We start from the raw sequence: 72,089 nt of genomic DNA, 5'->3' as shown, positions 1-72,089 counted from the left end.
GGGGCCCTCGCAGGCCAGGGTGCAGCACTCCCTGAGGGCATCCCGTTCCTAGAACATCTACAGTGGCAGATGCCTTGAGGGGGGCGTCCACTACCCTACCCATGTCATGCCTTGGGAAACCTGCGGGGTCCGCGTGGCTGCTGCTGCAGTTCACCCTCCCCAAGCCCCACCATCATGGTAGGCAAACAAGTCAATGTCATCAACAGTCTCTGTGCCCTGCTCTGTTCAAAGCACAGGACCCAAAGCTCCACCCATGTTTCACTATTTAGCTCCAAAGATGTTAAACACCACAGGTCCTAAAAATGTTGCTCAGCTGTGAATTTCTTCTATATCTTGTGCCTTAACTTGCAAAACAGTCCCATCTTTCTTCACAGTGTTAGAGAGAGGGTCTGGTGCAGGGCTGATGGGGAGGTGGTGCCTGCCATTCAGGGTCCGGCCCAGGCTCTCACCTGAGCAGGTGCAGCCGCACTTGCCACCTCCTCCAGGGCTTTCCCAGCATCGGCCTCGCCAACTCAGCTCACATTCTGCTCCCTTCCTTTCACCGTCACCCACCTTCTACAACAGCACGTCTCACTCTCTACTGAGCAAGCCCAGGTTCTTAGCTGCTTTACAGATTTTCAAGATCCCTTCCGACGCACTTCCTGGGTCTCCATTTCAATCACCGCTTGAGCTTCACCAGTTCCAGCAGCAATGTCCCTCCACACTTCCCTAATTACCCTCTTCCAGTCAGTCAACAAATACTGGGTAAGCACCATCTAAGGGCATTGCATTATACTGGATCTTGGAGAAACAGTAGGAAAAAATAAAATCAGTGGCCTGGGGCATCAATGAACTGACAGGGTAACTGTGGAGAAAAAAAATCACCCCCAGGAGCGCCATCCCCCTGTTATATGACCCTGGACAAGCCCAGGTCTCCTCTGCTGACTGAGTATAAGCCTCTTCTTACTGTCCTATAGCCAACAGATATTTTTCGCAGGTCTGCAGACAAACTCACCTCTTTCATGAACAGAATCTTTTGTTTTCCTTCCCATTCTTAGCCTTGTGACTTGATAAAGTTAAACCCACCCCCAGCACAGGAGAGGGTCCCTAAGTCAGTCAGAGTCCCATGCCTCTGGCCCAAGGATGGACACACAAACTAATCAAAGCCAAGGACATGCAAGAAGACTTTCCGGGGCTTTGTGGGAATAGAGACTGTATCCCTGCTCTGTAAAAGCTACTTGAGGAGACCCTCTCTCTTCCACTGGATGACATAATCAGAGGTTGTAAGGATTAGAACTCCAGCAACTATTTTGAAACTGCAAGCTTTCCTGGGCTGCTAGCAGCCTTTGGTATAATCCTCAGGAAAGAAGCCCAGGCCAGGAAGGCAGAGCAGGAACAAGGAGAATATTTGTCCCTTAGGGATAGGACCTTAGGGATAGTTGTTGAGCCCTAGATCAAGCTTCACCTGAATCAGGACTACTGCTGAGTATATCAGTGACATGAATCAGCCAGTAACTCCCCTTTGTAGATCAAGTCAGCTGGAGTCTTTCATGTCACTTGCAAACAAACCTGCTCTAGCTGATGTACTCCCTCACAGAGGCATGGTGGAAATTAAGTCAGGAAAAGTTCTCTGAAGTTTACGTAAAGCTCTCCACACCCCAGGCGGTGTTATGCAGCAGGAAGCACTTGGCAGCTGCCCAATAAACACATTTCATATCTTAAGGCTTGATCAGTCCTGCAGAGAAATTATCTCTGAGTCTGAGGTGTCTCTTTGAAACAGAACTTCCCTAACAGCCTTGATCCATCCAGAACAGCTGCTGTCAAAAGCTACCAGGACCACAGTAATCACGAAAATCATAGCCAACAAGGAGTTTCTGTAGCAGCGTCTGATGAAGCTACCACAGGCCATGCTCATCACAAAAGTCACAGCCATGGGCATCCCTCAGTTCATGCTGCTGCCAAGGTTCCCAAGGCCCAGCCTGAAAGAAGCTGCTTATCTGCATTGCCAGAAACTGAGCTGCAATCTCAAAACATTATTTCTGGAAACTGAAAAGAATCCCAGGTAAATGATCAGAGCAAAGGAGAAACTGTTGGTGGAGGTTGTCAATTAGGGAGAAACCAAGACATGTTAGCCTTCGGGGGACATATTTGATGCACACGCTCAAGAGCCAAAGATCCTTCAAGTCTCTTCACTTCACAAGGGATTGCCAAGAGGCCTGGGATCAGTCTGTGGCTGAGAAGATAAGCCCAGGCACATCATTTCATGCACTCGGATGCATCTCTGAACAAATGTCATCAACAAGTTAATGATGATGCTAAGAAAACGGCTGTTCCATGCCAGCCTGAACCTCCCTGGCATGTCTGGTACCTGCTTTCCTCCTTTTTGTGGAGAGTCAGACACAGGATGGCAGTGGGGGATGGGCTCTGACCTCCAACTTATGTGTTCTAGGCCTCTCACGTACTGGGGAAGTTCTGGAACTGCTTCAGGCCGTGCAGGGCAAGAGGAGACAACCAGGGGCATCTATGGAGGCCAGGAAAAGTCTCAGGTGCAGCCCGGCCACGTGCTTCCTCAGGGCCCTCTTTTTTTTTTTTTGAGACGGAGTTTTGCTCTTGTTGCCCAGGCTGGAATGCAATGGTGCGATCTCGGCTCATTGCAACCTCCGCCTCCCAGGTTCAAGCGATTCTCCTGAGTCAGCCTCCCGAATAGCTGGGATTACAGGCATGCGCCACCATGCCCGGCTAATTTTGGATTTTTAGTAGAGATGGGATTTCTCCATGTTGGTCAGACTGGTCTCAAACTCCTGACCTCAGGTGATCTGCCCGCCTTGGCCTCCCAAAGTTCTGGGATTACAGGTGTGAACCACCACGCCCAGCCAGGGCCATGTTATGAGTGTGTCGGAGGTCCAGGATGGCCTGCACAGGAAGGTGGTCTCCAAGTCCTCTTTCAGTCTGGGCTACACAGGACCACCACACTCAGTGTGAGTGCCCGCTCCCATTCCCATGGGCCTTAGCTCCTTAGAGAGCTCCCGAACCTTCCCCCACAACACACAGACATGGCGGCCACGCCCCACACACAGCCCACAGCACAAACCCACCTGCATTTCATCATAGCTCTATCCAGGACGGTGTGATATGCTGCCCTTTGTAAAAACCTATACACCTACTAATAGAAAACTTTGAGCTTCTGCTAAGTAATCATATTTTATTCTCTAATGACACAGTGAATTCTGGGGATAGTGTTTCTTTGCTTTGGCTGCTAAGAGGTTAAGAGTCAAATCTGTAACAATCTCTCATATCTGCCTAAGACCCTTGGACCAGCATTTGTGTACCTACCAGCCTTTCCTGCCCTGGAGATCTTATGTGTACACCTTCGTTTTGCTGTGACCTCGATTTCTTCATGTTTTTTTTAATCAAGTTGAGTATACACACATGTTGACATATATATATATATATATATATTAGAGAGAGAGAGATACAAACTCACAGTCTTCTTAGAAGGAGGCTGGAGAGTATGGAGAGAAAGAGAGAACAGATCAAAAAGAAAAAAAAACTTTTCAGCCATGTGTTCTTATGTTGCAATCTTAGGAAAAAATGGGAACCATGAAGACACAACTCTAACTCTGGAATAATTTCATCAGGTTCCCTGTTCAGAAGTCCCAAGTAATAACCATGACCTGTCACATCTCAAAAATAACTATATAAGCTGAACAGCCAAAAAGTCACTTTTGGAGATTATTTATAAACATGGGTGATTCCTGATGGAAATTAATCCATTCATTTTATAGAAGTCAGAAAAAAATTGAGAGACTAATTCAGAAAGTACTTGGAAGCGAGCAAACAACCAAGAAGTGGAAGCCCATGAATATGGAAAGGACATGCCTACTGAATGTGTGATAATTATCCCGCCTGCAGACCAGGGACTGCAGCATGAGCAAAATGCTGTGCAGCATAACTTACTGACACCTGAACCAAGGTCAGCCTTGGGTGCACCATTCTCGGGATTTAGACCAGTTCATAAAGGGTAGTTAATGGCCCGTTCCAAGGAGAATCTCTGCATACCTAATGGCTGTGGGTGACATTTTAGAATATGTATCTATTCAAAGTGACACATATATAGGGAATCTGTGATCAAGCACCTGCCATGTAGCCAAAAATATAGGGAACATTTCAGTCAGTGGCTGTGCCAAGCATTGGTAAGCACCTAGTGCATACACAGCTCTGTGTCCCTATTTCCCACTTCATCCAATGACTTCAGTAGCATCTACTGGATCTGCTTCCAGAGCTGTGTTGAGAACATCAAGAGATGTCTTAGTGTAGAAGTAGCCACACGGATGGTGACATTGTCATGTCTTTTGCAAAGACACGCATTCTGCATGTCCCAAGTCTCCTAAAGGTCTTGATCAAAGTTATTTCCAGAAGAGGCAGCAAGATGAAGTGTGCAAATGATCTAGCCCCATACCCTGGAAAAGAGTGTCCAAAGCAGAGTGCCTGGCCTTAAGGAGTTTGTATTCTACTTGGAAAGAGGAAATTATAAATCTCCCATTTTGCTTTTGAGGAAACTGAGGCACAGGGTCACATGACATCCAAAGTCAAATAGCTTGTTAGTGACTGATACAGTTTGGATATTTGTCCCCTGCAAATCTCATGCTGAAATTTGATCCCCAGTGTTGAAGGTGCAGCCTAGCGGGAGGTGTTTGGGTCATGGGGTTGCATCCTTCATGAATGGCTTAGTGCCGTCCTCACAGTAATAAGTGAGTTCTTGAGCTATGAATTCCTGCAATTATTCCTGAGAGCTGACTGTGTAAAAGAGCCAGGCACCTCCCACCAACTCTTGCCTCCTGTCTTGCCATGTGATCTACATATGCTGGCGCCCTTTTCTTTTCTGCCATGATTGGAAGCTTCCTGAGGCCTCTCCAGAAGTGGATGCTGGTGCCATGTTTCTTGTACAGCCTGCAGAACCATGAGCCAAATAAACCTCTTTTCTTTATAAATTACTCAGTCTCAGGTATTCCTTTACAGCAATGCAAACAGAATCTGGACTAGCACCCAGGACCTGTGATTATTTGGGATGTGACAGATGCTGCCAGTGCTCTACTTGCTTTGTTTAAACTCCGCCATTTCAAGTGCTCCAAAAAGCTACCAAACTGCCAGCATCTGCATCTCTGTACCTGGAGGTTTTGCTGGAACCACAGAATGCTGTTCTGCTTCCCTGCATGGCAAATCAGAAGTGCCAAGGAATTAACATACCCCACAAGCAACCCCCAACCAATGACTGACAGGGAACGCTGCACAAATACCCAGCTCCTCCACCCATTGGGAAGGATCATTCTGCAGTTTCTCTTTTGCATCATTTTCCTGCAAGTCTTCCCTGCCCTCCTGAATGAACTACGTGTACCTGAATCCTTATTTCTAAGAACATCAAACACACAGGCAACCAAAGCAAAAAGAGACCAATGGGGCTGTCAAACTTTAAAACTTTTGCACAACAAAGGAAATGATCAACAGAGTGAAAAGGCAACTTATGGAATGGGAGAACATATTGCAAACCCCATATCTGATAAGGGGCTAATATCCAAAATATATAGAAAGAACTCTTACAACTCAAGAGCAAACAAACAAACAAAAAAAAGCCAGATTAAGATATGGGTAAAGGACTTGAACAGACATTACCAAAAAGACATACAAATGGCCACCAAGCAAAAAGATGCTCACCATCATTAATCATCAGGGAAATGAAAATCAAAACCATAAAATCTCACACTTATCAGGACAGCCACTATCAAAAATAAAAATAAAAATAACAAGAGTTGGTGAGGATCGTGGAGAAACTGGAACTCTTGTCATATACAATGGAATATTATTCAGCCTTAAAATAATAAGGAAATCTACTAGGTGCAGAGGTTCACATCTGTAGTCCCAGCTACTTGGGAGGCTGAGGTGAGAAGATCACTTAAGCCCAGGAGTTTGAGGACAGCCTGAGTAACATAGCAAGACCTCATCTTAAAAAAAGAAGGAAATTCTGTCATATGCTACAACTTAGATGAACCTGGAGAACATTATGCTAAGTGAAATAAACCATTCACAAAAGGACAGATACTACATGATTTCACTTACATGAGGTATCTAAAGTAGTCAAACTCTTGGAAACAGAAAGTAGAATAGTGGTTGCCAGCGGCTAGGAGGAAGGGGGAAAGGAGTTTTTCAATGGGTGTAGAATTTCAGTTTTGCAAGACAAAAAAGCTCTAGAGATCTGTCACACAACAATGTGCATACAGGTAACATTACTATACTGTACACTTAAAAATGGTTAAGATGGTAAATGCTGTTTTTTATCACAACAAATAATAATGAACTGAAAAAGTATGTAGGTAAGAAACAACTAGAAAATATCACTAGCAGGCAGGCAACATGATAAAGGGGAAGAAACGTGGTCTTTGCGGTCAGGAGAGCCAGATCTCAGTCCTGACCCTCCGGTGACTAGCTGCTGAGTTGGAAACTCTAGTTGTTGTGTCCCACAGCACTCGGTACACTGAATGCTTTCCTGTGGGCAACTTGCTGATACAGAATATGTTGGGGAAAGAGGCACTCTGCACCTACAGGAGGTAAATTGAATTCAGTTTTAGGTGTCTTTCTACAGTGATGGAATTACAGGAGAAAACAGCTTTACTCCTGAGACAACCACATATCTCTGCTTGGTTTCATGCACAGGAGCCCAACCCAGTGACATCCTGGGTGGGCTTTTCCCAGCCACCTCCCTCTGAAGAGTGATTCAGAGGACACCTGCTCGCCAAGCTCTGAGCTGCTGGCAAATCCCCTTTTCTTCACTGCCCCACAGGTGCACTCTCAGCAGCCATCTGTATGGTCAGCGAAGGGACCTTCACAAATGATGAGAGCTGAGGATTGGACTCAAAGAGAGGGAGCCCTGGACCCTAGGATGGAAGGACAGTGGGAGAAGCAGTGAAAGGTTGTCAGTGGAATTCCAGAAGCCAGGTAAGGAGGAACACCCAGGCAAGAGGAGGTGGATGAACCTACCTAGCCATACAGTCATGCTGGGGAGTCCACAGCGGTCTTAGGAGTGGGCTGCTGGTAGTAGGTGTATATCCATTCCCTCCCTCTCTAGGCTGTGCCTCCAAGCTCCTTGGGTGAGAAGCTGTCTTATTCATCACTAAACATGTCACCCTCTGCAGCAAGCACACAGCAGGTTCTTGGTCAGTGTATGCTGAACTCATTCCTTTAGATTTAGGCTCTAAGGCTGAAAGACATATTGGCACAAAGATGGCTCACTGTGTCTCCACATGGCTGGAGTATGACTCAGCCCCTGCCCACTGCAACATAAATCCTTGTGTTAATGCGTAGCCTTGTACAGGGCTTGGCATGTGAAGGTGGAAACATATTAATCCAAGGTCTGCACTAATTGGCTCTAACAATCCCAGCCTTGGGCTCCCCGTAACTGCTACCACTCTACTGACCTAATAATTACAATTTATGTGGCAGCAAAAGTGCACAAAATCTGAAAGATTTGTTTTGCTGACTTTAAAGAAAACACTCACAGGTCATAACAATATGAAAATGTTATTTCCCCTGGTGAGCCACATCACAGAAAGCTGGAGACAAAAATCCTATTCAAAGACATGGTCCTACCAATGCTTTATGCTTTCTCAGTCACGGGCTGTGGGGAGGCAGGGGACAGGCAGGCAGGACATCCATGCTGGCTTCCCTGTTGGGTCTGCCTTCTGTAGCCAGGGCTATATGCAGGGGGGTCTCAACTGTGGCGGGGAGATAAAAATTGTTATTTAAAACCCAAATTGACTGTGGCTGCTTTTGCAAGCAGCATGATTCTTTTATATTACAGGCTAGAAGGGTGGAACTCTTCCTGCTTCCATTTTAACTGAGCACCAAGACAACAGACACCCAATACCATAGAATCTGTAGACACATCTCCAAAGGTGGAATTTATCAAGGTCGGATGCAGAACCTCGTCCACTGCTTGAGAACTCTCTCACCCTCTCCATGAATACAAAAAGTAATTATATCTTTGGAGCACTCTGATCCAGATATGACCACAGATTATATACTACAGACTGTGCTGTGAATCCCACCTTCTGCTACAGGCTCTGTGGCCCCTACAGCTGGAGGATGGGAGGGCTGGGTCCCGACTCCCACCTGAAAAATCAAGAGGTCAAAGGTGAGCGAGAAGACTGCTGAGCAAGGGGATGTGTTTCCCAAGGATCCAGTGTGTGCCCCGTGGGAGAGAAAGCCAGCTCTGGGATATCTTAGGGTCAACAGGGCCACCTAGGGGGCCAGAGAGATCTTGATCTCAGCCACGAGAAGTCAGGATAAGACTGCATTTCCTCGGGCCGCCGGAGGTGTCTCTAGCTGCCACCCAGAACAGAGAAGTACAGGGCTCCTCAAAGCAATGCAGTCAAGGAACCCACCGGGGAAGCTCTGAAGAGCTTTCCAAATCCCAGCACGAGGGATGCAGTCACCTCTCCACACCTGCCAGACCCAGGGAGCTAAGCTCCCCGCAAAGCTCCTTCCTGCAAAGCTCCCCGCAAAGCCAGCAGGAGTGAGATAGACCCTCCCTCCTCCAGCACCTCAAGCATCATCCTGCAAAGGTGGAGAAACTAAGAGAAAGCCACTCATGTCCCTAAAGCTGGGCCAAGCTGGGAGAGAGGCAAATATTTGTCACCAAATTGAGGTAAGATCTGGGACTCGACATTCAAATTACTGAACTGGGATTTAAAGTCCTTACAATGGTCTATTACCCAAGAACAGAAAGAGAGGCTGTGGGTCTGACAGTTTCACCCAGGGGCAGAGCAAAGTCACCAGCACTGAGTAACCTTGAAAGGGGAATAGGGGACAAACTAAAGCTGCATTTGATCCCAGCCCACCAGCCATGCATTCTACACCCTGGTTATAATATCAGTGAGAATGAAGCCTCTGTTCTCCTTGCATAGACTGAGAGCAGAGAGGTGTATTCCAGAATCCATTCTCCCCTCCTGCCATGGAGGCAGAACTGTAGCTGGGCACAAGGTTGCAGGCCAAGCCACTCCTCAGGCTCTGCATAGCTGGTGGAGCCAGGTGACTAGATTCTTGTCCATGGAATATGAGTAGTGGCCACACATGCAACTTCCTGGGCTGGTCCTGTGGACACCAGTGTGGACTCTTCCATACATCCTTTCATTCTCACTGGCAGTTCTCCAGCCAGGGTATGGAGGAGCACCAGATGGAGGGAACTTGCTCCTCTGAATTATCTCATGGAGTGGAGCTGGACTTCCCATCCATCCTCAGACCCATTACCGGAGGGGAAAATACCATCTATGTTTTGAGGCATTGCCTGGTGAGTTACTTTTACTTCATTTTTACCTTATCAAATACATGGGAAAGCTGCAAAACCTGGAGTAAGTGTCTGTTGCACAGTGCATTACAGGACCATTGGATTTGCAAAGGAAAGTCCAGAGTTGAGTTCCTGGCTAGGGACCACTGAATTCCTCTACTTAATACAATAGGAGGTTTTTCTGGCATCATTAGAGATGGAAAGTGGTGGTAGGCAAGTGGAAAACAAACACAGTAGGCACCTGGATTTTGAGTAGTTGAGAAGGCTGGGGAGGTTTTTTCTGAAGAGAAAGAATGCTAATATTCAGTATTAAATTAGCCACTATATGAAGTTTGCTGTAACTTCTCTCACTATTACCTCGGAGTTTTTAATAAAAGCCCACCTCACTGAGCTGCTTCATGTGCGTTGATTGTTTTGTTTATGCTACATTAGGATAATAATTTCAAATTACTAATTATGGATTTTTCAAATGTATATGAGAGAAAATAGCACAGTGAAGCCCCATGTACCCATCACCCAGCCTCAGCACTTAGCAACCCATGGCCAATCTTGCTTCATCGCTGCACTCATCCATTTTTTTCCTCACTAGACAATTCTGAAGCAAATCCTTCTTGATGGGAGTACTCAGCACCACTTATAAAGTAGTCCTGCCAAAAGAAATCCACAAATCACTGAAAGGGTTGATTGGATTCTGGTTTGATTTCTTTTGGCAAGACTACTTCATAAGTGGTGTTGGAAACTTCCACAGGGAGACATATAATATCTAACCTTCTCATTTCATGACATTGAAACCACTGATGATCATTCACTATAGCCATTAATTACTTCGCTAGGGCTTGCAAAATGGTGGCATTCTAATTGTATCATTCCTTCTGTATCTATTAGCCTCTATGAAGAGAAACTTTCCCGGGCAAATTATTTGGTTATTTGGTTATTCTGAAGTACAGTTAGTATGATAACCACAGGACTAAAAAATTATTACTTTCCTTTTATTTGCCACCTTTCAAAATCACGCGTGGGTTCCCTAGAACCCAAGGATTACAAATGAGGCATATTATTATCATTATCATTATGAACTCCTTATTTAAATATATTTAATGCATTTGATATCATGCAGTTATTCTTACTGATAGTCAAATTGTCTTATGTTTGGCCAGTAGAAACCATTTTGATATGACTCAGTAATCTTGGAGAGTTTTCTTTCCTAGAAGGGAATAAATTAGGCAGGTCTGTTTCTCATGTTTGGGTCAAATCACAGGGCAGAATAATGAGGCAGTTTCAAAAAGCACAGCATAAAGTCATAATTTGGCAAAGACAGAACCTAGCCAGAAGCAACTAGAAATGAGTATAAACAGGAATTTACAAAAACCCTGGTGAAGGCATTTGACTTCCCACATGACATAAAATGGAAGATGAAGCCCATCTTATCTGGATAATACAGGGGAAGATACCCACCGCCAACATCTGGTTCATGTAGCACAATTGTGGCAGAGATGCTATTTTCTCCTCCATCCATCCTCCTTACCAGGGCCTTTACCCTCTAGGTGTGTCCCTCTGGTGTCTTGAACTCAAGTTCCCACCACCTCAAACTCTTTGTCTAGCATCTCCTCCAGAAAGCGTCCAGTACACTCATTCTCAGTGAAACATACAGGTTAATCCTAACATTTCACATCTTGCTTAATGGCTTCCCCTGACAACTCTACTAAATCGTCAAAATAGCAATAACCCTTCCAGGAAACAAGATGTTCAAAGCCGCCTGACAAATCGGTAAAGGTCAGAGTCATTCCTTCCAGATTCTAGTCCAGTACTGCCAATAATTAACTGTGTATCCTGGAAAAGCACTTCCCTTGTTTGGGTCTCAGTTTCTCTAGTTATCTAAAGAGATTGGAGTCATGGTGTCAAAAGTCCTTTTCACTTGGAACATTTTGTCATGTAGGTGAAAAGATATTGAAAGGTAAAAAGCATCATGTTAAGTAAATATGCTTAACTACACAACACTCATTTGAGGCATTATTTTCCTTTAAAGTGTGTTATTGGAAAACTTAGAGAGAATTCTTCAGGTAACTAAAACATTAAGAATTTGAATCCACATGCTATAGACCACCAGAAAGAAATTTTTGCAAAGCCCATGGTCTATTAACATGCAAAAGTCTCCTGAGATACAGACTTGCTCAATGGGAACATTATAGAATAGCATAAATATGACTTGTCTTGATTACATAATTATTTGCTTCCTATCACTTAGGTCTTCCTGGTAGAATTTTGGTTCTTTGACTTGTGTCTTATCATCAGGGATCCAAGCAAAAAAATGATAGTATATTTTCAGAAACTGATTGATAGCAAATGACCATGCCTTACTCCCTATTCCCAGGGCTGGCCCAGAAATAGGCCACACCATAAATCATTTAATGGGTATTTATTGTGTTCCACCCAGGTTCTCAGCCCTGAATCCCCTGGAGATCAAGAAGAAATGTATCTGATATCAAAGAGTTTACAACCCAGTTGGGGGTAGAAGATAAATGAATACACAAGACATAGCAGCCAACAAAACAATAAGTATTAGACTGAAATCATAAATTGCATGACACTGCCCTTGAAACATCCAGTCTTCAGAGAAGGAAAGGATCAGAGAGGGCCTGGGAGCCAAGGCAGGCTCCATGGAGAAGTAAATAAAAGCCAGGACCCTCTTTTATCTTTTCTCAAATAGGAAACACCTATTTTACTGTCATCATATATGATCAGGTGGAAAGGACCAATACCAAGAAAGTGAAAGTTTCCTCAAAACCCTGCACCGAAGAGAAAACACTGTTAGTAGGTCAGGATTGGTACACACCTCCTTGGAAGACTCTGTTGGCTGCCTACCAACCTACTCACCCCTCTCTTCTAACTTTTTTAACTAAATTTTTATTGGAGTAAAAAATACAAAACGTAAAATCTACCCTCTTAACAAATTTTTAAGTGTTCATTACAGCATTGCTAACTATAAACACAACGTTATAAAAGAGATCTCTAGAACTTATTCCTCTTGCACGACAAAATCTTTATATCCACTGAACAGCAACTCCCCTTTTCCCAGTTCCCCCAACCCCTGGCAACCTCCATTCTATACTCTGCTGCGATGACTTTGACAACTCTAGATAATTTATATTAGTGGAATCATGTGGTATTTGTCCTTCTATGACTGGCTTCTTTCACTTAGCACAATGTTGTCAAGGTCCATTCATGCAGCATATAACAAGATTTCTTTCTTTTTTGTGGCTGAATAATATTCCATTGTACACCACATTTTCTTTATCCATTTGCCCATCCATGGACATTTCAATTGTTTCTGTAACTTGGCTACTGTAAACAAGACTGCAACGAACATGGGAGTGAAGATATCTCTTCAAGATTCTGATTTCAATTATTTTGGTAAATACTGAGAAATAGAATTGCTAGATCCTGTGGTACTTCCATTTTTAACTTTTTGAGGAGCTTCCATACTATTTTCCACAGTGACGGCACCATTTTACATCAATACAGGACACATGGGATCCAAGTTCTTCACATCCTCACCAACACTTGTTATGTTTTGTGATTTTTTTGGTAATAGCCATCCTAATGGGTATGAAGTGGTATCTCATTGTGGCTTTTATTTGCATTTCCCTGATGATTGGTGATGTTGAACATTTTTTCATATGCTTCTTGGTCATTTGTATGACTTCTTTGGTTAAACATCTATTCGGGCCTTTTGCCCATTTTTTATTTATTTATTTTTTTGCTTGGTTTGTTGGAGTTTCTTGTATATTTGCGATATTAATACCTTATCAGATATATAATTTGCAAATGTTTTCTCCCATTCATAGGCAGCCTTTTCACTCTGATTGTTCTCTTTGCTGTACAAAAGCTTTTTAGTTCGATCTAGTCTCACTTGTCTATTTTTGCTTTTGTTGATTTTGGTGTCATATCTAAGAAATTATTGCCAAGACCAACGTCAAGATTTTTCCCTATGTTTCCTTCTAGGAGTTTTACAGTTTCAGGTCTTATGTTTTAAGTCTTTAATCTATATCGAGTTGACTTTTGTGTATTGTGTAAGATAAAGGTGCAATTTCATTCTTTGGCATGTGGATATCCAGTTTTCCCGACACCATTTGTTGAAGGGACTACCTTTTCCCCATTGTGTCCTCTTGGCACTCTTGTCAAAGATCAAGTGACTGTATAGGCATAGGTTTACTTCTGGGCTCTCTATTCTGTTCCACTTGTTTACATATCTGGCTTTATGCCAGTATCATATTGTTTTGATTACTGTAACTTTGTAGCATGTTTTGAAATCATGATGTATGAGGCCTCTAGCTTTGTTCTTTTTCCTCAAAATTGTTTTGGCTATTCAATGTCCTTTGTTGTTTCATATAAATTTGGGGATTCTTTTCTACTTTTGTAAAAAAATGCCATTGGGATTTTGATAGGGGTTGCAGTGAATCTCTAGATTGTTTTGGGTTGTGTGGACATTTTAATATCCTTAAGTCTTCTAATTCATGGACACAAGCTGTATTCCCATTTATTTATGTCTTTCTTAATTTCCTTCTCTTCTTTCTTGTGAGGATGAATTTGATTTTGTTTGAGCATCAGGAGCCCAAAGGATTTCAGAGTTCCCTTTCCAGCCTTAGGGCATAAATACAAGCTAGTATTATTCACCCTGGTAGTTTCATAATTAGTTCTAGGGACTGGTAAGGCTCAGGCATCAGATTCAACCCTGGTTAATTAACATAACAGAAGTCTGCTAGGGGCTTTAAGAAGAAGTTTCCCTTCTTAATAGAAGAAAAACACAAGAAGAGATGGTTCTTCCTGACTTTGGACATTGCCATGTAATGAAAGGAAGCCTGAAGGAGTTGCAGCCAACTTACACCCTTTAAAGGAAGTAAAATGTCTCAGTGAGAAACTAAGAGCCCTGACATTCTTAAGCTGGAAAATTAGCCAGCCCTCGAACCAACCATGCTCTGACTTCCTGCCATGCAACATAATAAACCTCTCTTAATGTTCAAGGCACTTTTGATTAGGTATTTTGTGACTTGCAGCAGCAAAAGTAAACCAAACATCCAAGTTTTCTATATATGAATATATACAATTATACATAAATGAAAATATACCATACAAGGTGCCTTGTGACCTACCTTGTTTCATTTATCAACATGTCATGAGGGTCTCTCCATATCATAAAGAAAGCTTTCTTCATCATATACATGCATACATTTAAGTCATATATCTCTGAAATAGTGCAATAAGGGTGCTAAAAACCAAGGGCTCCCATTCCAGTTCAGAGTAAGGTACAGTGAACACTCTATGTCAAGTCTCTTCCATTCAATGAAATTATAAAACTTGGAAAGAATGCCTGGAGCAGTTATTTGAGAACTATAAAAAGTAAATCACAGCAAGTAAATTAAGAAATACCGTAATTCAAAGTATTATACTGTCAGATTGATGGTAAGTTTCCTATTTTACCTCCAGTTTCCCCTGGCCTATAATCAAGGAAGCCCAAAATCCAGAAGTGGGTGCCAGGACATGGACAGAAACAGCACCAAGCAAAGACCTCTAGTTCTGGTTTAACACACTGGAAAAAGGTCCCCTAATTCTCAGAGAGAGTGGGGGAAATCCCACACTTTTCTTTTCCTTTTTTTTTCTTTTTTCTTTTTTCATTCTCCATTCTCTTACATCCTAGTCTCAGGGGAATCTCATGGCAGCAGAGGCAGTGAAAGATGTGACACCAGGATCCCACAACCACCTAAACTCTCAAACAGGGGAAAGTCTATCTGCTCAGAGAAGCATGGACAAATCCTCATTGTTTTTTTTTTTTTTTAATCTCAGTGTTTTTCCACTGCTTGTCCCCAGGAGCAGGGGCAACCATAGCAGAGCAGAGTAACTAAAGCTACAGCTTTCTGGCCAGAGGATGAAAAAGGAGAAGCCCCAGGAACCAGAATGCACCAGAAAGATCACAGAGAAGAAATGCTCTAGATGGCCCACACTCGAGCTGCACATGCGTGGATCTGATCTTCAACAGCAAACCAAAGACTTGAGAACTACACTAAGAGGCCGCCACCTGCATACCCAACTGGCCATTGAGGAGCACATGTGTGCAACAGATATGAATAGCGCTGGAAATGCTTTTAAAATGAACCCGAAATTGAAACCACATTCCACAGAGAACTGGTCAGCACTCACAGCCTAAACCCAACCAGGTTGCTGGCCTATTAAAACAAAATTGTCAACTTCCCCATAGGATTTAAATAAGACCCAGAGTTTCATAATATTCAAAACATTCAGGACATAATCCAAAATTGCTCAGCAGTTACAAAACCAGGAAAATCTCAATTAGTATGGAAAAAGACAAACAACAAATGCCAACACCAGATGACACAGATGTTGGAATTATCTGACACAGATTTTAGAAAAATGTTCCAAGAAGTAATGGTTAACACTCCTGAAATGAAAAGGTATAAAGTCTCAGCAAAGAAATCCAAGATAGAAGAAACAACCAAATGGAAATTTTTATATCAGAAAAATATAATAACCAAAATAAAGAACTCACAGGATAGGCCAAAAACAAAATAGAAATGGCAGGAAAAAAGGTCAGTGGATTGAAGAAAGGTAAATTTTACCAAAAGATCAAATATTAGTGTTATCAAAGTCTCAGAAGGAAAACATACGTGGTTCTGAAAAATTTTTTGAAGAAATAATGGTTAAAAACTTTCTAAATTGCAAAATATGAACCTACAGATCCAAGAAGCTCAGCAAAGCCAAATAATTCATATCTAGATACATAATCACAAACTTCTAAAATCTAAACACAGAAAAAATGTGAAAGCATCTAGAGAAAAATGATACATTAGTTATAGGGAAAAAACAATTCAAATGACTGCAAGTTTCTCATCAGAACCCAAGAAAACCACAAGAGTGGAAACTGTTTTTCAACTCCTAAACTAAAAGAACTGTCAAGTCAGACTTCCTTATTCAGTTAAAAAAAATCCTTTAAAAATGAAGGTGAAATAGGTAGATCCTCAGATACTCAGATAAAAAGTGTTAATTGTTTGAATGTATATGTCCCTCCAAAACTCATATATTGGAACTTAACCCCCAAGGTGATGATAGTATTACCAGATGAGGCCCTTGGGAGGTGATAAGGCCATGAGGGCTTCACCCTCACCGATGGAATTAGCGTCCTTATTAAAGAGGCTTCAGAGAGCTGCCTCCCAACTTCTGTCCCTTCCACCATATGAGGACAGAGCATTCCTCCACTTCTGGAGAACACAGCAAAAAAAGCACCATCTTGGAAGCAGAGAGCAGCTCTCATCAGACATCAAACCTACCAACACCTTGATCTTGGACTTCCCAGTCTCCAGAACTGTGATAAATAAATTTCTGTTATTTATAAATTACCCTGTCTCAGGTATTTTGTTATAGCAGCCCGAACAAATTAAGACAAAGGGAAACTAAGATAATTAGTTGCCAACAGACCTTCACTAAAAGAATTCCTGGAGGAAATTCTTCACACAGAAGGGAAATTATATCAGAAGTAAACTTGGAGGCAGGCACAGTGGCTCACACCTGTAATTCTAGCAGTTTGGGAGACCAAGGCAGGGGGATTGCTTGAGTTCAGGAGTTTGAGACCAACTGGGCAACATAGTGAGACCAGTCTCTACAAAAAATTTTTTAAAAAAATTAATTGGGCATGGTGGCTCACACCTGTAGTCCCAGTTATTTGAGAGGCTTAGGTGGGACCATGGATTGCTTGAGCCCAGGAGTTCCAGGCTGCAGTGAGCTGTGATTGTATCACTCCAGCCTGACCCTGTCTCAAAAAATAAATAAATAAATAAACATAAAAAAAAGAAGTACACTTGGAGCACCAGGAATAAAGGAAAAATAGTAAATATCTGGGTAAATGATAAATATATGTACTAGTCCATTTTCACACTGCTGATAAAGACATACCCGAGACTGGGCAATTTACAAAGGAAAGAGGTTTAATCAGCCTTACAGTTCCACGTGACTGGGAAAGCCTCACAATCATGGCAGAAGGCAAGGAGGAGCAAGTCACATCTTACATGGATGCCAGCAGACAAAGGGAGAGGTTTTGCAGGGAGACTCCCATTTTTCAAAACCATCAGATCTCATGAGATCTATCACAAGATCACGAGATTCACTAGCTCGAGAACAACACAGGGAAGACCTGCCTCCATGATTCAATTACCTCCCACCAGGTCCCTCGCACAACACATGGGAATTCAAGATGAGATTTGGGTGGGACACAGCCAAACCATATCAATATAGTAGACTATTTTTCCCTCTTGAGTTTTAAAAATATGTTTGAAGGTTGAAATAAAAATTATAGTATTATCTGATAGATTTTCAATGTAAGTAGATGCAATACACAGCACCATTATAACACAAAGGGAGTATAAACGGAGTTATAGGTGGTAAGATTAATGATTTTACTTGATTGTAAAACATAGTAAACATTAATTCTAAGTAATCAACCTCATCAGTAGTCAATATAAAGTAATCAGAATTACTTTTCAGAGTAAATCTTAAATGTGAAAAGCTAAGGATATATATATTGTAATCCCTAGAACAAGCACTAAAATAAATAAACTTATTTATTTATTTATATTTTGGAATATTAAAAAGTATTCAATTAACCCAAAGAAGGCAGGAAAGGGCATACAGAGGAACAGAAAATAGAGGAAACAAACAGAAAACAAATCAAATGGTAGAGCTAAATCCAAACATATCAATAATTACATTAAATGTAAATGGTCTTAGCTAGGAATTAGCAAACTGACTTCAAATATAATGATATAGGTAAGTTAAAAGTAGAACAATAGAAAAAGCTATTTCATGCAAAAACTAATAAAAAGAAAGTTGGGGCTGGGCACAGTGGCTCACGCCTGTAATCCTAGCACTTTGGGAGGCCGAAGCGGGCAGATAACTTGAGGTCAAGAGTTTCAGACCAGCCTGACTAACACAGTGAAATCCCATCTCTACTAAAAATATAAAAATTAGCCAGGCCTGGTGACCCATGCCTGTAATCCCAGCTACTCGGAGGCTGAGGTAGGAGAATTGCTTGAACCTGGGAGGCAGAGGTTGCAGTGAGCCAAGATCACACCACTGGACTCCAGCCTGGGCAAAAGAGTGAGACTGTGTCGAAAAAAATAAAAAGGAAGGAAGGAAGAAAATGCCTATATCATCAAAACATACTTCAGAGCACAGAAAATTATCATAAACAAAGAGACACATTATATAATGATAAAAGGTCCAATTCATCAAGAAGACGTAAGTATTCTAAATGAATAAGCTCCTAACAACAGAGCTTCAAAATACATGAAGCAAAAACCGACAGAACTAAAAAAAGAAACAAACAAATCCACAATTAAAGTTGAAGTCATATAGGTTTCTCCTCCTGCGTAACCAATTATCACAAATTCACAGGCTGAAAACACAGCACATCAATCATTGCACAGCTTCTGTGGGTGGGGTCTGGGTACAACTTATCTGGATCTTCTGCTTAGGGTCTTACAAGGCTGCAATCAAGGTGTGGGCCAGGGCTGGTTTCTCATCTGGAAATCTGACTATGGAAGCTTCTGCTATTAAGCTCCCTCAGGTTTTTGGCAGAAATCATTTCCCTATGGCTATAGGGCTGGGAGCCCTAGACTCTTGCTGCTTGTCAGCTGGATACTTCCCTCAACTCCTGGAAACTACCCTGTTTCTGGCCCCATGGGCCTCTCAACACAACTATTCACTCCTTCAAGGTCAGCAAAAGAAACTCCTGGAGCACATCCTCTTGGAAGATGGACTCATATAATGTAACATAATCCCGGAAGTTACATCTATCACCTTTGCCATATCCTGGTGGTTGGAAGTAAATCATAGGTCCCACTCATACTCAAGGGGAGAGAATTATACGAGAGTGTGAACAGTACGAAGGGATCACTGGGTACCATCCTAGTGTCTGTCCTTTACAGAATCTTCAGTAGTCTTTTTTTCTCAATAATCAATACAACTAGTACATAGATAATCATCAAATATATAGGAGAACTAAACAATAGCTTTAACCAATTGGATCTAATTGCTATAAGTAGAACATTTAATCCGATAGCAACAGAATATACATTCTCCTCGAATACACTAATACATATCATGTGTATTAGTCATAAAATGAATTTTAACAAATTTTAAAGAATTATAATCATACAGGCCGAGAGTGGTGGCTCACGCCTGTAATCCCAGCACTTTGGGAGGCTGAGGTGGGCGGATCACGAAGTCAAGAGATAGATACCATTCTGGCCAACATGGTGAAACCTCATCTCTACTAAAAACACAAAAATTAGCCAGGCATGGTGGTGCGCTTGTAGTCCCAGCTACTCGGGAGGCTGAGGAGAATCGCTTGAACCTGGGAGGCAGAGGTTGCAGTGAGCAAAGATCGCTCCACTGCAGTCCACCCTGGTGACAGAGCGAGACTCTGTCTCAAAAAATAAAAAAATCATACACAGAATGCTGTCTGACCATAATGGAATTAAACCAGAAACAATAACAGATAACTGAAAAAATCTTCAAACACTTGGAAATTGAAAACCACACATCTGAATAGTCCATGGGTTAAAGAGGAAGTCATAAGGTGAATTAGAAAATCTTTTGAACTGAATGAAGATCTGAATTCTCAAATTTTGTCAGATGCAGCTGAAGCAATACTTATAGGTAACTTAGAGTATTGTATGCTTACATTAAAAGGGAAGAAATGCCTCAAATTAATCATCTAAGCCCCCACTTTAAACAACTAGAAAAAGAAGAACAAAATAGAGCCTAAGCATGTGAAGGAAAGAAATAATAAAGATAAGAGCAGAAAATAATGAAATTGAAAGCAGAAAAAATGATAGAAAAAAATCTATAAAAAAAGAGCTAATTTTTTTGAAAAGATCAAAAATGGGTAAACCTCTAGTAAGAAAAAGAAAAAGAGAAAAAAGATACATATTACTAGTATAATGATTGAAAAAGGGAATATCACTACAGACGCCACAGAAATTAAAAATATAATACAGTGGTCAGGCACGGTGGCTCATACCTGTAATGCCAGCTCTTTGGGAGGTCGAGGCGGGTGGATCACCTGAGGTCAGGAGTTCGAGACCAGCCTGGCCAACATGGCAAAACCTTGTCTCTACTAAAAATACAAAAATTAGCTGAGCATGATGGCAGGCACCTGTAATCCCAGCTACTCAGGAAGCTGAGACATGAGAATCACTTGAACCCAGAAGGCGGAGGTTGCAGTGAGCTGAGATCATGCCACTGCACTCCAGCGTGGGGGTCACAGCAAGACTCTGTCTCAAAAAAAAAAAATATATATATATATATATGTAATAAAGCAATACCATAAACAGTTCTATGCAAGAAAATTTGACAATGGAAATGAACCAACTCTTTGAAAACCAAAATAATACATAAATTCATTTAAAATAAAACAGATAAACTGTGTAGTCCTATAACTATTAAATAAATTAAATTCATACATTAAAACATCCTGGAAAATAAATCTCCAGGCCAGATGGCTTCACTGAAAATTCTACCAAACATTTAAAGAAGAAATAACACTAATCTCTTCTAGCATAGAGTTTGACTCATTTTATGAGTCCAGCATTAGCCTAGTTACAAAGCCAAAAGCAGTATAAGAAAATAAAGTAACAGACCAGTATCCCTCATAAACACAGATGCAAAAGTCTACAGCAAAATTTTAGCAAGTTGAATCTAACAATATACAAAAAGAATAATAATTATGGCCAAGTGAGGTTTATTCCAGGAGCACAAGTCTGATTCAATATTCAAAAATCAATCAATCAATCAATATGCCACATTAACAATCTAAAAAAAAGCTTCATAATCATATAAATTGATACAGAAAAGGCATTTGCCAAAATTTAATATCCTTTTATTACAAAAACTCTCAACTAACTAGGAATAAAAGAGAACTCTACCTCAACTTAATAAAAGTCATCCACAACAAACCTATAGTAAATGTCAAACATAATGGTAAAAGACAGGATGCTTTCATCCTAAAATTGGGAACAAGGTAAAAATGTCCACTCTCTTCACTCTTATTCAAAATTGTACTAGAAGTTAAAGTCAGAATATTAAGATGACTGAGGGAAAAAGTATACAGATTAAAAAAGAAGAAACAAAACTATCCATTTTCACATATAACATGAGTGTTCACGCAGAAAATTCCAAGAAATCAAAAAAAGAAAGGGTAGGGTCTAAGGGTTATAAATGAAGCTAATAGTGAGTTTAGGACTAAGGATAATAAGTGAGTTTAACAAGGTCACAGGATAAAAGGTCAACATGTTAAAATTATATGTCTGAAAACAAAAATTAAAAATAATACCATTTACAACAACTCCAAGAAAATAAAATATTTGGGAATATATCTAACAACAAATTATGGGATTTATAAACTGAAAACTACAAAACGCTGATGAAATAAATTAAAGAGAACCTAAATAAATGGAAAGACATACAGTGTTCATGGATTGGAAAACTCAGTGTAGTAAAGATGTCAATTCTTCCCAAATTATGTATTGATTTAATGCAATTTCTGTAAAACTCCAAGCCCAATATTTTATAATAGAGACAACCTGATTCTAAAATTTATATGAAAAGCCAAAGAAACTAGAATAGCCAGAATAATTTTGAAAAAAAATAAACTTTCAAGACTCAAACTCCCCAATTTCAAGACCTATTATAAAACTACAATAATCAAGACAGCATGGTATTAGTGAAGGAATAAACACCTGGGTCAATGAAACAAAATGAAGAGTTCAGAAATAGACCCACACAAATATGGTAAATTGACAATGGTGCAAAGACAATTCACTGGAGGAAGAAAGGATAATTTTTTTAACAAATAATATTGGAACGAGTGGACATTCATATGCAAATGAACGTTGACTTGAACCTCACACCCTACATAAAAATTAACTAAAAATAGATTATAAATATAAACTATAAAACCTTAAATAAACATACACACACACAGGAGAAAATCTTCATGACCTGGTAATATGGTTTGGTTTTGTGTCCCCACCCAAATCTCATTTCGAATTGTAATCCTTACATATTGAGGAAGGAACCTGACGGGAGGTGACTGCATCATGGGGGTGGTTCCCCCATACTGTTCTCATGATAGTGAGTGAGTTCTCATGAGATCTTGATGGTTTTATAAGTGTTTAGCAGTTTCTCCTTTGTGCTCTCTCTCTCTCCCTCTCTCTCTCTCTGTCTCTCTCTGCACCTTGTGAAGAAAATGCTTGCTTTCCTTTGTCATCTGCCATGATTGTAAGTTTCCTGAGGCCACTCCAGCCATGCAGAACTGTGGGTGAATTAAACCTTCTTTCTCTATAAATTATCCAGTCTCAGGTATGTCTTTATAGGAGTGTGAAAATGGACTAATACACCTGGGATTAGGCAAAGAATTCTGAGATATGACACCAAAAGTACTATTCATAAAAGAAGTGTTTGATAAATTGAATTTCACCAAAACTAAGAACTTCTATTCTTTGAAAAACATTGTTAAAAGAACAAAAAAAAGCCAAAAACTGAGAGAAAATATTTGCAAAGCATGTAGCTGATAAACGACTTGTATCCAGAATACGTAAAGAACTCTCAAATCTGAATAAGAAAACAAACCAGCCACAAATGGGCAAAAGATTTATACAGTCACTTTAGCCAAGATTTCCACTGGTACTTTAGCCAAGATGTACCAGTGGAAAATAAGCACATAAAAATATGCCCATTATCATTCACCCTTACGGAAGTATAAATTAAAACAATTAGATACCACTACACACCTGTTAGAATAGCTAATTGTTGTTGTTGCTTAACGGAAAATCCCAAGTGCTAACAAGGATGCAGAGCAAATGGAACTCCTACACACAGCTGATGCAAATGCAAAATTATATGCTTTAGAATATACGATATGGCAGTTTCTTACAATGTTAAACGATATGTTTACATATAGTTTACATATTTAAACAACCAGATTTCTGATACAAACCAGAAATCCCACTTCTAGCTATTTACCCAAGGGAAATTAAAACCTATGTCTGTACAAGCACCTGTACATGAACATTTATGGCAACTTTTCCATAATCACCCAAAACTGAAAGCAACCCAAAGTTTCCTCAACTGGTTAATAAACAAACTATGCTACAACCATACAATGGAACACTACACAGCAACGAAAAAGGAGCAAACCACTGACACACACAACATGGGTGAATGCCAGATGCATTATGCTAAGTGAATGATGTCAGACTCAGAAGGCTACATACTGTATAATTCCATTTATATGACATTTTTGCAAGGTCAAAAATATAGGGATATCAAATATATCAGTGTTTGTTGGGAGCTGGAAGAACTTTAGGGGCTACAGAAGTATTCCTTATCCTGATTGTGGTTATACAACTATGCAGTGTTTTTGTTTGTTTGTTTTTGTTTTTTGTTTTAATTCTCAGAACTATATACTAAAAAGGGTGGATTATACTTAAGTTTTTAAATGGAAGGGTGTGGTGTGTGGCATTGTGTATCAATCCTTTTTCTGTTCCTTTACCAGGCACGTGCTGAGCCCTTACTCTGCACCAGATGTGTAAATTCCCCAGTTGTTGGCACCCAAGATGGCACCTCCCTGTAGACCACAGATGGCTGGGGCACCCAAAGCAGCATAAGTTTTGTGGCTTCCTCGTCCTCTTGGCCTGATACAACAGAGTTTCATTGCTCAGTTTCCAAGAATGTATTTACTTACAACCCACCAGGAGACCAAAATGAGAGCTCTCCAAAGCAATTTTATCCTCTGGTTTTAAGAACAATTTTGCAATGCCTTTATAGAGCCAGCATGAAACTAAGAATGCATACAATCTCAGTAATGGAAAAGCAGAGTGGGTGAGGCCACATCGCCCTGAGACTCTCCTCCAAGGATTACTTTGGGTCAGGCCCACCCTGATCCTATTGCCTTTCTTCCTGCTCTCAACAGAAACTTGATAAGCACATCAGACCGGTGCTGGAAAACAGGCCTGTATTTTCTCTAGCATGGAGTAATTTTTACCCAGGGATTTCCCTGACACAGTTTGTCAAGCAAATTAAAAGTAGCTGCTAAAAATGTGACCCTGAGCTGCTATATTCCTGTTACTCTGATCAACCCCACCCCTGCATCCTGAAAGCTGCTTAAGGGCAGCCACCTTCTCCATGGCTCCCCAGTGCCTAGGCCAGTTCTCAGCACACATTAGGTGCTAATATATGGAATTAGTCAGTGAATGAATGAGCAAACATAAAGCCATTCAAAATTCATTTCTTAAAAAGTATATCTATTAAAGACCTAAATCTACTTGTTGAATGCTTCTCCTCAGTGTCATTGTGGCTGAAGAGACAATGATACCAGTAAACTCTTCTAACTGATAGGACACTTTTGTTGGGGGCATGGGGTGGACCATCTTTCATGTTTGCTTGGCTCAGAACATTGCATGTGTACAGACACCTTGACAGATCAGGAAGGCCTCCAAAAGCCCTTCCACGTACATAGCTGTCAGTGTGACTCCAGTATCTACTGGAGCAACCCAAACTCTCGACATCTGGGTAAAAGTGAATAAAATCCCTAATTCCAGTGTGTGGAGCCTTCACCAGGATTTTGTGGAATCCAGAGGGACTTCCACAGGCACGGCCCAGGCAGCTTCTGGGCTGTCTTCCACTCACGCTTCCTCTATTCTGTGCCACATCAACTGGTCCAGATGTGAACTGAGGCTTTCCCCCGTTCTCTCTCTCTCTCTCTCTCACACACACACACACACACACACGTACACACACACAGCACATAACACAAAACTTTCATGTGAAACTTTGGCAAGTAAACTTCACTGAAGACGAGGGGAGGGGGATCCATGGGGTGGGCTCCCACAGCATGCAGCCCAGTCAACTCCGAATCAGGTGTCAGGCATTCCTGCTCCCTCTCGCTGACCCGCGCCCAGAGGCCATTGTCTGGACAGCCCCCGCACTGGCTGGAACTCCAGGCTTCCCCATCTTGCCTGCTACCCCTCCTCTTCCTCCGGCCTCCTCCTTCACCTCTCCTCTTTCAAAGGACATAAAACAAATCGTCCTCATTGTCTCATTAAAAGCAGTTTAACATCCTTTTTGTGACCTGAGACCCCTCTAGCACCCATGCCCTCAGGGTCCCGCCCTCTTTCTCAGTGGTGTTTCAAGACTTTTCCCAAAGACAGCTCCTCCCCAAGAGGGACCCAGAGCCTGATGTTACACCACCAATGGCCCTGCCCTAGGACGGAGCACAGCGAGAGCCAGGGGGCTCTGGCCTGGCTCCATCACTACCCCCTCCACGTCAGCGACACCCGGGGCAGAAAAAACCTCAGGACAAGGCCGCGCATTCCTTGTCCCCCCCTTTCATTATGCGTCCAAGTAGTTGGATCTAATCCATTAGAGGCCTGGTCCCTCCCTGGTGCAGGACTCATTAAGCCATCACCTCACACCTACTGTGCCTGTCGGGTCCCAGAGTCCTCCCTCTCCCCCTGGCTGTCAGGACCTCAGACTTCAAGCACCGCCCCCCTTGAAGTATGTGGCACCTTGAAGTATGTGGCACTCCCCTGTGACCTTCCAGGACCTCACTGCTCCCTCCCAGGGCTCAGATAGCAGAGTCCAAAGGGAGGCTGCTGTAGAACCGCAGGGAACGTCGCCTTGGGGCTAAGCAGAGAAGCCATCTCTTCCTGCGTAGCTGCAGACCCTGCGGAGTGGGATACTGCACGGTGGCCTCTGAGACCGGACTGCTGGGCCACTGGGCGTGGACCCTTTTGGAGCAGAGTGCCCCCTACAGGCACTTTATTTCTGTTTGTCGGAAACATCGTCCTAATAGACTTTGTTAGATCACGACGCTTTACTGCCATCTGCTGGAAGCTTATTATAATAAATACACAAACCTACTGAGTGAATGGTGCCTGCCTTGGTGTGGACTCCAGTGGGCAGTACTTGTTCCCCACAACAGAATGACGACCGCCCTTGGCCCGGCTCCAGTCCCTGGGCACCGAAACACCAGGAGAGGCCGGGTGTGCACAGTAGTGCATCTGGGCATGGGCGCAGCAAAGCCACATGTCCCTTCACCATGCAGCCAGCCCATGCTGAGCCCAAGAATCACATGAGGGAGGAGTCTCATGATATGCTCAGCCTTTGCAGCAAAATGTCCAGAAAAAAATGAATTGCAAATAGGTTAAGGCCCAAAGTAGGCAATAATACTATGCCCTGGAGAGAAGTCAGACCAAGGTCGGTGTATTGACCTTGTCTTTTGTTTTCTATATTCTTGATGCTTTGACATTGGGGCCCTTGTTGACCCTGGAGGGACTTCCCCTTCCAGAGTAAGGCAGTTCTAAAACGAGTGTGGCCCCCTGGCATGGGGTGCCCCCTCCTCTTGGGAACTGTGAATAACAGTCTTTTCGATGGCAATTGGATCTGTTGGCCTTGCTGTACGCCGAAGTTTCTGTTAATACACTACTTTAACACACTGCATAATCAACATACCAAATAATGCCTGTTTTCAGAAGGAACATATGTGGACTCCAACTGCCATGGCTCTGTCTTTGCTGCAAATCCTAGTAGGACCCTGCTACCTGCCCCACCTGTACCCACCCAACTCCTGGTTTGCCCAGAGCCACACACTCCTCCTTTTATGCATGTTACTTGCTGTGGTCTGGTCTTATTTCTTTCTGGTTTTAGCTGCTCTATCTGCCTAGTTTGCATTAAACAAACATTCGAAACTGAATCTCTTATTTTAAAAAGACACCTTTTTACACTCGACCTGATGAGTCTTTCCCCTTGGGGGTGGCAAAGTGTACCTAGGACTCCCAGTTCAGGGTCTGGAATGGGACCTACCTGGCTTTTATCCCAGCTCTACTACTCAGTAGCTGTGTGACATCAGAAAAGTTAGGGAGGTAATATGGAGAGTTAAGAACAAGAGCTCTGGAGCTCATTTGTCTGCATGTAGATCCTAGATCTTCTCCTTACCAGCTGGGTAATACTCAGCAAGGTTCTTAACCTCCCTGAGCCTTAGTTTCCTCACCTGTAAAATGGGGACCATAATCATAAAACGCACTTCGTAAGTTTAAAGAGGTTAATATTCACACAGTGCTAAAAGCAGACCCTGGTGCAAATTTGTTTAAATTTCTTACAGATGCTTGATATTAGACCTTTGTCAGGTGCATAGTTTGCAAAAATTTTCTCCCATTCCTTAGGCTATCTGTTTACTCTGTTGATAGTTTCTTTTGCTATGCAGAAGCTCTTTAGTTTAGTTAGATCCCATTTGTCAATTTTTGCTTTTGTTGCAATTGCTTTTGGTGCCTTCATTATGAAATCTTTGCCCGTGCCTATGTCCTGAATGGTATTGCCTAGGTTGTCTTCCAGGGTTTTTATAGTTTGGGGTTTTACATTTAAATCTTTAATCCCTCTTGAGTTGATTTTTGTGTATGCAACACCGTATTTTCTTAGACGATGAATGTGAATGCTCTTTAGACACTTGCTAGTTTGCCACAGTCCCCGCTGCTTCCCAGTATCTCAAATTCATTCATGTATTTTATCTCTCTGGCCACTGCAGCCTTAGAGTTTCTGACCCCTACAAGTTGACTGGAGTCCAGGAAAACAATGACTTTCTATTCCAGCAGGCTGGCTTTTTACCGTGCCTTCCTGTGCATATTTTATCGTTAAAGTCATCCATTTTCCCTGGAAGTGCCAGTGATGGGTTTGAGGAAGGTCATAGGAAAATCTAAGGAGCTTATCCTCTTTTTACACCCCTTTTCAGAAAGGCACAGTGGCCAGGCAGTATTCTGTCACTTTGAAGTAGTAGTAAAAAGAGGAGCCTGACCACAGGGTCCTTGAAGCTCTGAGCAGTTCCTCCAGAAGCCCCAGGTGAGATGCAGCTGCTGGCTGGGAGCCACAACTTTCCCAGAGCCCAATGCCTGGAGGCCAAGAGCCGGGGCAGCCTGGGATAGGCTCAACTCCCACAGGGGATGCCACATCCAGGATCACAAAGGTATCAGCAATTCATCAAACATAATCACCACAGATTGTATCCATGGAGGCTGGATGGAATTAGGAAGCTGCAGGCTACAGTGGATGCATTTCTGATTAGAATTTCTCAGCCCTGAGCTACTGAGGATAATGAAAGCCATCACTGGGAGAGGGGCAGAAAAAGGAAAGAAGAGAGAGAAGGAAGGCAGACACCAGTTTGGCCCCCATCCTGATCTCTAAATGGAAGGAGCACAAAGATCCCTCTATAGTTCATTTTCCCTTGGGCTCCTGCAATTTCATCTCTCTTCGAGGACTGGCTGCACCACAGGGGCCCCGGGCCCTCACCTCACACCCACTCAGGGGAATGTCTGGGGTACAGCCCTGTAGCTATTTCTCACATGCTTCTGAAATGCAGATTTCAGAAGCCCTGCACTAGAGAAAGACAAACAGTAGCAATGAAGACTGCCTTTCACAAGTCTTTCTTTGATGTTTTTAAAAGAGTTTTTAAAAACTCTTTTAAAAAAAACACATTTTGGTATAAAGACCACTAAGAGGCTCCCAAGATTGCAGTTACCTATCATTCATTCTGAAGTGTGGGGAAAGGCGATTGGTGGGAAGGAAAAGTGAGCTAACGGGGAATTTTGCACAAGCATAATGGAGCTACATGGCTCTTATAGGACACATGTCCTATTTTGCATCCTGCCCTATGCTCTGCACAGGACATGCAGAGATGAAAAAGGTAAGCCACTGTGCACTTGGGACAAAAGACAAGAAACAAAGGACTCGAGCACATTTGTGCTCAAAGGAGGGGTGCCACTGAAACTGGAGGCTAATCTGATTAAGTCGCCAAACTTAACCTTCCTGCCTGCTTTTAATGGCTTATTTCTAGTTGATCTTAAAACTCCCACTAGCTTCCTTATAGACAACATCTCTGACTGTGCGTCAGGATAGTAACAGTTGCTTCAGGTTGTTTTTTGGGAACTAGGGGTCAGCTCTTGCTTAGTTCAAGCCGGTTGGGACCACAAACTCTTCAACTGGGCCTGCATAGGTACCCAAAGAGGCTTCTATGTCAGAAGGCCAAAAGTTCCACCCTCCAATCATGCTAACACACTTATTTTCTGCGTATGTGTCCTATGAAAAGCCATATAGCTCCATTATGCTTGTGCAAAAACCCCCATTACTTCACCACTCCTTCCCACCAATCACCTTTCCCCACACCTCAGACAACCACAATTTCTCTCCCATACTTACCCCCACACCCGATTTTCAGGGAGGTGGATTTGAGATTTGTTCTACTGTCTCCTCACATGGCAGCCTTGAGAATAAAATCTTTTCTCTTTCGAAAAAAAAAAAATCATCACCACAGTGATTGGCTTGTTGCATGTAGGCAGAAATGAACCTGGTTGCTAACACAAGGGTGCTGAGGGGAGGGTAGCAAAGGCAATTAACTGGGAGAAACCAGGGAAGGCTTCATGGAGGAAGTGACATTGAGATGGGAAAGAGAGGAAGGCTTTCCGTGGGGTCACCACCAAATGTCAAAGAGTCCTCTGCAATGGTGGAGGCAGACAGTTAACCACCAAATCTACCCTGGCTGTCTTCCAGTTACAGCCTTGTCACCGGGCATAAGTCAGCACAGGTGAGCGCCACACTTCCCAGCCTCCCTCTGATGGAAGTTCAGGTCACGGGATGTAAACAGAACTGATGTGTGCAATGTCCAGGTCATCTCCAATTTGAAAGGTGAGCCCTTTCAGGAAGAGTTTTAACCAAGGAAGCAGCATGATGCATTTGGTGTTTTTGGAAGTCCCCTAGGACAGCCAGGGCTGAGGGTGAGTAGCCAGGAGGGGAGAAAAGAAGCAGGGAAATTTACAAGCAAGTTCCTTCCATTGTCTAGACAAAAGCAGATGCTTGTCCTGAACTCCACTAGTGAAGGAGGGGCAGGGAGCAGCAGGACCCCCGTGACATAGCCTGAGTGTGAGACTAAGGGCGTGAGTCTGACTCAGTCACCCAACCTCAGTCTCAAAATACAACTTCCTTTCTCATGTTCGCTCCAGCAGTCCATCCTCAAATGCATGGATGCAGCCCCATATGAGACCCACCCACCCACCCACAGTCAGGATGGCTCTCTTGCTGATGCCACACACCCCAAGACCCATGTGCCACCATCCCGAACATACCCCAGGAAAGGACTCCATGGATGTGGGCAGCTGAGAAACTGTCCTGAATTCCCTGGGGGAACCTTGGCAGGCACATCCAACCCTTCAGAGTCACAGGCAAACCTAAAAAGGCAACCCTCCGGGTGCCTCAGGGCTGTAGGGGAGGGACGGAATATCTCCAAGCCACTGAAAACAACTGAAGACAAGAGAATTATAAAAGAAAACGCTAGATTTGTCCCCAAAATGGTGAGTTAGAGAAGGCGCATTTGGCCAGCAAGGATAGGAAAGGGTTGGCAAAGGAGTCCCACACACATTCGCCTGTTAATCTTCATCCATCTCCTGACACCTCCACGGGGAGGATTTCTCTCAACTGGAAATAAATAACTCAGGGATCAAGGATATAATCGGAGCTCTTGATCCAGAGTGTGACCTTCCACTTTTCTCTATTTATTTTTTAGATTAATCAGAGTCTTTACTGGGCTCTTGTCAATAAACAACAGGCTTTTTCAATATATACCACCTGCACATCCAATATATCCAAGGAAATAAAAACATATCCACAGGGATTAGTAGCCATGAATCACCAGGAGCCAAAGCAAAGTGCTGTAGGTTTTAATGGCCCCAACTATCTGTCTCTTCTAAATGGAAAAGAGGTCAGCCCAGCCAGCCCATGCTCAGGAAAAGGAAATGTGATATACCTAGCTATATTTTTGACAAAACATTTGCTTGAAGAATAGCTGTGTTCTGATGGCTGCGTCATGCATAAAAACAGGACTTGAAGCTGAAACATAAGCCTATCTGCGATAAAAAAGAAAGACAAGGGGAAAAGGGAGCAGAAAGAAAGACAAGGAGATAGCAGGAAGGAAGGGAGGAAAGGAGAGAAAGATGAGAAGAAAATCCCAGCAGAGAGCACTTCCTCTTCCCTGTGGTGTGGTTTGGAAAGGTTGCCACAGCTGCAGGGCATTGAGCAACCTGCTCGCCTCTTCCAGGACTCAGTTTCTTCAGCTGTAACCCAGTGGAGGAGGCAGGCAAGCATGTGTGTAGACTTGACAAATGACAGAGGCGGCTTTGCAAACCAATAAGGAAAAGACAGATTGTTCAATAAATGGTGCTAGGACATTTGATAACTTAAGTGGAAGAGAATAAAATCAGATTCTCATCTCTAACAGCCCACAAAAATAACCCCAGAAGAATTAAAGACTGTTAACAAAAGACCATGAGATCTGCAGAGGGAAAAGAGAGCTTTCCTTCCTGAGAGCAATCTGCAGATTAGGGAGGCTCAGCATTCAGTACGAGTGAAAGTGTGCTCGCTGAAGAGCAAAGGGAGTGAATGTTCTTGCCCAGGTTCTCAATCAGGTCCGTTTATTCTAAAAAGGATTCAAACTTGTTCAGTTCAGATGGAACCAAATATTTGAGCTCTGATTGGGTCGTTTCCAACCCTAAAACCAGAAGTTTCTTTCAAACAACTGGATTGGAGTGGGGAAGAGAATGTTCTGGAAGCAGTTTATCTTGGCTCTGGTTATAGGAACTGTCCTGGCTCAGGAATATAAAGCAAAATGTTTGTCGGGAGCTGGGTTTTCTGAGAACCGAGGATGTGTGACCATTCTTTATCAGCCCACATCGCTGCCTGGTTCTGCTTTTAAATTGGAAGCGTCTCTATTATTCACAGGGAGCCTGTCTCTATTAATCACAGAGAGCTTGGAGTCTTATTTTAGTTTTATTTCACAAAGCCTAAATGGAGAAAGGCAAATTTTAAACTTTTAGGGGAAAAATAGGCTATCTTTTTAACTCCTACGTAGAGAAGGCTTTGTAAAGAAATCAAAAAGCATAACCCACAAAGGAGAATTTTGGTAAACTTGACATATTAAACTTCTTAAACTTCCCTGTAACAAAAAAACGTCATAAACAGCATCAAAAAACAAAGGCACTAACTGAAGGAAAAAAATTTTTTTTGGAAAAAAACATAATTAAAACTAGGCAAAAATGAGAAGTACAGGTAAGTCCCAGAAGAGGAAAGAAAATGGCCAGGAAAGATATCAGCCTCACAAGAAATCGGGAAAACTTAAATTCAAACAACAGTGAGACACCATTTTACAGCAAAGAGAGTGGGAAAATCCTTGATAATTCTGAGTGTCGGTGAGAATGTGGAGAAGCAGAAACTCACCTAAAAAGTAGCTGTTGTACCCTGAAAAGCTGATACCAGAAAGCAATTCCCTTTCTAGGAATATTCAGTAGAGAAGCTCTCACTAATGCACACAACAAGATGTCTGGACAATAATGTTCCCAGAAGCTTGGCTTATAATAACAGAGACTCTGCAAACATCCTAAAGGTCCATCACCAGGAGAATGGCTAAATGGCTTTGAGGTATACCTCATCTATATTTAATTCATACATGGAAAGCTACTCATATATGGAAATCCCAACAACAGGGCTGAAGGGACAAAACAAGGTGCAGGAGGATATAGCTAGCGTGATACGTGATACCATTCATGCAACACTGTAAGCTGCAAAGCAATAGTATGTGTTGTCTGTTGTACATAGATACAAGTGCACATGGAAGACACACATGGCAGGTAAGCACCAAGTTCAGGATGCAGCTTACCTCTAAGGTGAGATAGAAAGGGATGAGGCTATGCCAAGTTAGATAGAGGAGCATTAGCTGCATCTGTCATATTTCCTTAAAGAGCTGAATTAGGCCAGGTACGGTGGCTCATGCCTGTAATCCCAGCACTTTGGGAGGCTGAGGTGGGTGGATCACCTGAGGTTGGGAGTTCCAGACCAGCCTGGCCAACATGGTGAAACCCCCTCTACTAAAAATACAATAATTAGCTGAGTGTGGTGGCCCGGGCCTGTAATCCCAGCTACTAGGGAAGCTGAGGCAGGAGAATCACTTGAACCCAGGAGGCAGAAGTTGTGGTGAGCCAAGATAGCATCATTGCTCTCCAGCCTGGGCGACACAGCAAGACTCTGTCTCAAAAAAAAAGAAAAGAAAATGGCATACATTCAAGGTGTTCTGCATGATTTTATATATGTATACATTGTGTCATGATTACCACAATCAAATTAATTAACACATCCTTCACCACAAGCAGTTACCATTTGTGTGTGTGTGTAGGGGACAGTGGAAAGTAAGGACACTTAAGATCTGCTCCCTTAGATAATTTCAAGTAAATAATGCAGCATGATTAGCCACTGTGAGGGAGTTAGTCTTATAATCAACTTTCCCTAAAGTACTTCCAGTAAAAAATTATTAGTATGAGTATTCCCCCAAAAGGATTCCATTATCTGATGCTTTTAGGAAATTGATATGGTTTGGGTCTGTGTCCTCACCCAAAACTCATGTCAAATTGTAATCTCCAGTACTGGCAGTGGGTCCTAGTGGGAGGTGATTGGCTCATGGGGCAGTTTCTCATGAGTCGTTTAGCACCATGCTCTTGATGCTGTTCTTTTGATACAGTTATCATGAGATCAGGTTGTTTAAAAGTGCATAGCACCTCCCCCCTCTCTCTCTTGCTCCTGCTCCAGCCATGTAAGATGTGCCTGCTCCCTCTTTGCCTTCCATCATAATTGATAGTTTCCTAAGGCCTCCCCAGAAGCCAAGCAGATGCCAGCACCATGCTTCCTGTACAGCCTGCAGAACCACGAGCCAATTAAAACTCTTTTCTTTATAAATTACCTAGTCTCAGGTATTCCTTTATAGCAATGCAATAACAAACTAATACAGAAATGGTACTTTCTAAATCTCCTTTCTCTGGGATTCACACACACATGAACATATTAAAGGCTCTGAGAAGTCCTGCAAAAAAGAAACTTCATTAACTTGGGTATCAGCATTTCCAAAACTTAGCTAAGCATAGAATTCCTTTCAGCCTCTCACCTCACAGGCCCAGGGATGGTCAGAAACACTTTGGGAGATGCTGGGCTATGAGAGCTGTGACACTAGATGTTTCTATGAGATGTGCTGGGGAACTCAACAAGTAGCTATTGCACCCGAGAGTCTGATCTATGCAAGCCAGGCAGGTGGGGAAGAAGTCTGGGGGAAGCCCAGGACCAATTCCCATGAGTGAAACCTCATTGTCACCATGTTTTGAGAGACAGGGAGAACTCAGCAAAAGTCATGCTTATGACAATCTCAACATTAGATATTTTTCCCTCCAAGTCTCCATCATCCCCATTCACCCACCCCCAACACCACTTCTCCTTCTAGATGCCCCATTTCACTTGGGTTGGACTTCCAACCTCCAAGTCAATCACCCTGCGTCATCCGCTCATCTGAAAGTCCCTGCACTGGCCACCTCTGTGCTTACATCTGTCTTTAACCTCCGCATTCCCCAACCTGCCAGGACCCAGTCTCTGCCCTCTGCATCAGGATGAGAGCCCCAGGCTCCTCATGGTCCTCCTGCCCACTATATCTTTTCCTCGAACACATCCTGTACATCCTCCACTCTGCAGGTCGCTTTTTCTAGAACACTAAAATGGCCACAGCCCCTCTCCACGTCCCTATCACCCTGAAAACTGAATCCCTTTCCAATCTGAGCCCTGCTTCCACTCCCATCCTCATCTCCCTCATCCCCAACTTAATCCCCTCTACTGCTGTCCCCAGGATGTGCGGCAGGGCTTCATACCTCCATACTTAGCTCAAGCCTCCCCTCACCACAGAACTCTCTCTCACCCCTCTGGGCTTGGCCAGCCGCCTGATCAGACACCCAACCAGCCAGTCACCTTTCTACTGTGCTCTCTGAGCTCCTTGGAGGCAATTTTCTTACACTGCCACACCTTGCAAGGAACTGAACAGGAAAACGTTAACAGCTATTTCTCAAGCAGGGCATGTGACTGGTAAGGAGAGAGAATGAGAGGAGGTGAAGGAGGTGCTTTGCCCACGGCACCATTGGGATCTTGATGGATTTAAGTGTTCTAAACATTTTTGACACATAAAACAAGACATGTCCAGATTTCAAAATGGGGTATTAGATTTTCTTTTGGCCTCACAAGAACAATAAAGCACTGTAAAAGTTTTAGGTTCATAAAATGTAAGGCTTTTCTGTTATTTTTCCCCAAAATGCTGTCTTCCCTTCTCTCAACACAACTAACCCATCACATAAAATGAATATGAGCCTCAGCCTCCAAGCTGAGGGTCCCCAGAGATCAGGGTGGGCTAATGAGAATTAAAGAGTGGCCTTCATCACATGATCGTAGAAATCGATTGTATTTGATTTGAATTTTATGCTTTTGCAAAGCATTTCCCCATTCCATCATTTGTTTGCCATTCACATTAATTATAAGACAGATAGAGCAGATATTACTCCCACCTTGCAGAGAACTGTGAGATCAGAGAGTCTAAATGTTTGTTTAAAAATTTGTTGATCAAATTTGAAACCCAGAAGTGTTTTTTAATTAACTTTTATGTTAGGCTCAGGGGTATGTGTGAAGGTTTGTTACACAGGTAAACTCATGTCATGGGGATTTTTTCCACAGATTATTTCATCACCCAGGTATTAAGCCCAGTACCCAATAGTTATCTTTTCTGCCCCTCTGCCTCCCCCCACCCTCCCCCTTAAGTAGATCCTAGCTTCTCTTGTTCCCTTCTTTGTGTTCATGAGTTCTTATCATTTAGCTCCCACTTATAAGTGAGAACATGCAGTATTCGGTTATCTGTTTCTGCATTAGTTTGCTAAGGATAATAGCCTCCAGCTCCATCCATGTTCCCATAAAAGACATGATCTTGTTCTTTTTATGGCTGCATAGTATTCCATGATGTATATGTACCACATTTTTTTATCCAATCTGTCACTGATGGGCATTTAGGTAGATTCCATGTCTTTGCTATTGTGAACTGTGCTGTAATAAACATTCAAGTGCATGTGTCTTTATGGTAAGATGATTTATACCCCTCTGATTATATACCCAGTAATGGGATTGCTGGGTCAAATGGTATGGTAGTTCTGCTTTTAGCTCTTTTTTTTTTTTTTTTTTTTTTGAGACAGAGTCTTGCTCTGTCACCCAGGCTGGAGGGTAGTGGCGAGATCTCGGCTCACTGCAAGCTCCGCCTCCCAGGTTCATGCCATTCTCCTGCCTCAGCCTCCCAAGTAGCTGGGACTACAGGTGCCCACCACGCCCGGCTAATTTTTTGTATTTTTAGTACAGAAGGGGTTTCACCGTGTTAGCCAGGATGGTCTCGAACTCCTGACCTCGTGATCCACCCGCCTCAGCCTCCCAAAGTGCTGGGATTACAGGCGTAAGCCACCGCACCCAGCCTGCTTTTAGCTCTTTGAGGAATTACCATACTGCTTTCCTCAATGGTTGAACTAATTTACACTCCCACCAACAGTGTATAAGTGTTCCTTTTTCTCTCCAACCTCACCAGCATCTGTTATTTTTTTACTTTTTAATAATAGACATTCTGACGGGTGTGAGATGGTATCTCATTGTGAAAACCCAGAAGTTATTAGTTCTGACAGTTAACATGTATTATTTACTATGTGACAATCATGTTCTAAGACTGTCTTACTTGATCTGATTTAATCTTCCCAACCATGCTATGAAGTGGCTGCTATTATCATTCCCACTTTACAATGAGAAAATTGAGTTTCTTTCCACTCAACCACAACCCCCAGATGAGGAAGGAGACTCTATCGCCCATGGTTCTTGGGTATAAGTGACAGAAACTGAACCTCGCTGCTTTAAGCAAAGAGAATATTTATTAAAAAATATATTGGGTTTGGATGCAAATGGCTTCCAGCTGTCAGAAAAAAAAAACCCTATTGGTTTCACAGCTCATCTTTATTATATTTTTATATTCACTATTGTTTTATCTGAATGTTTTCTTCTTTCTTTAATAAATAAGTTCAAAGTTGATGAAAGATGATGCACTGCGTATGTGTCCCAGTTAGGAGTTTACGATTTCTCACTTGGTTTATTTAAACGTGCTAAAGCAACTTCCAAACTGCCACACTTTTTTCAGCTTTTTGAATGAATTTTGCATCTGATTTAAAGAAAAATAAGTATATAGGCTGATTGACAGGAGGAGATGGAAAACCACTCAAGAGGGGATAGAGAAGCACTCTGAGGCTTTGCAACCAGAAGCAAAGCCCAAGTTCATCCCGCAGACCCAGGCTGGGGCCTCCCCCCAGCCACTGACCCAGGGCATTGCCCTGGCCTGGCACACACCACCTACAGCCCCACTGTCTTCACCACTGCAGATGCAGTCCCTGACTACCATTCAAACCCTGGGTAACCTCAGGACAGGCCAAGCCTAGGTTCCATGCCTTACGCTGGTACTGAGGGAGGTGGGAAGAGGAGAAGCAGCATGTCCAGCTTCAATTATGGGAAGTGGGCCTGGACCCACAAGGTGGGGAATTCCCCACACATAGCAGGGGCAAGTCAGATGCTGGACAGCTCAGAACAGCAGTGTCCACATATAGACAGGTGAAAGCCACTCAGGAACGAAACTGAGCCTCCCCTGCCTGTCCTTTGTGCCACCTTTCCGTGAAGGCCATGTGGTTTTGCTGGAGGGTTGTGGGGGCAGGGAGATATCTGCCTTTTCCAGACAGTTCCGCACACAGTTTCAGAACATAGTCTAAGGTTTCTAACAATAGCCTCGGAGTATTTCTGAGATTGCACTGCGCTCCTCCTGACGCTGAAGACCTGCCAGCCCACTGCTCTCCCGGAAGGTGTCAGGGAGGGGTATGGAGACCCTTGGGCCACCCTTGTGTCATTCCTGAGTCAACATCTGCAAGCTCAGTGCTGTGGTGGAAAGAGAGTGGGAGGAAGAAAAAGAAGGATGAAAATGGAGATGGGAAAATACAGCCCCTCCCGTGCCATCCCACAGGGTGGAGACCGGGATTCCTGAGCCACTCACTCACCCTGAAGGCTTGTCCAGGATGGTTCCCGAGCCCCTCTTCTGCTTCAGCCAGGTGGTACCGGGAGGGGCCCTGGCTGCCATAAGAGGATGGCCTTTCCTCAGTTACACCTCCCAGTTTTCTTGGCACCCAGGGCGGCAAGTGAAAACAGATTTTGGAGTGGAGGGTGTTTATTTTACCATGACCCAGCTGCCTTCCTCCTTCTTCCTGGATGAAGCCTTCTCTGATCCCTGACCCCTGACCCTCTGACTTCCTGACCTCTAGACCCAATAGTCTGGTGCTATTCCCACCCCTCCTCTGTGCCTCCCTGGTACAAACTTACCGCATCAGACCCCATTTTATGTATTTATCACATGCAAGACTTGATTCTCCATGAAGGCAGGGATTCTATTTTATTTCAAGGTATAACTCCAGAGCATAACAGTATGCCAGAGCATATGCAGTCCCAATATGCACAATTCATTTTAAGGATTTATTAATTACAAGGCTGCTTGTGCTAACCGATTTCTCAGTACTTATCAAACAGCAAGAACTTGAACTCTTTCTGCCCAATATTTACCAATAGCTCAGCTATAGAAAACAATATTTATGAAAACTTGTCAGCCTATTTATTTTTGTAGATCAGAACTCATGAACTGGCAGCCCAAGGCTGAACTTGGTCCTCGGAGTATTTAGTTGGGTCTTTGTGGTCTTTGTAAGTGGGAGTGGAATGCCCTTACCAGAGCTGGTACTCACCGGCCTGCCTCCCTGATATCACACACAGCAACTGCCTGCCACACCCTGGAGGCATTCAGGTTTATCCCTCCTGCTTTGGATGTGCTAAGATGTTACTTTCGGAGGAAGTCTAAGACCAGACTGCTGCATGCCTGGGCCTCATTGCTGGGTACAGTGTTAACTCCCTTTACTGAATTGAGCTTAGATGATGTGCCCACAGCCAGTGCCAAGGATGCAAGACAGAATAGTCCTGTGCAAGACACTCCTCCTTGTGTTCTTGTAAGAATGGTTTGATGATGTGGCCCTGGAAGTGAGGAGCTTTTAGAAGTACCCACTGGAGTCACTGGAGCCAGGGGTCTTTATGCCTCTCCTGAACCACTGATTGATGAGGAATCTCTTGAAATTCCATAAATCCTGTAAATGTACAGTGCTACTGATTGTGTCTTCCTCTTGAGTGGGTGCTTAGAAAAACATAGAGCTACAGTTTAGTCCACCTCTAGAAAATTATCTGAACCTCCTGGATGTATTTTCAGTGAGAACTATTCCTCTGGTTCCATTCCTTTCCACTGTTTTCTTTCCATATTTTTTTTTACCATGTTTCAACTGCAATGTATCTTCCTGACTAATCTTTTTAAAAGAATGTAAAATAAAAACAATGACATTAAAAGACTGGTTGACTAACTGATGTCCTGAAAACTACGAAAAGGACACAGTAGATGAGGAGGTAGGAAAAGAGCAAAATCTAATCAACATCTCATGGAGAACCTAAGTCTTCCATGGAACCTAGCACCACAGCAGTGCTTGCTGTATGGCTATTGAAATTGCTTTAATATTTATTAAAGGAATAAAAGAACCTCAGAACTAGACATGGCAAGAAATGTCCCTGTGTGGTCAGGTTGATCTGGCACATGATAGGAAATCAGTAAATGTTTGTTGAATAAGTACATAAATGGGTAAACAAATTGAACAAATGAACAAGCAGCGTGGCAAAGGTCTAAAGATGCTGAACCAGAAAGCTTACAGAGCAGGAAGTGGTGTCATCATCACTGTGATTAAGGTAAGCCCCTAGGATAAATGATCGGTAGACAGGAGAAAGCTGCCTGCACCTTCAGTTATGGCCAGCCCAAGAAAGGTGGTAATACCCAACACAACATCCCTCCAGACACAGTCAGGATGGTGGCAGCACCAAAACAGCAAAAGCCTTCCTGAGGCCTCCACCACCCAAGTCCAATTTCAACACTTTATTGTTCCCCACTCCTTGCCCAGTTCAGTTTTCACTCTGTGTAATTGCTTTCTCTGGATTTGGCCAACTTTCTCTGGAATCTTCTAGAAAAGCAATATGAAAGCTGTTGCAGCCACACCATCAGTCCAGAGTTTCCCAAAATCTTCCAATTCCAACTGATACTGATGTTCACAAGGGTCTTTGGAAACTTTTGATAATTGCCAAACCTCTGAACACCCACAGCATACAAAGTCCCCATTAAATGCACACAGCATATCTGAGATACTTAAATAGCTTCTTAAACCCTTAGTGAAGATTATCACAGACTCAAAACTGAGCAAAAACCACCAAGACCTAAGAGAGCAGTGGCTGTTCTGGATGTGGCTAGGTTCACTCACTAGCTCCTCTGTGCCAGCCTCACAATAATCAATATTCAAATTCTGTCTCTAAAAATGACCATTCATCATGTGTTAAGGCTTTCAGGGTGCTTTGCAAATAGATAGTTGAAACCACAAATATATCAAATCATCTAATGCTAAGGGTCTAAAGTCACTCTTACTCCAAAATTAATTTGCACTCTCTCTCGCTCTTTCTCTCTCCAGCCTCAGAAGAAAAACTATTAAAGCGCAGACATTAAAATCCTGAACAATAGCTTTAATAATGCTAGAGAGGCAAACCGCAGAAAAATACTAAAACAGCATCAAAAAGGAATCAGAATACCAGCCACAATTCTATTTCCCCCCCAAATTACCAAAATAACTCAACTCTCACTCAATATCATGTGTGTTTTCTTCATTAAATTTACAGTATACCTCATCTCATCACCTTCCCTCTCCTCAAATGCATCGGTATTATTCTGCCAGTTAAGTCTGGTCTGAAGGGAAAATTAAGACTTCAAATATTAAATCTGAGCTTCACAGAGTAGTAAGGAAGAAATCAGACAGAAAACCTTTGTAATAACAGACTCAGACACAAATAAAGCCCTGGAATCAGCTGGAATAGCCATGTGTAGTTTATGGAATCAGTTACGCTCTTAGAGCTTCTGGGCCCGGCAGCATTTGCTTTGGGCTCCTCTGTGTGTACGGGCATGGATCACCTGGTTTTTTTAAAGCTGCTGTCAAAAACTGTCTCTAGGACCACAACTAGGGTCATCATCAATTTCTCTCCTTCCCCCGTCTCCCTCCCAGGCATCACCAGTCTCATCACGCCCTAATTTGTTCTGCATCTGGTGCCGTAGACTTCTGGCCTTGCACTCGACCGCTCTGAAACATGCATGTGAAACAATATGGGCCTCCCAATTCCAATGCCTTAAAGGCTAGGGAGGTCAGCTGAAAAGTAGAAAAAAAAATATATTTTTGGCTGAGTGTAGTAGCTCGCACCTGTAATCCCAGCACTTTGGGAGGTCAAGGCAGGAGGACAGGTTGAGCTCAGGAGTTCAAGACCAGCCTGAGCAACATAGTGAGACCCCATCTCTACAAAAAAAAAAATTAATTAGCTGGGCATGGTTGCACATACCTGTAGTTCCAGCTACTCAGGAGGCTGAAGCAGGAGGATCACCTGAGCCCAGAAGACCAAGGCTGTACTTAGCTATGATTGCACTACTACACTGTAGCCTGGGCAGCAAAGCAAGAGCCTACTAAAAAAAAAGAAAGAAAAAAGAAAAAGAAAAAGAAAGAAAGAAAGAAAGAAAGAAAGAAAGAAAGAAAGAAAGAAGAAAGAAAGAAAGAAGGGAGGGAGGGAGGGAGGGAGGGAGGGAGGGAGGGAGGGAGGGAGGAAGGAAGGAAGGAAGGAAGAGAGAGAGAGAGAAAGAGAGAGAGAAGAAAGAAAGAAAGAAAGAAAGAAGGAAGGAAGGAAGGAAGGAAGGAAGGAAGGAAGGAAGGAAGGAAGGAGAAGGGAAGGAAGGAGGGAGGGATGGACGGAGAGAGGGAGGGAAGGAAGGAGGGAGGAAAGGGAGGAAATTTAACCCAATAGAGCCAACATATTCTCCCTTCAGTATATAATTAATATGGCGTTAGTGGTACAGTGGTGAGCACAGCTGTCTTCCAATATATAATCAACGTGTCTTCCAAATCTGGAGTGTATTTTACACTAACAGTGCATCGGGATGCAAACACTAAATTTGCATCAGACATACTTAGAGTTCATCAAATTTATAGTTGAAAGCGTAAATTCACAAGTCCAAGTTGTTCAAACAGACATAAAAATTCTCCAACAATTAAATGAAGTATTTGTTTTTAATTTAAAATTTTAATTAATTAAAATTCCAAAAAAGTAAAAATTTAGTTTGGTCACCCTGGCCACATTTCAAGTGCCCAGTGGTCACTTGGAGCTACAGGTTACAGCCACAGGCAGAGCAGGTTAGGACAAGGGCCACCTTTATAGTGTACTCTAAGAGTTGGGCTCTCACATCAGTCCAACCTACATTGAAATTCTGGCTAGCACATTTACTAATTGTGTGACTTTGGGCTAGTCACTTAACCTCTGTGTTTCCTGTTTCTCTTCTGGAAAATGGGGCTAACAATACCTACCTCTTAAAGCTGGTAAATGAAATCCCAGCTGTAAGAGGGTCCTGCTGCAGGTACCTAATAAACATTACCTCCTACTCACCCATTGAAACTTCCTCATCACCTTTTTCCAAAAACTGATTTTGTGAGTAGATAAGGCAATTTGCATATAACTTGAATTTAAGCTAAAGCACCCTTCCACCAAAGACTTTGAAGATTCTGTTCAGTCTTGTGAGTACCACTAGTGGTAGGCCCATGGTAGGCCCTCTAGGCCCCTCCATTCTAGCCAGTGCCACTGGCATTTTAATTATCTGCTGACACATCAACTCTCCCACTGGACTGAGAATAATTTTTATGGGTTTTAGCTCTGCAGAACCAACAGGTACACAGGGCCTGGCACATCCCAGGAGCTATTAAAATATGGTTTTTGAATAAAGGAATGAATCACTCTATAATGCTATGTGTGAAAAAAAGGGGGAGGAGGAAAAACTTGTAAAATATGTAAGCCTTATCCTAGCATTATCTAGGGGAGAAATGATGCCTTCTAAATTAGCAGAGAATGCATTATCCAGGAAGTCTTCCCTGAACATACAGGCCCACAGGGTTCTCAAACTGTGCTGAAGATGAGTGAATTTTGGAGAACTTCCCAGCGACTGTGCATAGAATGCCACAAAATTGTTCTCCAGCCCTTCCATCAAACAGTGTGGCCTCTCCCTCTCTTTCACAGGCTGGTTCCTGTGCTGGAAAAGACTTTCTTACCTCCTCCCCTAGGAGGCAAACACCTATTCATCCCTTAATATTCAGCTTATTCATTTCATCCTCTGAGAGGCCTCCCCTGGCTCTCCGCCCTTCTGTGCCCCTGCTCCCATTGTGCCACTTTGGGACCTACTACACAGTTCTCTGTTGTACCCAAGGGTACTACATTTCAAACAATTTGCTTCATAGCTGTCTTTCCCCCAGGGCTGAGTGTGAACACCTTGAGACAGGAGTTCCGTGTCCTCAGGCCAGCTCCGTGCCTAGTGCACGGGCTGTTGGGGCCAGTGTTTGCAGAACTGAACTGAATTGAATCAAATTAAAATCTTTCACCCCTTGCGTGTGACATTTTTAATGACTAAAGTTCAGAGAACCAAGTTTTATAGTTTTCTGTAGGATTTTTTATAATTTAATTTTCGTAGCATTTCATCTTTCCAGGAACCAGGACCCCAGCACGTGTCTCTACAGCCCAAGAGTGGGGCAGAGATCAGGCATGAAGGTGTCTGGCAGGGGAAATGGGGGAACTTCCACTTCCTGAATACCACCTCTGAGCCCAGTACCCAGATGCCACTTACATCCACATGCCACCAAATCCTCGCCATGTTTCTGCTATGGGTGCTGTTATTCTCATTATATACACCGGGAACCTGAGGTTCAAAGAGGTTAAATAACTCCACAGAGCTTTTGGTGGAGCCAGGGTTCCAAGCCAGCTCTACTGAAATCCAAATTGAGTGTTCTTCCCACTATATTGTGTTGCTTCTAGGTCCGGAATGGTAGCTCATAAAACAGGAAAGACACAAAGAAAGGGAGGGTAGATTTTCAAATTTTGCTAACAGCCAACCTTGTCTCCCAAAGTTAAACAGGCCATACAGGAGCCACAGAGAAGAGGAAGAGAAGCAGCTGCAAATATCTTCATTCATTCGACAGATATGTATTTAATACTCAGTATGGTACAGGCATCAGGTACGTAAGAGGCTCTTTGAGCGAAAAGTCCATGAGTTTAAATTCCAACTCTGTCCCATACAGCTGTCTAACTTTGGAGAATGTACTTAAGCTCTTGGAACCTCCATTTCCCTATCTGTCAAAGAGCGATAATCTACCATGCAGATTAGAAGTAATATATGTAAAGAATTCAACATAGAACATGGCCAATAGCAGGCAATCAACCAATGAAAACTATTATTATTACAAAGTCAAGATAAGAGCTTTGCCCTCTGTGAATTTAGTCTGTCAGGGAAGAGACACAAGTAAACAAATAATCTAATGATTACATATTATGCAGCAACTTACAGGAAATCAGGGAGTGTTCCCACCCCCAAGTGGGCTGCCCCCCACTCACGGGAGGTGTTCTTGAGCCCCCCAGCCTGTTTGAGCATTTTCCCTCTCTTTCTCACTCTCCACCTGGAGATGTCCTAGAAGTGATGTGGAGGTCCTGTCTACATCACCGTCGGAGACTGGACACCGCTGCCCTCAAAGCTGACAGGAGGACAGCTCAGCTGGGCAGGCAAGACGGCCCCAGCCCCTGCGCACAAACGAAATGCACGAGCCCTCAGCTTGACCCAGGCCCTCCCCTGATGCTGGGGTGTGCAGGGCATGTGGCTGATTCCATAGCATGCAGGGCAAACAATAATTAAATCAACCCGCATGGTCCAGGCATTCAGGCGTTTGAAATGGGCACTTGTGTGGAATGGGTTGCAAAATGATAACACAAGGCTTCTTCTTTCTTTCCTTTTTACCCTGACGCCATTGTGACTAATGGCTTTACTTTTAGGGTTTCTGGATCACTGAGTAAATTTTAGGGTCATTAGTGAGGGCAAAAGCGGCTTTCTCATTCTTGATCTGTTTGTCCCCAAATATTTTCCTTTCTACTCCTTTCCATGGCTGTCATGATCAGCATGAGTGCCCTTGATGTGGGGTTTAATGCCATGTGGTCCACACAGTCTCCACAGACCAAACAAATCAACAGTGACAACAGCAAGGCACAGATCACTAAGCGTAAAGGAACTGTAATGGACACGTCAGTCAGTTTGAACTGCCCAGGCAGCCCCTACCTCCTGGCCTCCTCCCTCCCCACGGGGCTTTTCTCCAGGAATCTGTTCCCATAGCACCTGCTGAGCTGGCAGCTGGCCAAAGGATTCTGCTCCCAACCAGAGCTGGTTAAATCTGGAGTTGGTACCTGACACAGCTCCAGCCATCCAGCTGGCTGGCCAGCAACCAAGCACTGTCTCTCCCTGGAATCTGAATTAAGGGACACAGCTATGCTAATCCATAGTGGGTGACGGAATTGTCATAACATGCCAATTTGGGGCTGGGCTGGTGGCCCCTTGGACTATGTGCATGGCAGAATGCAAAGAGGAGCATAAGAATCACGGAGACACTGACAGAAACAGAGATGGGGGTGCTCAACCCCTGGGGGAGAGGTCTGTAGAGGAGCCCACAAAGTACTTTCTACTGCCTGTACCTGGGGTCATCAGGTCTCCTGGATGAGGCAGGAATGTTTTACCTGGAAGGCCCTGGAAACCTTCCTAGTATAGCCGCCTCTCTTACACATGGGCAGACTGAGACCAAAGAGGAAAATGTTTGACCAGGGCTACCAGAAGTATCAAGGATGGACTTTACACTGGACTGTCAACTTGGCTAGGCTATGGTGCCCTGTTGTTTGCTCAAGTATAAGCCTGAATATTGCTGTGGAGATATTGTGTGATGTAATTAACATTTAAATCAGAAGACTAAGTAAAGCAAATGACTCTCTTTCATGTGGGTGAGCCTCATCCAATCAGTTGAAGGCCTAAAGAGCAAAAACTGAAGTTTTCCAAAGAAGGAATTTAACCTCACAACCGCAGTGTATGATAAGCAACCTCAGCACTCTCATGATACAAAATCAATGCACAAAAACCGCTGGCATTCCTATATATCAATAATAGTCAAGCTGAGAGCCAAATCGCAAATGAACTCCCATTCACAATTGACACACACACACACACAAAAAATTACCTAGGAATACAGCTAACAAGGGAGGTGAAAGATCTCTACAAGGAGAACTACAAACCACTGCTCAAAGAAATCATAGATGACACAAACAAATGGAAAAATATTCCATATTCATGGATAGGAAGAATCAATATCATGAAAATGGCCATACTGCCCAAAGCAATTTATAGATTCAATGCTATTCCCATTAAACTACCACTGACATTCTTTGCAGAACTAGAGAAAACTATTTTTAAATTCATATGGACAACTAAAGACCAAATAGCCAAGGCAATCCTCAGCAAAAAGTACAAAGCTGGAGCCATCATGCTACCCAATTTCAAATTATACTGCAGGGCTACAGTAACCAAAACAGCATGGTACTGGCACAAAAAGAGACAAAATAGACTAATGGAACAGAACAGAGAACACAGAAGTAAGGCCACACCTACAACTATCTGACCTTCCACAAAGCTGACAAAAACAAGCAATGGGAAAATGATTCCCTATTCAATAAATGGTGCTGGGATAACTAACTAGCTACATGCAGAAGATTGAAACAGGACCTCTTCCTTACACAACATACAAAAATTAACTCAAGATGGATTAAAGACTTAAATGTAAAACCCAAAACTATAAAAACCCTGGAAGACAATCTAGGCAATACCACCCAAGACACAGGCACAGGCAAAGATTTCATAATGAAGACACAAAAGCAATTGCAACAAAAGCAAAAATTGAGAAATTGGATCTAATTAAACTAAAGAACTTCTACACAGCAAAAGAAACTATCAACAGAGTAAACAGACAACCTACAGAACAGAAGAAAATTTTTGCAAACAATGCACCTGACAACAGTCTAATATCCAGCATCTATAAAGAATTTAAACAAGTTTACAAGAAAAAAAAACCCATTAAAAGGTGGGCAAAGGACATGAAAAGACACTTCTCCAAAGAAGACATACATGCAGCCAACAAGCATATGAAGAAAGCTCAATATCACTTATCACTAGAGAAATACAAATCAAAACCACAAGGAGATATCATCTCACACCAGTCAGAATGGCTATTAAAAAGTCAAAAAATAACAGATGCTGATAAGTTTGCAGAGAAAAGGGAACACTTATATACTAAATTAGTTCAACCACTGTGGAAGATAACATGGTGATTCCTCAAAGACCTAGAGATCCAGCAATCCTATTACTGGGTATATACCAAAAGGAATATAAATTATTCTGTTATAAAGACACATGCACATGTATGTTCACTGCAACACTATTCACAATAGCAAAGACATGGTATCAACCTAAATGCCCATCAATGATAAACTGGATAAAGAAAAAATGGTACATATACCGCATGGAATACTATGCAGCCATTAAAAAAGCATGAGATCATGTCCTTCACAGGGACATGGATGGAACTGGAGCCATTATCCTTAGCAAACACACACAAGAACAGAAAACTGAATAAAGCATGTTCTCACTTATAAGCACATCAAAACAGTCTTTCTGTAGTATGTACTGAGCACTGAATGGGTCAAAATGCTTTCCCAGGAGGCTGAGGGAGTCTGTTGCCTGGCATAACCTGGAAATGCAAAGATGCTTCCTGTTGCAGCACAGCTGCATCCTGGGCCTAAGGATGTCTCCAGACTCTCTCCTTGTCTATGGATGGATTGATATGCATCCAACTCTCCTCCTCTTCCTCCTGCATGTTGGCTTTGTTCTCAAGCAAGCTCTGCCTGTGTGGGTCCAAGGTGGCCACCAGCAACTCCAGGCCCCATCCCCTCTGTTCCAGTCTTTCCAGCAAAAGTCTCAGAATTGTGTTGCACTCAGCCTGGATAGCGTCACATGTCCAGCCCTAAACCAGGCTCTGTGACTCCAGCTGGCCTGGTCAGGGTCATGTGTCCCCTACAGGAGCAGGTGGAAGAGGAATGAGCATTCCAAAAGGATATGAGGGTGGTGTATGAGAAGGAAAAAGGATGCTGGCAGGCAGATGCAACAGATGGCCGTGACAGGCCCCTTCCATGCACTCAGCTTTCCAGGCCCACATCAGCCAGTCTTCAGAGCAGCCCAGTATGTGTTCATGACCATTTTACAGATAAGAAACTGAAGCTTGGGGATACATTCCCACAGCAAGCACAAGGTGAGCGGGATTCAAATCCAAGTCTTAGTTCCCGAAATGGATCAAAGTTCCTCAAGGGTGTTGGTGCCTCTGAGATTCTCCATCACTTTGGCACAGTCTGGCTCTCCCAGCACATCTTCTCCAAGAGACTGAGCAGGATTCTTTAATCTGGCATGTCTCTGCCCAGCCACGGGCTCCAGCCTTCTCTAGAATTCTCCTGTCCAAATTCCCTGGCCACCTTCTGCTCCTGCTCCTGTGTGTGGTGATGCTTCACAGCTGGTTCATCTCATGCTTGCAGTACCCACCACTGCATGCTTTGCGTGTCAAGCAGCCACACTGCTGCCATGAGGCCACTACCTGCACGGCGTGAGGTGGGGCAACACCAGCCTGCCTCCTCCTAGACTTCCAAGCACTCTTCCAAAGAGTGGCCAAAAACTGGCCAGCATTTTTAATACTTTGGGAATGAGTTGGCCAACATGTGAAAAAGCTGCAGCTTAGCAGATATGCTCACAAGCTACATTTTCCAAAGTCTGACATTGGTTAGGAGTTAAGGTCAGGTCCAGGTCTCAGTATTAATAATTCTTTCTCTTTATCACCTGAATTTTGCTGTAAAGCAGTGCCGACCAATAGAAAAATAATATGAGTTATATATGTGATTTTCAATTTCCTAGGCACCACTTTTAAAAAGTAAAAAGAAACTGGGAGAAATAATTTTAATAATATATTTTATTTAACTCAAATGTGATCATTTCAAATATGATCTCAGATACGATCATTTCAATATGCAATCAATGTTCTAAATTATTTATGAGATACTTTATCTTCATTTTTTCAAAGTCTTTAAAATCCAGCATATAGTTTACACTTACAGCATATCCCAGCTGAGACCATCCACATCTCAGGGGCTCAGGAAACACACGAGGTAAGCTGAACAGCTCAGGTCTCAAGGATTAGGTACAGAGGTTGGGGCTAGCAAGTGGCAGCTATTTACAACCCCAAAGTCACAAATTCCTATTCTGTGACTACATAGAAATCAAGAAATCAGTGAGGCGCTGTCTCTGTCCTTCCCTTCACAACCATGGGGCCAGGTGATGATCTCTGACTCCCTTCCTCGTCTTCACTGTAGCCCGCTTCATCTTAGGGCAGATCCCTGGCACCCGTAAAGTGAGGCAGAGAACAAAGCCAGAAGGTGTGAGTACACGCATGTGTGCCCAGTGTGCACATGCCACCTCAAGCCCATTCCAGGCTCTGTTTCCAGCCAGGTCATCTGTAGTGGGCAACATTATAGATTGCCACATAGGACCACATCACCTGTTCAGCAAAAGCTTCTTCAATAACTAAGAGAAAAACAACTTTTTAAAGCAGTTATCACATATCTGAAATTATCTTTCCATTCCATACTTTCTCATCGTCTTAAATGCTCCTGACACCCCAAAGAGGTGCAATCTCATGGCCCCTTTCAGTTGGTGCAAACAGACACTCAAAGAATGTCAGTAGGCTGCTGAGGGCCACATAGGTTGGTAATCAGACAGCCAGATTCAGACCCAAAACTACCCACCTCTCAAAGTACATGTTCCCTTCCCCACACTCCCCCCAAATCAAACCTTAACAACTGTCTTTGTCAGCTCAGGCTGCCATAACAAAATACCACAGTCTGAGTGGCTTAAACAGCTGGAATTTATTTCCTCACAGTTCTGGAGGCTGGAGCCTGAGATCAGCGTTCCAGCACGGTCAAGTTCTGCAGGGCCCTCTTCCACGCTGCAGACAGCCACCTGGTCACCATGCTTTCACACGGCCCGGAGAGCAAGGAAGTTCTCTCTCTCTGCCTCTTCCCTTAAGAACACCAATCCTGATGGGTCAGGGCCCCAACCTCATGACTCACTTAACGTTAATAGAGTCACATTTGGGGTTAGGGCTTCAACATATAAATTGGGGGCGACACAAACATTGAGTTCATAACAACACCTAGTACCACTACTTCTGACAAAATGTCAAACTCTGCCCTTACCCCAGATCCCACACCTCTCAACCCAGTACCCCACCCACCTTCCTGCCCTATCTGCCACATGCTACCATCGGCAGCTCCCACAGCGGGAGGCGCACAGGGGCCACCCAACTGAGGAAAGGGTTGATGAGCTGTTGATGTCCAGTTACACTCCTGACCTGTGCCCACTGGCTCCCCTTGCCTCTAGGTCTTGAGGGCTCCCTGATTCCCAGCTGCCCCCTGACTTCTGGCCACTGGCTGCAGTCTGACTGTTGGCCTTTGTGTCCCACTCCCATGCCTGGCTCTGATCTCTTCTTCCCCGCTGGGCCTCAGCTCCACAGCCCTGCTGCCCACGCCATCTGCCCAGCCGCCCAGTTACCTGTGGTCTCCCTGAGATGACTGTCTGGTGGCCTTTCCCACTGTGTCTCCCACACAGCAGCCCCCCTCTCACCCTGCCATACATGGGCCACAGGTATCCCTGTGAAGTGGCAGCTACAGCCTCTCCAATAGGCTGGAGGCCAGGCTGGTGCCCAGGATGGAGGTGGGTGGGTGAGCTCTGCACCAAATGTATAAATACGGCATCCCAGGCATTAATTATCTCCCTCCAGCACATCATCAGAGGCCATTTATAGGAAACCCACACTGAGCCGAGTGCGATGATTGGAGGTTCCTAGCTCTCGCCTCAGGATTACGGCACAGCTGTCACCCACAAGAAAGGAAACAGGTGTGCTGAGGAGCCTGCTTAAAAGAACTGCTTCTCAGACCTTGCCTGAGACAAGCCATGCACATACAGGGCACCAGCATCCCCAGGTCACAAGCTAGAAAAGAACCAGAAAGAAAAAGTGAAGTGAAAGTAGTGAAGAGAAGAGAAGTAGAAGAAGAAAGAATCAAGAGTGAAAAAATAAATACTCAGCAAGGGCCGGGCATGGTGACTCATGTTTGTAATCCCAGCACTGGGAGGCCAAGGCAAGTGGATCACCTGAAGTCAGGAGTTCCAGACCAGCCTGGCCAACATGGTGAAACCTCGTCTCTACTAAAAATATAAAAGTTATCTGGGCATGCTGGCCCATGCCTGTAATCCTAGCTACTTAGGAGGCTGAGGCAGGAGAATTGCTTGAACCCAGGAGACTGCGGTTGCAGTGAGCCAAGATCGTGCCACTGCACTCCAGCCTGGATGACAGATTGAGGCTCCGTCTCAAAAAAAAAAAACATACAATAACAACAAAAAACTTCAGCAAGGGGTGGTGAGCCCAGCACCGGCTCACTGTGTGAGAACCTCTGGTCTCCACAGAGAAGACAATCAAACTTCTGCATGTCAAGGCCTTTACTTAGGAATCAAGCCACTCTCTATACAAAGCATCAGATTTAGGCATCAGCCTACAGTTGGTCAACCAGGCAGATGCCAGGGCTAGAGAGACTTTGGTAGCAGTCGACATCTGCCTACCTATATGCAGGCAGTCACTGCACCAAGTGCATTGTGGGCACTATTTCTTTTGATCCTCACAAAAACCTAGGATACAGGAATTACGCTTATTTTACATGTGAGAAAATACCTTTTCACCTATTCTTTGCCACAAGGAAATGTCTTGCCATGATCACCCAGCCATTAAGTGACAGAACAAAACATTCTGCCAGACTGCAAAGGCCAGCTGTTGACCACTATGTTTATTTTTAAGCTAGGATTCAGGGAATGTTATTCCACAGGAAATGCTTAAGGGTGGGGAGAGAGGATTTAAATGCATAAAAGAAAGTGGCTGTGCGCAAACACTGAGAGACACAGGTGGATTTGGCGTGTTGCTGGTTGAAATTCTGAACCCTTCCCCCAAGCAGTCAAGTCCAAAATCCAAATTGCTGGCACTTTCTTTGACTGTGAAAATGTTCACTCTCAGCAGAAGGAATTCATCCTGGAATGTCACTTCAAAAGCATTGTTTCCTTCCACTCAAGAAGGTGTTAAGAACACTCACCAGGGAAAGTATCTCTCTGAGATAACCCAGCTAACTGTGAAAATTAAGGTAGCTTCAAACTTTTACCATTCCATAGCCATCATTGAAAAATGAGAAAGGTTTGTTGGCAAAAATCTGTGGGCCAAGGATCTCCTGATACACTTTTACTGCCTCCTTGGCTGGGGCTGGAGCACTGCACACCAGGTGTGTCATCTTGTAGGATCTGTAAATCCTCTGAGAAATAAATTCAGCGTGGCCACACACATCTTGTGAACTTGACTTCATGCCAGCAGAAAAAGAGAACGAATCGACCATGCAGCTAGGTGTGGAGCCATTGAGAACTAGTGATGGAATCCTGGTCCCCAGAGGGTCATAAATCCCCAAGGCTGCTCAGATACAGATGTCCAAATGCACACCTAGACTTGCACTGTCTGACATGATCGCTGCTCACCACATGTGTCCCTTGAGTGCTCACAGGTAGCTGGTTGGCATCGAGATGTACTCTAAGTGTAAAATACATCCCAGATTTGTAAGGTGAAGTAAGAAAAATGAAATACCTCATTAATAATTTTCCAGTCATTACTTGATGGGTTAAATAAAATATATTATTAGAATTAACTTTACCTGTTTCTTTTTATTTTCTTAATGTAGTTACTAAAGAAAAAAAATTTGAAACCGATTGTCACCCAGGCTGGAGTGCAGTGATGCAATCTCAGCTCACTGCAACCTCCACCTCCCAGGCTCAAGGGATCCTCTCACCTCAGCCTCCTGAGTACCTGTTACTATAGGCATGTGCCACCATGCCCAGCTGATTTTTGTATTTTTTATAGAGACGGGGTCTCACCATCTTGCCCAGGCTGGTCACGACCTCCTGGGCTCAAGCAATCAGCCTACATTGGCCTGCCAAAGTGCTAGGACTACAAGCAAGGCCACCACACCTGGCCAGAAAATTTAAAATTATATATGCAGTTCACATTCTATCTCTACTGGACAGTCCTGCTGTAAACAGTCAGGCCACTGAAGGAATCCTGGGTCTTGTTAGGATCTCAGCAAATCCGTTTGTGCTTCCCATCTCTTTTCCAAATACCCCTAATTGGTAGAGCAGGCAAAGCCCCGAGTCCTGCCCCATCCCCCTTTCTAACCCTCGTTTTCCTAACAGAGGGTGCAGAGGTTGGGAACTTCCCTGGCATGCACTTTAACCAGGCTGACAGCCTAGCAAAGGGTTGGCAACACATTTTGAGGCAGAAGCTCAGGAGCCAGACTCCTGTTCGAACCCTGGATTTCTAACTAGTAACACGTATGAATTTGGAAGTTATATCTGTGTTTCCAAAATTCTTCTATGGTGGAGAAGTGCAAACCAAAGCCACAATATCACCTCACCCCTGTTAGAAGAGAAAAGGGAATTCTTATACATTGTTGATGGGAATGTAAATTAGTACAGCCATTATGGAGAACACTATGGAGGTGCCTCAAATACTGAAAATAGGGCTGGGCACAGTGGCTCACACCTATAATCCCAGCACTTTGCGTGGCCGAGGCGGGTGGATCACCTGAGGTCAGGAGTTCGAGACCAGCCTGGCAAACATGGTGAAATGCCATCGCTACTGAAAATGCAAAAATTAGGAGGGTGTGGTGGCAGGCGCCTGTAATCCCAGCTACTCAGGAGGCTGAGGCACAAGAATTGCTCGAACCTGGGAGGCAGAGGCTGCAGTGAGCCAGCCTAGGTCACGCCATTGCACTCCAGCCTGGGCGACAAGAGCGAGACTTCATCTCAAAAAAAAAAAAAAAAAAAATTGGAACTAGAACTACCATATGATAGAGATATCAGCACTCCCATGTTTATCGTAGCACTATTCACGGTAGACAAGATTTAGAAGCAACCTAAGTGCCCATCTATGGAAGAATGTGGTACATATATACAATGGAATATTATTCAGCCATAAAAAAGAATGAAATCTTGTCATTTGAGACAACATGGATGAATCTAGAGAACGTGATGTTAAATAAGCCAGGCACAGAGGACAATTACACCATGATCTCACTCATACATGGAATCTATAAAAGTTGATCTCATAGAAACAGAAAGTAGAAGAGTGGTTGTGAGAGGCTGGGGCGGGGAAGATGGAGGGAAGGGAGAGGTTGGTCAACCAGTACAAAGTTAAATAGGAGAAAAGAGCTCTGGTGTTCTACCACACAGTAAGGTGACTGTAGTTAACAATAATATATTGTGCATATCAAAATAGCTAGAAGAGAACATTTTTAATCTCCTCACCACAAAGAAATGACAAGTCTTTTGAAGTGATGGATATGCTAAAATACCCTGATTTGATCCTTGTACGACATACACATGCATCAAAACATTACACTGTATCCTATAAATATGTACAAATTATTATGTGTCTATTTAAAACAAAGTAAAAGAGCTTGGCTTTTAGCAAGGCTGCCCTTAACAGGTTCATTTGCAGGGCTCAGGGTAAAAGTACAGCTGGGAGCCCTCATGCCATATTCGGGCTTCAACATATGAATCGGGGTGGGGAGGGGGGCACACAATTTGGTCCATTATGCGATGTGTCCAAATATCTAAAAGATATAAATCAAGCTCACAAACTGCTTGATCAAATACATTCTATCCTCCTGTCTTGACAAATACACCCTTCTCTGCAACAAACCTTCAAAATGTGTAACCTTATGGCTTTTATGTTACTAAAACTAGCAAGGTGCCAAAGACAGCTGAGCATAGTGATTGTGCCTTCCTGGGTATTCGACTGATGAGTAGGTAATGTTTGGATGATTGACGATAAAAAATAATTAATATATTATTACATGTTTATTCCATGAAAGCTTTTATCCCTTACTTCATTTCATTAAAATCATAAATTTTGTTAAAAGTTTAACCATAATTTATATTCTATTGTCAGTAATGATATTAGAGATTAAAAAACAAAATAGGGCCACATGCGGTGGCTCACACCTGTAATCCCAGCACTTTGGGAGGCCAAGGCAGGTGGATCACGAGGTCAGGAGATCAAGACCACGCTGGCCAACATGGTGAAACCCTGTCTCTACTAAAAATACAAAAATTAGCTGGGTGTGGTGGTGTGTGCCTGTAATCCCAGCTACTAGGGAGGCTGAGGCAGGAGAATCACTTGAACCCAGGAGGCGGAGGTTGCGGTGAGCTAATATCACACCATTGCACTCCAGCCTCGGCAACAAGAGTGAAACCCCATCTCAACAACAACAAAAAAGGAATTGTATACAAAATTTAAACGTTCCTTCAAAGGTGTCAATGAAAAATTAAAATTATTTTTCTTAAATTTTACACAAAGTTTTTTTTCAAAAATAGTCTAAATTATGTATCAAAGTTAAAGGCAAAGTAAAATTATAATTACTATCAACTTTTAAAATCAAATGTATTTTGTAAAAGCTCTTTTTAAGTTTTTGAAAGTTTAAATCTTTTAAATTGGTTATCTAAACCTAAAACCATTCATGATTCTGGCATTCACTGTCCACCTAAATGTCAATGTGATGAGTAGGTACCATGCTTCGTGGTGTTGTGTCTAGACTTATAGACATACAATTTTGCAAAATGTTCCCCAGCCATCAGTGCAATGTTTGTGACTATGGACCTAACTGGCAAGTACTTCCAACTGGAACGTGAAATGAGGTAGGAAAATGAATGTTAGCACTAGTGGATAATGATACTCTCTTTTGCAAGACTCTACAGTCTTCATGTGTTCTGAGAGAGAGAATCTGGCAATTTAATTAGTCTTTCTTCAAGGAAAATTTTGACAACTTAATTAGCTTATCTTTTCCTTTACCTAAGTGCTTCTGCAACTTGAATCCTCCCCGTCTCCAAGGCAGTGTTCATCTCTGAAGTCTGCGGTGGCACAGCTACAAACCTTGGCAATCTTCCAACACAGTTGTCTTTTATTCTGAGGAAATAGGAAGAGATGTGAAGACATGTTTCCCTGGGGCTGGAACAGTATTAGTCACACAGTGGATGTTTAAGGAGACAAGTCACTCTGTGCCCCTGCTAAGTTCCAAGAGGCAGAGGTGTCCATGTGTTCCCAAATCTGTGTTGTGTGTTTCTGATTTGCAAGGAATTTACAAGGCCCTCTTGTATGTGGTAAGCATGGAGCATGGGGTAGAGTTACTCTTGCCAGCATCTTAGGGCAGCATCAGGATACAAAGTCAATCAGAACTGAGTTCACTCACTGAATTCCACCATTCTTTTAGTGTGTAGACTTGCATGAAACAGTAGTTAAGTTACTAAGTTCTCCATGATTCTTAGTTTTCTCATCTGTGCAATGAGGACAATGAAACCTTACCTCATTTAAGATTGTCTTGAGAATGAAATGAGATAATATTTGTAGAACTTCAAAATATTTTTGAGACATAATTTGTGCTCTATTACTACTGAATAAGTCAATTACAATAAATGGAGTTAGTAAGCTCTCTAGACACCTGTTTTCTCATTTACAAAATGGGAGAAGTGATATCTATGTGTGATATTGTGATATAATAATAAAAAATTTGATCCTGTCCCTCAATCCTGGCACACAGCTCCTAAAACCCTTGAAATTTCTGTAGTAATAAGAGTGCCTTTTGTATGCTAATAAGATGAATGACATCTGGGGGCCCCTAGAAAGCTTGAGGATGAGGATGAGGATGATGAGAATGACGATGACAACTCCAAGCACAATGCCAAGCACATCTCATTTCATCAGGAAGCTCTTCAAACGGGCATTAAACAAAACCAAAAGCAAATCTCTACACTCGACTATTCAGAACACAGTACTGATAAAATAACTATTACTGTTTTTCTCATAATTATTAGTCTGTCATAAAGCTAACATTCACTAATGAAGGACAGTAAGTACAGAGCAGCAAATGTCTAGATTCTTTTCCATGGGAGCATATATAATCCCATTGAGAAGATGGCTCTAATATACAAGAAATAATTTTGTTAACAAGACAGAATATAGCACTGTTAAGTCAAATGCTAACTTGTATTGTGCTGGCTACCTGGAATAAGAATTCCAAAGGAAAAGTGATTGGTGGGGCTAGAGCAGTCAGTGGGTTTGTAACTGAATGACAGAAGAAGACAGATTTTTTTTGAAGAAGAAGAAGAAGGAGGAGGAGGAAGAGGAGGAGGGGAGGAGGAGGAGAGGAGATGAGGAGGAGGAGGAGGAGGAGGAGGAGGAAGAGAAAGGCAAGGTGCGGTGGCTCACACCTGTAATCCCAACACTTTGGGAGGCTGAGGTGGGCAGATCACCTGAGGTCACGGGTTCGAAACCAGCCTGGCCCATGTGGTGAAACCCCGTCTCTACTAAAAATACAAAAATTAGCCGCACCTGGTGGCACATGCCTCTAGTTCCAGCTACTCCGGAGGCTGAGGCACAAGAATCATTTGAACCCAGGAGGCAGAGGTAGCAGTGAGCCAAGATCACGCCACTGCACTCCAGCCTGGGTGACAGAGTGAGACTCCAGCTCAAAAAAAAAAAAAAAGGAATAAAAGAAGAAGAAGGGAAAGAGGCAGAAAGGGAAAAAAGAAGGAAGGAAAAGAAACAGGGAGGGAAAGGAAAAGAGGGAAGAAGGTACCAGAGTTGTATGAATAAAGACAGTAGAGAAGTTGGAGTACGAGTCTATCTGAATAACAGAAAATAAACTCATATATTAACATCAACATTTCCCTTCTCATTGGTTCTAGCTACTTGTTTTCCCAGAATTTAAGGCTGAGGCCCTGTCCTCTCACTGTTAAATGATGCTGCTATGAGGAAACAGATGGTCCTCGTGTTGCAGAAATAATCACTGCCACAATCTTGGATCCATATGGGAACTTCAGTTAACACAAACTTTGACATACCCTCTTGTTGTTCTTTCTTTTCTAATTATTACCGAGTTTGTTCACTGTCACTCCTGGTGTTAGAAATACTATCAGTTAGCATTCCAGTCATTATTCACCATTAATTCCTCCAGCACTCCATCACCACATCCGTTATTAACCATCTGGTCCATCCTTCCACTTCTGCATGTTATTTACATATGGCAGTTACCCAAGTTAATGTGGCCATTTAGACGGCCAGGTTTGCACTCATTTCCAAAACACGGTTACGGGATAATATTTTGCCAATATTAAATCAAGGCATTTTAACCCCACCTCTTCTTTTTCCACATGCAACCTCCTATTTCCTGGAATGTGGCGTATTGCTCCAGGGCGGAAGACAGCTAGACCATGATCTCTTTAAGAAGACAGTAGGCTAGAAGGTCAGACATTGCATAAACCAGAAAGGATTTGCTAAGTGTCTTTAGAATCTATGTGATGCATCAAGGACCAGGGCTGGGAGACCAGAGTCTAAGTCCTTTTCTACAAGGGAGAGATGCAACTGAAAAAGGAAGGGAAAGCCCACCCCTCCCAGCCAGGGAATTACGGAAAGAGGAAGCAGAGACATGCTGATAAGGACCGCGATGTGAGGGATTGTGTCAGATGAAGGGCAGGGACCCCCAAGGCTGGAGGGCCACTCCTACTCACCACGAGGGACTCTTGGAAGCTGCCACCTCAAATGCCCATCCAAGAGTCCCTCTCCTTCCTTCTCTGCAGGATAGAGATGCCACCTTGGAGAAGAGAGGGGAGGGGAAGAGAGTGGAGATAAAAGGACTGAGCTTGGGCCGGGCACAGTGGCTCACACTTGTAATCCCAGCACTTTGGAAGGGCAAGATGGGTGGACGACCTAAGGTCAGGAGTTCCAGACCAGCCTGTCCAGTATGGTGAAACCCCATCTCTACTAATGAAACAAAAATTAGCTGGGCATGGTGGCATGCACCTGTAGTCCCAGCTACTCGGGAGGCTGAGACAGAAGAATTGCTTGAACCCAGGAGTTGGAGGTCGTAGTGAGCCAAGATTGCACCACTGCACTCCAGCCTGGATGACAGAGCAAACGACTCCTTCTCAAAAAAAAAGACTGCGCTTTTTTTCCTAAAATATTTAAATGTATTACCTAACAATTTAATCAAGTCAAGCTGTTTTAAACTTTGAAGAACTTATAAGTTAGAGAAAAACTAGATTATTTGTTGACAACATAAAAAACTATACACATCTGGCTAAGTAAATTTGCAATCTGCAACATACAGTAGTTTTTTGTCAATTCAGATTTTCTTCATTAATTTTGAGTCCACATGAACTCAGGCATGCAAAATCAATGCCTCTATCTAGGGACAAAACAACTTACTGGCTCATCTTACAGAGTAAATGAAATTATACAAAGAATATTTACCTACTTAAGAGAATAAAACTATTAAACATCCTAGAAGCACAATTTGCCTACAAAGAATGTAATTTCAGCTAAAGAAGCAGTGTATGATGTTCAGGATGGTGTTTGATATGCTAATTATGTAGTCTTCTAATATGAATTTATTATTAATGTCAGCTAACATTTACTGAGCCTTTAATACGGGCTAGTCAACGTGCTAAGCAGTGACAATAGCTCCAACCCTATGAGGGTTGCTATTATTATGCCCCTTCATAATGAAGAATCAAGGCTGGAGGAAGTGTCTGTTATATTTATTGAGTTCACTGTAAAAAATGTCTATACTCTATGGAGATGCTACTGGCTGGCCAAATAGTCAAGTTCATATAATAACAAAGGACTTATAATGGAATTCAGTTGTACAAGGGTCCTTTATTTGGGGAATAAAATGACCACTGGAGCAATCTGTGGATAAATGATCAGGATGAGTTTCAGACCACTTCTCATCACTGTAATGTTAACTACCTCTGCTATAGAGATAAATGGGCTCTGACCCACCCACAGGAACACTAGAGTCTGGTTTTGCCAAAACCCTATCATAGGCCAGGGTTACAGACGTTACTGCTTAGGTTTCTTGACTAGTTTTTAAGCTCAGAATGTAGGAAAAGCTCCTCTTTCAGTAACAAAATCCATCTTTGTTCATTCTGAAGCCTTGGTGGAAATCTTCCAAGAGGCACCATAGGACCCTGCCCCCGCACGGCCTCTCTCCCTGTCTTAGAAAGCAATCTGCAGGGCCTGGAGCAGGAGGGAGCTTTCGCCTGGTATGGCACACTCCTGAGAGTGGACAGGAATCGAGTTTTGATCAGACAAACCTGCCTGGAGTCCGTGATTTGCCACACACTACTTGTGTGATTTCTGAGCTTCAGCTGCCTTAGCCATTAAAATGCAAGTAATAACATCTAACTCATAGGGTTGTTGTGCTGATTATATGAACAAAGGTACGTAAAGCCCTTCGCATGGAATCTGGCACCTGGTGAACACTTCAGTGAACAGTCACTTACCACTATTTTACTGTTAATAATAAGCACTCCTCAAGTAAAAACACTTGCTGCACCAAATACTTTCCTAAATACCAGTCATGAGGAAGTAATCCTGATTCAGTCAACTTCTTGACTTTCATTCTAAGAGACTCAAGAGTAAGAAGATCCTTTTAAAAGCCCTTCATCGACAGGTGATGGATCAATTAGTTCAGGTCTGTTCTAGAGACAGGCCAGTAGGAAATGGATCCTAGTAATTTAAGGAGAAATAAATATTGCATCTCATCTTAGGTAAAGAGACATGTCCACACATTTTAAGGAAAATATGAAAGCATCCCTGAGGAGCCTTCCAACCCAGTTTATTCTCTGTTCAAGAGCTAAGCTAGTTGGAGGGTTTGGCTAACAAGAAGTTGTACTAACTCCACTGTTGGCTTTATAACTTTTTGTTTAAATTTTGTTCAAACTCATTCTTTGAAATATTAATTTTAAAACATTACAGCAAAATACAATAATTTTTTTTTTCAAAAAGTAACATTTATAATCCTAGGGGTCCAATTGCTGACTTTTTGTTTTTGTTTTTGTTTTTTTGGTTTGGTTTGGTTTGCGATGGAGTCTCACTCTGCTGCCCAGGCTGGAGTGCAGTGGCGTGATCTCAGCTCACTGCCACTCCGGCCTCCCAGGTTCAAGCGATTCTCCTGCCTCAGCCTCCTGAGTAGCTGGGGTTAGCTGGGATTACAGGCATGTGCCACCATACCTGGCTAATTTTTGTATGTTTAGTAGAGATGGGGTTTCGCCATGTTGGCCAGGCTGGTCTTGAACTCCTGACCTCAGGTGATCTGCCAGCTTCAGCCTCCCAAAGTGCTGGGATTACAGATGTGAGCCACCGTGCCTGGCCAATTGCTGACGTTTTGGTGTATGACCTAATCCTAATTCTATCTTCACATTCCTCTTTTTCCCTTTATACTCATACTCTTTGGAAAAAAAAATGCAGTACTCACTGTCTCAAATTTCTGAGAGGTTGCTCTTCCTCAAGCCACTCCTCCAGTCAAGTTTTTACCACTACCTTCCCCCCAAAGGGCTCTTGTCAAGATCACCTGTGGCCTCCATGCTGCTCAGTCTGAGGGCTGAATCTCAGCCTTCTTCCTAACTACCTTCTTGATGGCATTTGCCTCAGTTTCCCTCTCCTGCCTCCTGGAGGCACTTTCTTCTCCCCACTTCCAGGACATCAGCCTTTCAGGTTTCCTCCTACCTCACTGGACCTCTCTCCACTTCCTCTGTGGTTTCTGTTCTTCTCCCAGCCTCCCAAAATTGGAGGGGTGAACCCAGGTCTCAATCCTCGGTTCTCTTCTCTTCTCTCAGGCTCCTCATCCAGACCCATGGCTTTAAATAGGTCTCTATGCTCCCTCCCCAGGTTATGTCCCCAGCCTTGACCTCTCCCCTGAACTCCAGACTTGCCTCTGTAACTCTCTACAAAACACCTCCACTTGGCTCTGTGGTGCACTTCTCACATTTAACATCCCGATCTTTCCCATCTAAATCCTTCAAGGTGCTCAGTCCAAAACCTTGGAATCATCCTGGATTCATCTTTATCTTTCACCCACTCAATCTGTCCAAAAAAATAATCATCATCATTTCTTGATTCAAAATACATCCAGATAAATCCTACTCAAATCTCCCCTTAACCATTATTACCCTTGCCCAAGCCACTACCATTCCTCTCTGTACAATTGCAGGTCACCTCCCCAAGTGTCCTCTACAGATTATGGCTGTCCAGTGGAAACAGAATGCTGCCACATATATAATTTAAAATTTTCTAGCCTCAAGTTGATTCTGCAGAGCTATAAAAACTTAAAAATTAAAACATTAAAGAAAATTCCAGTAGCCACATTCAAAAGGGGGAAAAACCTAAATTAATTAATTTTAACAATATTCTTTATTTAATCCAATATATCCAAAATACTACCATTTCAACATGCAATCAGTATAAAAATCAGTAAAATGTTCTACATTTTTTCACACTAAGTGCTTATAATACAAAGTCAGTGTGTATTTCACACTGATGGCACATCTCAGCTCAGGCTTTGCCACAACCCAAGTGCTCAGTAGCCACAAGTGGCAAGTGGCCACCAAAGTAGACAGTGCAGCTATAGAATATTCTAAACACAGCTTTCAGAATGATCATTTCAGAACATAAGTAACTATGTCGTTCCTCTACTTAAAACCCTGCAGTGGCTCCCCTTGTCCCTCAGACTAAGAGCCGAATCCCCTGCAATAGCCAATAGGAACCCCTGTGAGTTGTACACCCCTTATCTCTTTGACCTCGCTCCTCCCTTCGCCCCACTGCAGCCCTGCCAGGGCTTCTTGCTAGTCCTTGTCTGTGCCAGGGACTCTGCACCCCAGCGGCTCTGCACTGCTGTTCCTTCTGCCTGCAACACTGCTGACAGTCCATAACTCACTCCATCACCCCTTACTCATGACTCACACACAGCCTTCTCAGTGAGGCCCATCCAGACCTTCTTTCTAACACTGAAAATCCCCCACCCATCCAAACACACACCCTTAATATGTCCTCTCTTCCTTAGACTTATCTACTTTTTTCCATAATATGTTTAACCTTCGAACACACCATAAGGTCAGCTCTCTCCCCACACTGGAATGTAAGCCTCATGATGCAGTCAGGGCTTTTGACTTCTGTGTTCACTGAAGGGTTCCCAGAGCCTAGAACAGAGCCTGAGCTACACACAATAAATACTCAATAAATATTTGGTGAGTAGAGTTATATTTTTATTCACTTAATACAGCATGAAGGGCTGGGCAGGGTGGCTCACACCTGTAATCCCAGCACTTTGGGAGGCTGAGGCAGGCGGATCACCAGAGGTCAGGAGCTCGAGACCAGCCTGGCCAACAGGACGAAACCCCATCTCTACTAAAAATACAAAAATTAGCTGGACGTGGTGGCAGGTGCCTGTAATCCCAGCTACTCAGGAGGCTGAGGCAGGATAATCGCTTGAACCCGGGAGGTGGGATCGCATCACTGCACTCCAGCCTGGATGACAGAGTGAGACTCCATCTCAAAAAAAAAAAGAAAAAAAAAATACAGCATGAAGATTGTTCCCTCACCATTAAATATTCATCTCTATCATCATTTAGACGATGGAGTGGTGTATCATTCATGGAGGCAGTGCCTTTCTACTGAACCAACCTAATTGTGAGCACTAAGGTGTTTCCAGTTTTTGTCATCAGCGAGTCATCATTGGGATAGAGGTACATGTTTGTTGGTAAATCTGATTCTATCTGAAACAAAGGAAATGTAAATGTGTAGGTCTCTGACACATATTAATATATTTTTTTCAGTCTTAGATTTCCCGTTATAAGCAAAACTTAATGAACACTCTAGTTGAATAGAATTTCATGTACCTGTGGGATTTTCTCCTTTGAATAAACTCCTAGAAGTGAAATAACTAGACCAAGGGGTGTGCATTTTTATGATGGCTCTGGTCCATGAGGACTGTATTTGTCTTTGTTGTTGGTTACATGTAGGTAGGTCAGTCGGCTGCGCAGCTTCATCACCTACATAGCTATATATATATGTATGTACGTATGTATATATACATACATATATACATACATACATATATACATATACATATATACATATACATATACATATATACATATACATATATACATATACATATATACATATACATATATACACATATACACACACACACACACACACAGGCACACATAATCGTTCTCCATCCCACCCAAGTCCACCAAACTAGAATCTCTGTAAGTCACGCCCAGTCATCTGTATTTTTGGAATTGCCTGGTTAATTTTAATGTTTGTCTGGTATTTCAAACCACTAACTGAGAAACTGAGTGGCTATGTCTTTGAGAGGGAGCACCACCACCAAATAATATTTTCATTTCCATTAAAAATATAATGGGTGGCCTGGCACTGTGGCTCACGCCACAGTAATCCCAGCACTTTGAGAGGCCGAGGCAGGTGAATCACCTGAGGTCAGGAGTTCGACACCAGCCTGGCCAACATGGTGAAACCCCATCTCTACAAAAATACAAAAATTAGCCAGGCATGATGGCAGGTGCCTGTAATTCCAGTTACTCGGGAGACTGAGGCAGAAGAATTATTTGAACCCGGGAGGCAAAGGTTGCAGTGAGCCGAGAGCGTGCCATTGCACTCCAGCCTGGGTGACACAGGAGACTCTGTCTAAAAAAAAAAAAAAAAAAAAAAAATATATATATATACATACACACACACACACACACACACACACACACACACACATACATATACGCTGGGAGTGGTGGCTCATGCCTGTAATCCCAGCACTTTGGGAGGCCACAGACAGAGGATCACTTAACCCCAGGAGCTGGAATCCAACCTGGGCAAGATGCTGAGACATCATCTCTACTAAAACTTTTTTAAAAATTAGCCTGGCATGGTGGAACATACCTGTAGTCCCAGCTACTTGGGAGGCTGAGGCGAGAGGATTCCTTGAACCCAGGAGTTCAAGGCTGCTGTGACCTATGATCACACCTCTGCACTGCAGCCTAGGAGACAAAGTGAGACTCTGTCTCTAAAAAAATAAATAAATATAAATAAATTATTAAAATATAATGAAAAGAAAGTAGATCAATCTAAGGAAGACAGGGCATACTAAAGGTATGTGAGTGGGTGGCGATTTTTCAGTATTTTTTGTTTTTGTGGGTTTGTTGTTTCGTTTTGCTTTCTGGTTTTTGTTGTTGCTATTTTTTGTTTGTTTGTTTGTTTGTTTGAGACAGGGTCTCATTCTTTCACCCAGGCTAGAGTGTGCAGCCTCAACTTCCTGGCCCCAAGCAATCCTACCAACTCAGCCTCCCAAACAGCTGGGACCACAGGCACATGCCACTATGCCAGGCTGATTTTTTTTATACAGTCTGGGTCTCACCATATTGTCCAGAATGAACCCCCAGGATCAAGTGATCCTCCCGCCTCAGCCTCCCAAAGTACTGGATTATAGGCATTGGCCACCATGCCCAGCCTGGATTTTCAGTTTTTAAAAGGGAGGTCTGGATAGGTCTCCCTGAGAAGGTCACATTTGAGTCAAGAGGAAGGGGTGAAGGAGTGAGCCATGGGCTGTCTGGCAGAGTGTTCCAGGATCAGGTGAGCTCCCATGCTCTGATGGGGATTTCCCCGACCCCTAATTGCATTCCCACGCACATGTGCAGGTGAAGCTGTTCACACTGCCCAGAGAACAGCCCTTGGGTCAGAGAGGTCAAGAGGGGCTCACTAACAGAGTCAGATAGAGCAAGGATGTCAGCTGTCAATCCCCTAATGCCCACCAGGAAAACCCATCAGGCAGAACTACGTGGATCCAACTCAACAAAGCAAGGGAGACACCACCTTGATGGTCTCAGTGGTGTCTCAAAGGGAAAATCAGGGAAGAGTATTTATAAGGTTTTAAGGCCAAGGCTGGTTGATTTTATGGCAAGAATTACAAGGTGGAGAACTGACTGGGATGGAGCTGAGTTTTGACACAGCAGCTAGAGATTGATGGGCATGGTGAGGTGAGGGTCTCAAAGCCACATTGATGAGAAAGCTGTTAATCTTGGTTCACAGTCTTATCTTCCAGGAACAGGTATTTCCTGGAGGAAGCAGCTAAGTTATTTCTCTCTGGTCCCAAGATTGTTTGGTATAAAATCAGGTATAAAAACATAAACAATTCTTCCCAGAATTGTTTAGCACAAGGACAGCAAAGTGTTTGTTCCCTGCATTATTTAACATGGGGAGACTGGTTCAGTTCTCAGGGAGAATGCACCCACCCAGACTTTGTGACTGGAGTATAAATTATTAAGCTTTGTAAATAAAATAGATTTCCTTATCTTTCAGTAGTGTCTACTTTAAAGCTCACAATTACAAGAGTTAGATCAGCTGGTTAAAACCCCACACAGGCCTTTTCATGTGGCCCACAGGGCCCCTGGGGATGCTGTGCACAGGGCCTAGCACTTGAGAGGAATTCAATATATGGCTTTTAAAATCAAGCCTCTTAAACCTTAGCAAGCAGCTCTCCAATGCCAAGGAAGAGAATACTAGAAGGGGCCCTTCTGGAGGAGCGAGGTTTCGAGCCATCTCAGGGACCATAGTCAAAGGCAGGGAACCCACTTGGAGCTAGGTTCTTCCTTATACCTAGGGAGGTAAAATGGTGCCCTCCAAGTAGCTTCAGCTACCAGCCAGACTCTGCAGCTTGTGACAAAACATGTGGCCCAGGAGATTTGACAAGAAAGTACCAAGGGGGCCTGAGAGACTCCATGCTACACCTTATAGAGCTCTTGCTCATTCTACTTACAGAAGACGTCTTTAATCAGACCTCTGCTAGCTCCACTTTTGAGGTGGTTCTTCTAGAATGCTTAACAGAAGACAGTTATGTAGTGGCCGGAATTTAACTCCACTGACTGCACAGAGCCCCCACTCTGTCCTCAGTGCTAGGGTAGAGGAGCAGCTGCCGCCCCTCCATGGCACGCACGAGACACTGGTTCCCATCACATGGACTCAGTGTGGTCCTCCCTGGGGAGGCAGAGAGGTGGACTCTGAAGAATCTGCTTCTCTGAAAGTTAAAGAAAAGAGACATGCATTGGCCTGAAGTGCTGGGATGAGGTCACCAAACACAGGAGGGTTAACCAAAGTCCCAGACTTCTATGATTAAAACATCGACTGTGAGCGCCTCCGTGGACAAGTTACTTAACTCTTTGTGCCATTATCCCCATCTACTAAGTAGCTCACAGGCAGGGCTGCTGTGAGGATTCGTTAATACTTGTAAAGTACTGGGAAGGGCACCCAGCACAGAGTGAGCGCTACGTAGGGAGAGCTGTTATTATTTTTTCACTCTCTGTGAATCTTTATCATTTTCCCATCTACATGTCTGTCTCTTTATCCAGACTATCCATGCATTTCAACAGGGATGATTGGAAGAGGGGGTAAAAAATTTATTCATTTTACGTATCAAATATATATATAGTGAGATGGATATATAAATAGATACATAAATGGGCCAGGCGCAATGGCTCACACCTGTAATCCCAGCACTTTGGGAGGCTGAGGCAGGTGGATCATGAGGTCAGGAGTTCAAGACCAGCCTGGCCAACATGATGAAACCCCGTCTCTACTAAAAACACAAAAATCAGCCAGGCAAGGAGGCACGCGCCCATAATCCCAGCTACTCTGGAGGCTGAAGCAGGGGAATCGATTGAACTCGGGAAGCGGAGGTTGCAGTGAGCCAAGATAGTGCCACTGCACTCCAGCCTTGGTGACAGAGTGACACTCCATCTCAAAAATAAATAAATAAATGGATGGAAAATAAATAGATAGGTACTAACTACACAGTACATAAACAGATATCTAGTAAACCTGTGGTATTAAAATTTCATGACGGAGTGAGGGGATTAGGAAAGGAAGCCTAAGTCTCTGTAGGGAGCAACGATGAAAAAAAGTCTGGCCAGCACTGTCCTGAGCTGTGAGACCTGAGAGCCGACCTGCTTAGTCTTGGAATGCCCAGCCCCTATTGCAGTGCCTGCAGAAAGTACAGAGCCCATAAATAAACTCACATCCATCTCAGGTAATTCCTTACAAATCCCCATTTTCCCATCAGCTTGCATTGAGATATCTGTCTCTGTATTGTAATATCAGGAAAGAAGAAATGCAGAGTGACTCCTTAAGAAGCAATTTATCAGCAACCGGCATCTGGGAGCTGCAGGGAATGGAAGCCCATATCACCTGCCTGGTCTCCACCCATCTGATCCACAGCAGGGGGAGGCCCATTTGTGCTGGCTCTTAGGAAAATACCTGCCTGGTAAAGGTGGTCTGCAGGGCCAGCACCTCCCTTTCAGCCCTCAGCAGCTCCCCAGGAATTTGGGCCCAGTCCCACTTCAGCAATCCCCAAGTCAAACTACTTAGGGTCCACTACTCTAGGAGTTACTAAGCAGATTTTTTTTAAATTGAAACGCACATGCAGAAGACTGATACTGGTTTAATAATTCTGCATCTCAAATTTAGACAGACAACAATACCTGCATCCTCTGGTAGAATGCAAAAATGGTGGGATTTCAAGCATCTACCACCCTACTTAATGGGGATTTGTTGGGGTTTTTGGCTGTTAATTCTATACTGCTTTCTTTTTAGGGGGCTTTTTAAATATGAGAGAGATGTACTTCTTAGTGCCTCAAGTCACACATGCTGTGAAGTAACTTGAGTTGCCGATGTATAGAGCTGGCCTCGGTAATACTGCTTGGTTAGAAAATTGCTAAAATCAAAGAATGCCCCAAAATAGAGCCTGACATGGAGTTTGTTGATTATGCATTAAGCACATCATTTAAATGTAATTTTGGCTATCTGACACACTTACCTTTAATTTTGCAACAGGGGGAAAAACCTGCAAGAACTCCATGTCACGGAACCTAAGTCACTCAGTGGATACACTCAGGTTCCTATCGTGCTTCCAAGAGGCATCAGGAACAAGGGTTCGCTGCCACGCCCCTCCCTGGCCTGTGCTAAATGCCGAGGAGGGGTCCTGCCCGGGGCCAACAGCCATGGAGGCAGTGTTGTCCACCACAGACTGTCTGTAAGCCACATCCCCAACCCAGCTGCAGCTCAATGGAGACAAGACAGTCTGAGACCCGCGAAAATGAGGCTGCAGAGACCACGTAGGCCAGCAGGCCATGAACACAAAGAGATTTTCTTTCAGCTGAACCCTGGGAGCAGGGAGTTAGATGTACAGGTGTGATTACTGAAAGCAGCATTCTTTATTTACATTTTCTCTTCGTTCATGTCTTTAATGAGCTCCCACTAATGGCATATATGAACTGAAAAGGTTTTAACTATGGCTGTCTACATCTTACCATTCTTATGAACCAATTACAAGGAACTGTTCATTTGCCAATTGTAGTGAACTCCAGGTTCATTACACTGAACAGGTGTCTCACCAATAATAATGATTGTTATAATCTCAGACAGACAAAAAAGAAGGAAGAAATTTGAAGATAATGAAAGGACAAGTCTGTGCCCTGCTAGTAACAGCTGGTGGCTGTGTGGTTCCCGTCATCTGAAATGCTCCACCCTTTCCCTTGAAAATGTCTCCTCACTCAACCTTCCACCTACTATCCTCCAGATATGGTGCTAGCTAAAAAAAAGATGGCACTTCATATTCTCACGGTAGGAAGGGAACAGCCACTGTCCATCCTTCCTCCTACGAGCCAGGCACCAAGCTAGATGTTCCCCACACATTGTCTCACGTAATCCTTACCACAGCACTGTGAGGGGGGATTATTGCCCCCATTTGTAGATAAGAAACAGAAGCTGATGGTCTGGTGCAGTGATTCTAAAACTTTAGGGCACATCAGAATCGCCTGGAGGGCTTACTGAAACGTGTATTGCTGGCCCACCCCCAGAGTTTCTAAGTCAAGAGGTCCGAGGTCTGAATTGGGACCGGGAATTTGCATTTCCAATTAGTTCCTGAATGAGGCTGATGTTGCTGGTCCCGGTTCACATTTTGAGAACCACTGGAATCGTGGAATAGGTATGAGTTGAGGTTTGACAAAGACTCAGGTTCAAGTATAAACCCTACTGATTAATTCCCATATGATAATGGGCAGGTCACTAAATCTGGCTGAGCCTCAACTATAAAATAGAGATAATGACATCTACTTTGCAGTGTGGCTCAGAGGACTTGCAATAAAACGTGTTTGGAGGGCCTAACTGGAACCCAAGTGGCAAGCACTCAATAGGGCATCACTGCTGTTAGGGAGGCCACTGTTGCATTGTGAGTCCAGCATCACAGCCAGATTGGGACCCATTACTTTCTACAAAGCTTGGCTCTTCTTCATGAACTTTCCTATTCCCATATCCCCACCTCCCAAAGTCCTGGTGCACTTATAGGATGTACCACACAATGAGGCCCATCATTCTCAACAGTCTGAATCAGCCAGTATTGCTTTCTGCATGCATCTTACTCCCCCACCCAGTGTAAGTTCCTTGAGAAGGGAACCGTGTTTTATGCTGCTTCTACATGTCCCCTACATGAAGGCTAATGTAGAAGCTGCTGAATCATCCTGGAGCAGGGAGGCCTGCCCTCCGCATCCCACCTCACCAGTCCCCAGGGAGCCCACTAGCCTTTGTCTCCAGTTGCCTCTGAGTTTGTAAAAGCAGTTCCATAAACTTCTTGGAAACTTTTGTCATAAAGCCACCATAGTATTAAAACTACAGAGAGCCTAAGTTCCCATCCATTTTAGTCCTTTGTTTCACAATTGAGAACAGTTGGGTTTGTGGCAGATCCAAAGGCTTTAGATATATCAGGCTTGAGGTCACATAGTGATGTGACATTGGATAAGTTACTTAACCTCTTTAATACTCAGTTTTCTTATCTGCAAAATGAGAACAGAGACCTTTCAACTTTACTGAGCTACCGCTAATATATGCAAAGTGATCAGCACATAACCATCACAAAACAATTGATAGTTATAGTTAGTGCTATTGTTGCTGTTAATAACCATCACTAGAAATCACAGAAGACATAATCCTGCTTATTTCATGTTATATTGTCTGTAATACGCATTAAAATATTTCAGTATGAACAGCATGGTGTACATGTGCATACAAATTAACTTTATACCCAAGAGTTATTGAATAACATTTGAATCATCTAATCATAAATCCATACTCCAGAGGAAAGTAAGGCCTTGCTTCAGGTGTTTTCATCTGTATTTATACCAGGAGTACCTTAGTTAGCATAAGGGATAAGAGATGCACAAAGTGTTATACTGCCAAATAAGACGCACAAGGATCAGAGGTCTTAACCAGTACCAAGATTTACTAATAAGTCCAAGGATGCTAGTAATTGTGAGGCACAGATAAAGCAAAGAGAAGTCTGGACACCTGGCATAGCTCCCCAGGTCCACTCTTGCTACATTAGCTTGCACTTCGAGGAATTCCATGCAGCTGCATCGCTCACACAAAAGAGATCTGCTGTGGTCATAAAACATCTCCAATTTTATACTTAAATATTTACATAGCCTACATGACACTTTCCAGGTAGTCCTGTGACATAAATCCACAGATCTCAAGTGTTTTTTTGTTTGTTTTTTTGTTTTTTTACTGTTATGGACCAAATGTTTGTGTCCCCCACCAAATTCATATGTTGAAAT

This window comes from Nomascus leucogenys, chromosome 20, assembly GCF_006542625.1.
Source record: "Nomascus leucogenys isolate Asia chromosome 20, Asia_NLE_v1, whole genome shotgun sequence".
Lineage (NCBI taxonomy): Eukaryota > Metazoa > Chordata > Mammalia > Primates > Hylobatidae > Nomascus > Nomascus leucogenys.
Note: the sequence above shows the minus strand (reverse complement) of the source record.